This window comes from Neovison vison, chromosome 11, assembly GCF_020171115.1.
Source record: "Neovison vison isolate M4711 chromosome 11, ASM_NN_V1, whole genome shotgun sequence".
NCBI classification, from domain to species: domain Eukaryota; kingdom Metazoa; phylum Chordata; class Mammalia; order Carnivora; family Mustelidae; genus Neogale; species Neogale vison.
Genome location: NC_058101.1, coordinates 62,440,854 through 62,505,561, shown reverse-complemented (window position 1 = coordinate 62,505,561; position 64,708 = coordinate 62,440,854). Strand labels below are relative to the sequence as shown.

Sequence of the window (64,708 nt, the reverse complement as noted above, 5' to 3'; positions counted from 1 at the left end):
TAGGGCTGTGGATAATAGGAATAATGTTAACAAAACGCCTGGTACACAGTAGGCACTCACTCCATTAATGGTAATGGAAAGAGAATGAAAGACCAAGTAGATCAGGATCAGGAGTGGGAAAAGGTGGGCATGATCAATGAGCAGACTCGAGCCCAGTCTGGGTACACACACGTGAGAATTTCATTACAAGTCAGGAGCAAGGTCAGACAGAGGTCAGAGTCAGGTAGCCACGTCAGGGACGTGGTCAGGGATATGGGGGTTTCAGCACAGGGTGGAGGGTACAAACCCTGGGTGTTAGGATGAGAGTGAGTAAGGGACAGGCGGGGCAAGGTAGGGAGAGAGAGGTATGGGGCTTCTTGATGAGGCTCAGCAGAAATCCCCCAAATGCTGAGGTGTAAGGAAACGAGAGATAAGGGAACATCATTTGTCTTAAACCTCAGAGGTGAGATACTCAAAGGAACAGTAATCTGTTCCTTTGGTGCTCTCAGTGGTGACGTCAAGAAGACTGACGTTCCCTGATCAATTTTCTATAAAAGACTGACCATAAAAGCCCTCAGTGGCAACCCATTTGGGACCCCTCTCATCCGAGAGCTTTTTCTTTCCTTTCTGTTCCCACCTTCGCTTAATAAACTTCCACTCCACTTCACCCTTTTGTGTCCTCGAGACTCATTCTTCAGCGCCATGAGACAAGAACCCTGTAACAAGAGCATTGGTTCTGATCCTCTGGAGGGGCCTGGGGCAGGGGACAAAGGACAGCGCCTTAGCGACGGCACCCACAAGTTCTATATCTGGAGAGAGACTGCAAGAAAACACCTATCCTTCTCCCTTGTGCTCCCCGCCCCCATCTCTTACCACAGAGTATAGTTCTATTTGGATAGAAATCTAAGGTTGGGATTTTCTGTAGGTAGCTCATTAAAACCCAGTTAGCAAAATGCTGATGTTGTGGCCAACGAAGAGGGTAAGATGACCCTGTTAGTTGCAAAGAAACATTTTAATAAATTTTTTATATTTGGATCATGCCTGGGCCCTGTTTCTGTTACATAGCTGCCATGCATGTTATTTATGGGTCTTTCCCTGTTACTGTAACTACTAAATAAATGAAAATGGTATCGGGCCATCCTGTCAGTGCTTCTAAACAAGCCTGTGGGAGGAGCACTGCTCTTCAGAGTAAAGAGTATGAACACTTGCCAATCTCTACCATGAAGGCCAGGGATATGTTAGGTCATGAGATGGAGCCCCACATCGGGTTGTGTGCTCTGCGTGGAATCTGTCACACAAGATCTTTTTAAAAATGAAAGGAAAAAAAATCCCTGACTCCGACTATCCAAGTGTAAGTCCAAGTTTTCTACCCGGCTTGCGCACATGTTGCTGAGGCCTACTGCTTAGGTTGTGGTTCAGTTGGTGAGCAGGGCCGTTCAGTGTGAAGGCTTCTCCAGGCAATTCTAATGTCAGGCCGAGTCAAGAACTCTCCTAGTCCAGTCTGTCTGGGGAGAGACCGCTCAGCAGAATCTAGAACCTTCAAATTGGCAGGGAACATAGAGATAAGGGAATCTAATTTTGCTCATTAACGTCAAAACCAGACTGAGACTCCTCCGCCCCTTCTCAAACCCACAGTTTGGCACCCAGCTTGGGAGACAGTAGCCTTTCTAGGAGACTAACAGGATTTAAGACCCTGGCTCTGGCTCGGACGCTTGAGTTTTATGCACCATGAAAAGATCTCTTAAGGCCGAAAAGCCCTGAAGGGGCCTGGGGGGAAGCTGAAGAGCGTGTCTCCGAAGGTGGGTTCCCTTGGGGGATGGGCTGGGGCTAAGACTCCAGTTACTCCCTGGTGCTGTCCGCAGCTGTCCCACTCCAGATAAATGCCCTCACTTAAAGAGGTGTGTGGTTTTGTTTTTTAATATATTATCTGTCTGAGAGAGCACAAGGGTGGGTAGGAGCAGAGGGAGAGGGAGAAGCCCAACATGGGGCTTGAGCCCAGGACCTTGAGATCAGGACCTGAGCAGAAGGCAGACACTTAACAGATGGAGTCACCCAAGTGTCCCAAATGCCCTGGACTTAAAAATATATATATATATATATATATATTTTTTGAAAGACTGATTCAACTCAGTATTTCTTGAGGTGGGAAAGAGTGTGGTGGGTTCTAGGAACATGGAATTCATAAAAATAACTCAGTGCCACAACAACAGGACTGTTTTGCACATGCCAAGGATTGACCCCAAAGGGGCAGCGTTGCAGGTTTTGGACTGAGTATGGTGGGGAGTTGAAGAGGAGAGTTGACCAGCTGCCAAGCCCTCCTCACCTGAGTCTCAGACTCAAGTCTCCAAGTTGAGGACATGATTTGCCCATCTGGGCAGAAGGGAGGGACAGCTGCTCTATTTGTAAAGCAGCATGAGCAGCTAGCTTTTGCAAACCTTGTAATAGCTCACTTGGGGCATATTTTTTGTGCCTTGAGATGCATCATTCTGACATGCACACAGATCTGTTGTCCTTTTTCCCTTCTCTGAACACACACCCTGAATTGGGTTCCCTCATGCTCCTGCAGTTACTGACCATTTTCTCCCGTCCCCCTTATGGCACACCACCACCAAAGGGCGCCCTGACAGGCTCATGATCTCCAGCCGTGCTCCTTATTTTAAAAAGTGTGTTACAACATACATTTGCAAAAGAGTGTTTCTTTATGTTTACTATATAAAAGAGTCCAAAGGGACCTCAGGAATTGGGTGCCACCTGGCCCACAGGCCTCCAGTGGCAGAAGTGACTCCCACCTCCAGTTCAGCCACTGCTCCCCCACGGTCCTGCACCACTCACGTGAGCACCACGTTTCTCTTGGGACCATCCAGACTCTTCTCATGATCCCTTTATTCCTGTCACGGTGACCAGCACAAAAGGCCCAGGACTCCCAGCGCACATCTCTCCATATACGTCTGTGTTCCCGTTGTCTGTTGCTGCGTGACAAGCCACATGACACGCTTGGGCTTAAAACCACCACCACTGTGGTTTTGTTCACGAATCTGAAGTCCAAACAGGAATTTGCAGGAACAGCTTGTTTGCACTCGACTTGGGGGGACTCGATCGACTGGCTGGACTTTCCAAGGAGGGTCGCTTGGTGTTGGCGAGGTCATGCTCCCTGTCCATTTCTCTGCCCAGGGCCCTCCCACATGGAGCAGCCAGGGTTTCCTCCCCGCAGCGGAGCTCCGATCCAAAGGTGAAGCTTTCAGTTGCTGCTGTAACAAATGGCCACACAGCAGCTAAAAACAACAGAAATTGATTATTTCACAGCTCTGTCCTTTGCAGTCTGGTATAGGTCTCAGGTGCGGGCAGAGCTGTGGTCCTCTCTGGAGGCTCCAGGGGGGAACCCTTTACCTGTACTTCCAGGTCATTAGCATTGTTCAATTCCTTGCAGTCCTAGGACTGAACTCCCCATTCTGAGCTGGCTGTCAGTGAGGCCGTTCTCAGCTCCTAGAGGCACCTGTGTTTCTGGCCTCATGTCACTCTCCCTCCATCTCCAAGCTTCACATCTCTCCTGCCTCCCCTTCCTCATCCTATCGCCCTGACCTCCTCTTCCGCCTTCCCCTCCTGCTGAAGGGCCCGTGTGATTACACCAGGCTCACCTGGGCAACCCCAGATCTACTCCCTATTTTAAAGCCCTTAATTCATCTTCAATGTTCTTTGGGCATGTAAAGCAACAGTATCAATAGCTTCCAGGGACCAGGAACATCATTCTGCCCACCCCTGTATCCCAGAGATAGGAGATGGGAGCTCCCACTTAAAGCCTGGGCTCAGGAACTGTTCAAGTAGCCACAGACCCCAGATTCAAGGGGGCATATCTTCCCCCATCCTAAAGGTTAAGGAGTGTGTGGGCCATGTTTTAAAATTGCCCCGGTCTCTGGCCACACATAGTCTATATCCCGCCCCCATGCAAAAGCCAGAAACCCTGGGGAGCCTCGTCCTGTAATCAGCACCAGACAGAGGCAGGCACTCCAGGATCTCATCATCTAAATCAACACAGGTGCTGGCATGTTGCTCAAGTGCAGGGACTTTGACCCGACACCTTCACAGGCAAGCTACCGGTCAGTTACACACAGAACCTACAGTGGCCAGGCAGGCATGGGCTGCCAGAGGTAACCTGCCCATTCAGAAAGGGGTGAGCAAGGCATGCAGTTACCTAACCATAGAAGTTCTGAAATCCAGCTAGGAGCATGTCCCCGCCCCCCCAACCTTGATTAGGGACAGGGACCACTTCCAAGGACCCTGTCAAAGCTTTAAGCTCTACCCTCTGGGCCCTATCTCACCCCCTGTGTCATCCTTTTCTGTAAAAGAACAGTTTGGGGGGCGCCTGGGTGGCTCAGTGGGTTAAGCCGCTGCCTTCGGCTCAGGTCATGATCTCAGAGTCCTGGGATCGAGCCCCGCATCGGGCTCTCTGCTCAGCGGGGAGCCTGCTTCCTCCCCTCTCTCTGCCTGTTTCTCTGCCTGCTTGTAATCTCTGTCTGTCACATAAATAAATAAAATCTTTAAAAAAAAAAAAAAAGAACAGTTTGGAATTCAACATTTTCAGCCTGCTTCCTGTCCAGAAAACTTTTGAGGTCTTGAGGACTCTTTATTTTGTGCTGTCTGTCCTCTTCTGTCTCAGCTGGAGCTCTTTTCACTAGAATAATTTGCAGACAATGAGCTAGGAGGTCTTCTCATGGCATTTAAAGAAATCTTTACCTCCTGGAGCTAGAGGGTAGATATCGCTAAGGATCAGGCTCAGGACCTCATTGTGGGAGAGTATCCCAGGCGGCTGACTTTTCAGTCTGGGAAATCTCATCTACCAGAGTCAGGGCCTGAAGGGGAAGGACCTGGTCTTGGGAAATGGACACCTACCTATGGCATGAACTGGGTGTCGTCTGAGCCACCCAACATAAGGTTGGGCAAGCACAGCGGTAATAGACTGCAGAGTAGAAATAGTATGTAAAACTTGAACTTGAGTGGGGCCGGAGACCGTGAGTACGTTGCCTGTACAGTGGCTCAGGGGCCTTTGAAATCCATTCCTGCTGTGTTGTTTCCTTTACTTTAAACTACACCTGTAGTTCCCTGGGGAGTTTCTCATGATGGATGAGAAGCAGCTCAGGCTGAGTTTACAGGTGGTTCTGATAGGATGTCCAACTTCGTAGACAGCTGCAACGCCACGGCCCCGCCCAGAGGTGCCCTTGGAGGGAAGGTGGTGAAGGAAAATCCTCCCAGCAGGCTGAACGCTAAGTGCTACATTTGGTTGGCCGCCTTGCCTGGACTGGGAGATGTCCAGAGTGCAAATCTCCATGAATTCAGGGATGGTTGGTCAACAGGCTACCGGTTTGGCTACATGGTCCGTAATGTGGAAAGAACTGGAACCTGAGTGACCAAGAATTTTGGGGAGGAATACATGGAGAAGCCTGTCAACATGGATTCAGAGTGAAGCAGGAGTCACACAGATGTGCACCCACAGCATCCCCTACAGAGGAGGGGGTCGGCCAGCCTCTGCCTAAGCCACATTTGCTCAATGGCCCGTGTGCGAGGATGGTGGTGGCAGGAGGGGCAGGGGTTGGGCCGGTGCTCAGCAACACAGAAGCCCCTCCCCAAGGCTGACCTGGGGGACACCAGCACTCAGTGCAGACCCTGCTGTGATGATCTGAAAAGAGCATTCTGAATTTTGGTCATTTCTTCCTTCCCTTGAATCCAGATGGCCTTGGGACTACCTTCACCGACAGAGTACGCCAAAAAGGACACTGTGTGGCTTCTAAGGCTGGGTCGTAAAGGCCATTCGGCTTCTGCTGGGTCTCTTGGAGCGCTTGCCATCCAGGTGTTGCCTCCTGGGATGCTCCCTCTCAAAGCCCAGCTGTAAAGCTATGGCAGGTTCGAGCCACATGCAGAGGGCATGTGGGGGAACCCAGCTGAGCCCAACCTTTGGGTTCATTCAGGCACCAGAATGTGAGTGAAACCTTCAGGGGTTCCAGCCCTGGCCATCAAGCCATCTGCAGCTGCTCTCATCTTCCCCGCTAAGGGCCTGAACACCGTAGAGCAAAGGAAAAAGCAGCCCGCTTCCCCCATGTCCCCTGCAAATTCTGACCCCAGATCCATGGGCACAACAAAATGTCACTATGTGCCCCAAAGTTGGGTGGGTGATTGGGTTGTGGTAGAACTTGCTGCTGACAGCAGACGCCATCACTGAGCTGCCTTTCCCTGGGAAGACCTGCCTGGTGGACGTTTGATCACATCAGATCCCTTTCATCGTGGAGGGAACAGAGATTTGTCCTCCCTAGAAGAGACACAGATGCCGAAGGTGAGTTTGCCTTTCCTCCCCGTGCCGCTTCTGCTGGCTTGTCCACGATCAGTCTTCCACACCACACTGCTGCTGACCCCTGACCATGGACTTAACCCAGTGCCCAGGACTTCCCATCCAGCCAGAGCCCATTCTAGTGCTTCCCAAAGGATCTGCATAGAAAAGAATGACAATAGTGGAAAAAGAAGTTAAATCTTAATAAAGACTGTAGCTTAGCTAGTACTTTGGTATCAACGTTAATTTCTCAGTTTAGACAAAGGTCCCAGGGTGTATGGTATTAGCAGGAGGTGTGGGGAGCTGGGCGAAGGGAACACCAAAACACCGATACTATCTTTGCAAGTCTTCTGTAAATCTAACATTATTTCAAGAGGAAAAGTCAAGAAAATAGACCCAGTAGTGACCTCTCCCGAGTGAATGGCCACTGCACCATCATGCTGCATATTCTTTTGGGGAAGGCTCAGAGGAAGAGTCACAGGGTATACATGGTGATGTGCCAAGGGCTTTTCTTAAGGGGACCCAACCCCCTTTTCATTTGTCTGTGAACGGGCTCAGGTTTGGGACACTGAGTGAGAGGTTTTGACTCTCTCTTGTAATGAGTCGACATAGATCTCTGTTTCCCTTACCTGGAGATTTTTCAGTGATACAGATCAAATAATGCATGGCTTGAATTATGCCTCCCACCCCCCAAACTTATTCTGCGGTCCTAACCCTTGGTACCCATGAATGTGACCCTCTTCGCAGATGTGACAAAGTAAGTTAAGCCGAGATCATGCTAAAGTAGGGTGTACCCTTAATTCAGTATGACTGGCATCCTTACACAAAGAGGAGAGAGACAGATGCAGAGGGAAGATGGCCATGTAACAATGACAGGGACAGGGTTATGCAGCTGGAGGCTAAGGGGCACTAAGGATTAGGAACAGGCACCGGAAGCTAGAAGAGACATGGAAGGAGCCCTCGGCCCCTTAGGGGGATCGAGTCTCCGCTGACACCTGGATTACCAACCTTGGGGCCCCAGAACTGTGAGATAATGAATTTGTTGTTTTAAGCACCTTGTAATAGTCACCCTAGAAAATTGATTAACGGGCTCCTGGGTGGCTCAGTGGGTTAAGCCGCTGCCTTTGGCTTAGGTCATGATCTCAGGGTCCTGGGATCGAGTCCCGCATCCGGCTCTCTGCTCAGCAGGGAGCCTGCTTCCTCCTCTCTCTCTCTCTGCCTGCCTCTCTGCCTACTTGTGATCTCTCTCTGTCAAATAAATAAATAAAATCTTTAAAAAAAAAGAAAATTGATTAACATCGCTCCCCTCTTTTATTCTTAGAAACTGGGGGATTCTGTAGCCACCATACAAGGTGACTGGGGGCAATGCCTTCTACTGGGTGCTGGGTCTTGTGGCTCGTGTTGTCTGTGGCAGTTAATTAGCACTCGGCCAGCTGGTTCTGCCCCTGTGGAAGCCCAGCATCCTCGCTGAAACCGGGGAGTCCCTGTCTCAGGGGCAGCATGTCTCACCGCTCTCTGTGTGGCACTGATCTGCCCCTGGAAAGCAGCTGCCTGGTCCTTTACGGAGAGGAGCGTGTGATCAGTGGAACGTGGGTGGGGTGGGGGTAACACGTAGTTCGGAGGCCAAAGCCAGGGGCCTGGATGCCACTGGGGCTCGTGGTTTCTCACCACCGAGCTGGGGACAGCCGTGAACGATGGAAGGTCCTGTAGGGCTCAGACCTTTGAAGTGGAAGGCAGGAAGAGGGGTAAGTCTCTGAATATTGAGTATTGTCTTGAGTACAGAGTTAAGGGCACAGACTTCAGTGTCTCTCTTCTGGGTCCAGAAACTTACATTTTGTTCCATCTTTTAAAAAAAATTTTTAAAGATTTTTATTTTATTTAAGTAACAGAGAGAGCGTGCGAGAGAGAGTGTGTGAGCGCACAGGTAGGCAGAGCTATAGGCAGAGGGAGAGGGAGAAGGAGACTCCCCAGCAAGCAGGGAGTCCAATGTGGGACTCTATCCAGGACCCCGGGATCATGACATGACTTGAAGGCAGACTCTTAACTGACTGAGCCATACAAGTGCCCCATTTCATTGCTTAATAAAGGGGGTTGAGTTAGCCCAGAAAAGGGAGCCCCAGTTGCTCATCAGATGGGGGGGTGCATGTTATCTTTCTCTGTGTTCTATAGGAGTAAATGTAGGGCTAGCTGCTCTAACAGTGAATGGAGTAATCATAGTGGCTTGGCACAACAGAAGCTGACTTCTCACAGAGGCCCCAATTCAGCAGCAAGAATCCACTTTGTCCCTCCCTGGGGGCCCAGCCTGATGGACACCGCCATTTCAAGCCCTGGGTTCCCAAGGGGGCTCTGATGTGGGGGTGTCATCACTTCTGCCTGCTTCCCACCAACCAGAACTTAGTTCCCTGGGTCCACCTAGGTACAAGGGGCCCTGGGAATTAGAGGCCCTGGCTTGACAGCCACCTCCCAGTGACAATCCCACACTGTGGCAGGGGAGTATGGGTATGATGGGTATGATGGCCAGCTGGCCACCTGTCCTACACAGCCTCAGCTCAGTGTCCTTCACATAGTAGGTGCTCAGTAAATACCAAAGTCTCTGAGGTACACTGTTTGGCAGGCACGTTCCAAAATACTTTATATGCATCAGTCTATTTTGTCCTCCTAGAACCTGGACAATGGTTACTGTGAAGAGCTTCATTTTACAGATGAGGAAATTGAGGCACAGTGAGGGTTAGTAACCAGCCGAAGGTCACAAGCAGGAAATGATGGATCTGGGGATCAAACCTTGCATTCCGCTATTAGAACCCACCCACCTACCCACTGCTTGAGACTGCTTTCCCTACAAATCCATGCTGACTTGAATTGATGTATAAAAAAGAAGAATTGATGTGCCTTATAAAATTGAAAGGAAAGCAAAGGTGGATTTTATGGGAGCCTAGGGCATTCATGAGTTCCTGCCATCTGCCAGGGACTAAGCCCTCCCTCCCTCACTTATCCCTCTCTTTCTTTCCCTCCCAGGGTCCCGTGGCATTTGGCACAAACTATGGGCTTCGCCTTGTTGTCCCTAGGCTATCCCCAGCCTTGTACCCAGCGCTTGGGAGGTACTCAACACACATTTTCCAATGCATGATAAAAGCAAGCTGGGTGCTAGAGAGCAGAGTGGATCAGTTCTAATTCTTGCCTTTGGGAAGCTCAGCATTGGAAAGACAGTTAACGATGGTCTACAGGATGGGGAGTAGAGGGATGGAATGCTGGACAAGCCCACAGGGGGCCCCAGAAGGAATAAGTCTGGTGTTTTAGTTTCCTGGGTCTGCCATAAAAAAAGCCCACCAACCAGATGGTTTAAACAACATAGATGTTATCTCAAAATTCCCCAGACTAGAAGTTCGAGCTTGGGATGTCCATTCCAGACCTCTCTCCTAGTTACTGGAGGTCTCTGGTGTTCTTTGGCTTGTAGATGGCATTCTTTCTGTGTCTTCACATCACCTCCCCTCTATAGGTGTCTGTCTTCAATTTCCCCTTTTTGTAAGGCCACCCTCATATTGGATTAGGGCTCACCCTAATGGCCTCAGCTCAATCATTTCCAAATAAGGTCACATTCACAGGTATTGGGGGCTAGGACTTCAACATCTTTTGGGGGACACATTCAACACATATTTATTAAGCACCTATGATGTGCTGGTCCCCACAGTTGTACATGCTGGAGATAAAGCTGCAGACAAGATGGACAATGTCCTTCTCAAGGAGCTTTCGTTATAGGGAGAGAGGTCACAGATGTACACACATTCTAGGTAACGTCATGAGCTAAGGAGGAAAATGAAACAAGGCAAGGGGATAGAGCCCAGTGGGGCAGGTGCAGGGCTGAGGCCCATAACCTACTGGTTGGGTGAGACCCCCACCTGGCGTATCTCCCACGTACCATCCATTCATTTGCACGTTCATTAACTCCTTGCCTTAGTTACCGAGAATCTGCCTGGCTTTGGTCTGGGGAAACCCAGCTGCAAGGCAGAGTTTTAAGCTTCTGGGCTGTTCCCACCCATTTCTGTGCACAAGCTCCACCCTCTTTCTGAACCACCTCCCTGCCCTGGCCTGTGTGGCCTGGCGAGCGCTGAGTTGCTACTCCTAGGTAGAAAGACTGGGCTTGTGCTGCCACCTCTGGAAACTTCCACCTTTCCTGGCAGAATCCAGGCTCATCCACCCTCCCCTCCAGACACCCCTGCTTCCAGGGGCTGCTTGCTGTCACCCCTGTGGGGCCATGTTTCCTAGAAGGCAGAGCTGAATCTCACATTCGATGCTCCCCAGCTTCCCAGGGCATTTGTGATAAATACTTAAATATTCAGCACCTCTCCGCTAGAATGTTGGGTCCTTGAGGACCGTCCCATCACCTAGAACAGAGCCTGCCAAAGCATTAGCATTGGATAAATAAGTGTGGACCCTGTAAATTAATGAATAAATTTGCTCTCAGTAGTCAGCCACATCTGCCCTTTTGCAGAAAGCTGAGGGGCGGTGGGAATCTTCTCTTCAGCAACATCTGAGCGGGACACCCTGGCTGATGGGTTCGCTTCAGCTTTGTATCTCCCACCCGCTTGAGGGAGGGGGTGGCTGCTGAGGGAGACGCCACAGTTCCAGGAGCGCAGTCAGCTCCCACTCCCAGTGCTGCTCTGTGAAAAAGCAGTTTCCCGCTCCCTCAGAAGAGAGACAGGGGTGCTCGCTTTTCTTGGAAAGTAACCTCTGTCTTGTCACCATCTGGGCATCTCCTGGAAGACACACAGGTACACCAGACAGACAAACATAGACACAAACAAAAAGACACCCCGTCCCCCTATTCATAGATCTAGGGATGAGGGCTGTGACACCTTTCCTCCCCGCCCCTAGCAGACACACCCCAAAGACAGACAGCCAGACACAGAGAAAACATACTGCAGAAAGACGCAGGGTGGAGGCCCAACAGACGACAAGACTCAGGCACAGGGACACTTTTAGGCTCACCTAGACCTCTACGGTCAGCGACTCAGCGACTCCGCGGCTCGGGGACAGCCTGAGCAGGGCTCCCACCTGCGGACCGCCAGGCGCCCAGCTGGACCACAGCCACGCCCCCACCCCCACCTCCCCCACCCCCCGCGGCCTACTGGCAGCAGCGGGCTCAGGGTGACCCCTCATCCTTCACTGCCACCCCGGGAGGCGGCAAGAGGCACCTGTCGCTAACCAGCTTTCTCGAAGCCCAGGCAGGGCTGGGTGGGCGGGCGCCCGCGCAGCTGGCAGCAGAGCAGGAGGACTCGTGGACATCGCGGAAGGGCTGGCCCGGGTCCCAGGCGTGGGGGTGGGGTGGGGGAGCGGTCTGAGTGGGTCGCGGAGTGGGCAGGAAGGTTGCCCTGGGCTTGACGAAGTCAGGGACAGTGGGTAGTGCGCACTCAGGAGCGCAAGGAAGAAGCTGGGGTGAGCGTGGGTCAGCGGGTGGGGGACAGTGGTAAGCGGACACACGTGCACCTTGGCCAAAGGCAGAGGGACAGCAGCTGGAAGGGCAGGCGTCGGAGGGGATCGGGAGAGGGGTGCTGCTTGGCAGAGAGCGTCAGGGCAAGGGCAGGGGTCGGGGCAGTAGGTGGGCTCTTGGCTGCAGCCACTCCGGGAATCAGACTACGTGCGGGTTTCACCAGGATGCCCGAGGGCCAGCGGGTGCTCGTCTCTCCCCCCGCGGCGGCTCGGGGCGCCCTGGGCAGGGTGTTGTCGGGGCCCTCGGCCTGCCCATCGCCCCGCCTCCCGGTCCCGGGGTCCCCGGGGTCCGCGGGGTCGCCGGCATCCCCGGCCCCTCCGCGGGGCGCCATCCGCTCCAGCGTCCCGCAGAAGCTGGCCGAAGCGCTGAGCAGCCAGTACGGGCTGATAGTGTTCGTGGCGGGGCTGCTGCTCCTACTGGCCTGGGCCGTGCACGCCTCGGGGGTGGGCAAGAGCGACCTGCTCTGCTTCCTCACGGCGCTCATGCTGCTGCAGCTGGTCTGGATGCTGTGGTACGTGGGTCGCAGCTCCGCGCACCGCCGCCTTATCAGCCCCAAGGATACGCACGCCGGCGCGCGCTGGCTCCGTGGTGAGTCTCCGGGCGACCGCCAAAGTGACGTCCTCTCCCCCGACAGCGTTTCTGGCTCTCCCCTCCTCCTTCCCTCCTCTCTCTCTCTCTCTCTCTCTCTCTCTCTTTATCCTTTGGTAAGCCGGGTTTGTCCAGGAGCCTCCTCTCTCTGCCCTCAGGCTCTTGTCACACATTCCCTCTTAAGACCTATAGCTACACAAACCTGTTCACATCTCTTCTTGGCTGAAATGCCCGCCCCGGTTCCTCAGACCCCAGGAGGGAGGCCAGGCTCCCTATCCTATCCGTTCCTGGCGTTCTAAGATCAGTCCCCAGAGGGCCTCTCATTTTATCCCCTCCTTTGCCCTCATTCTGGGCTCCAGTCTGAAAGGCTCTTAGTTTCCATCACCAGGTTACCTTCCTGTCTCCATGACTTTGCATGTTCTGTTCCCTCCTCCTCCAGTGCCTTCCCTTTGCCCTGTCTTCCAAGACAGGGCTTGGGGCTCACACAGTGCCCCCCCCACCCTCAGTGATGCTTTTCTGATTCCCCCTGCTCTCTGAGGTGCTGACCACACTCATCCACCCCTCCTTGTGCCCTGCATAGACAGCATTCTTGTTGATGATTTTCCCCCTTGCCCCACCACCCAGGGTAGCTCTGGGATGCTTCTTTCTTACTGCTAGAGCCTCCTCAGGGTCTGGTGTAGAGTAGATGCTAAAAGCATGCAAAAGCGTGCAGCTGGGAGGAATGGAGTCATGGGTAAGTGAATCAACACCGGGACAGTGGAGGGTGCCCTTGTTCTTGCTCATTCCTACTGGCAACAGACTGAACCGTCAAGATGGAAGTTTCCCTTCCCTCCAGGAGCTTCTGCTTTTGAAATGGAGATAGACCTGGTGGAGTCAAGGGGAGGAGGGAGTTGGGAGTGTGCCCTGGAGAAAGCTGCTGTCTGAAAGAGAGCCGGTACATCTCCCTCTGTGTAGACCAAATACATCTCTACCTGAATTCTCTTGAGTTCTGAATTTAAATTTCCCTTGGAGTGTGACCTTCCTTATCCTTGCCTGACCTTGGGCATGTGACTTAATCTGCCCACCCTCTGAGTTTCAGCTGAGGGAGAGTGACTGGTGGCTGGGTGCAGACTGGGTGCCCAGCACATATCCCTTCCCCACCCCATCTACATCTCTTCAAAGGTCTGGCACGGGGCCATCTTCCCCACCCTACCTGCCATGAACTACTCCTCGCTCCCACTGGATTCTGTGTCTCTCTCTGTGCAGAGTGTTTCACTCCTTGTCAATTTCCACCTTGTATCAGGAGCCTGGTATCTGGATAAGATTTTAGGCTTCTTAGGCTCAGGGACTGTGTCTAGTTCATCTTGCCTTTGGAAAAAGTGGACACAACTCCAGGCTGCCCAAATTCCTGTTCTGAAAATGGTTGTTTCAGGGAGGGTCATGAATGGCAGGGAATCCAGCACCATATCAAACACCCACAACACAAACAAATGGGCATGAAATATTTTGGCATATTGATTTACACAGGCTAAAAAATATTACACATGGATTTTGACCTATGCTTTCCTATAGTGGAAGGATCTGTTCTTTGTCCCTCCCTCACTTCTTTTCTCCTCCGTCCTTCTTCCCTCCCTCCCTCCTCCTCCTTTTATTCCTTTCTTCCTCACTCCTCTCCATTCTCTTCTCTTTCTATCCTTGACCCCTTCCCTTCTCCACCCCTCCTTCCCCTGCTCTTCCTCTCTCTCTGCCTCCTCTCTCTCCCTCTTTCCAGAAAGACTCCAGGCATTGGGATCTGAGTCAGTGGGTGAATGGTAGTGCCAGTTCCCTAAGTTAGGAAGACAGAGGGAGGACCAGGTGTGGGTATGCAGAATCAAGTTTTCTCTTCTGGGCTTGTTACATTTGAGATGTCTATTGGATGCCAAGTAGTGATAGAATAAATGTGGCAATATAGAGAGAGCACATAGTAGGTGTTCAATAAACGGTGGCTTTTTAAACAATCGTGATAACATAACCATTCAAATGAGGTATGTAGATAATGAAAATGGTGCTGGCCCTGGAAGGTTTGGTTCCATGTTCCAGGTCAAGGACTTTCACCTTCTGAATCCCTGCTTCCTTGTCAGTAAAATGAGAACCCCAGTTGCCTTTCAGGGAAGATCTGGGAGAGCCATGTCAAGTGAACGCAGTTTGCAAAGCACTCTGATCCTTGCAAATGAGCTTCAGCTCATCAAAGAATCCAGAGGCTAATTGTCCCAAAAGGAAAGACTGTTGGGGTGCCAAGAAGAAATGCCTCTGCCAGGGCTGAGGTTTTCCCTAGAAGCATAGCTGGAAAGACAGGTTTGACTTAGCTCTGCCTCGGCTTCTGTGACAGCATTCGAAGTCTGGGGTGCTGAGAAAGGGCCAGCCTGTGGAATTCAGGGCACTAACATTTTCCAGAGAAAGTTTTGTGGTCTTGGTATGGGCTGTGAGGCATTTCTTTGAGCAGAAGACATTCTGTTCTACCTACTGGGTGTGAAAAAGTGAAAATTTCCTTTGGGACACAAACTATTGACCTATTAAAAATTTTAGAAGATATGATGGATTATTAATCCAACTCCTCTGATTGCCAAGTAAAGAGATTCATTTTTTTCTGAAAGAAACAGCAGCTTCCATGACTCAAGTCAGCCCAGTGGGCGCGGTGACATGCACACCCATTGAAAAGCTTGTTCATCTGGTGAATTACCAGGGTCCTATTTCTTGTCTGTTTCTAGCCCCTTAAAAGACTACAGTGGCTTACCTACCAGTGGTAGGATTTGTTGCTGTTGTTACTGCCCTGTCTCAAGCCCAGGGAAGTGTTATTAATGCAAACTTATGGGAACAATACCAATAAGAATAGTAGCTTGTTTTATTTATTTATTTTTTATTGAGTGTTTTTTGAGTGTTTATTGAGTGACCAGAATGCAGGTACGCTCGAAGTGTTGTCTCAATTATTGTCATAGCGATCTTTTTTTTTTTTTTAATGCTTGTGAATAATACCCCCAGATTCACTCCTTTTATAAGATCATATTTTTGTATATATTTTTTCTTAGACTGAGACACACCCATGTACCATGTATATGATACATCGCATCTCTGTCTAGCATCCTACTGGTGGAAATGGGCTGCTCACAGCACCATACTCATTGTCCCTTAAGGGACTGGAAGCAAAGGGGCAGAGGTGAGCTGCTTATGTAAGACCAACCTAGTGGTGGTGGTTATACAGGCTGTGGACGTCAAGGTCGGGAATGTGATGATGGATTTGGGAAAGAAGCTGTCCCCATCTGTGAGTAACTGAAGGTCAATTAAAGAGATGGGTCCACGTGTGTGTGTGTGTGTGTGTGTGTGTGTGTGTGAAGAGGGCAGGGAGCAGCAGAGGGGGATGATGCGAGGGACAAATGCTACAGGACACAAGGATGCAACAGTTTGGACACTCAGGGGACCCACAGTCTGGAAGTGTGGTTGGAACTCCTGAGAAACCACCAGGGATAATGCCAGGATCGCAGAACCCTGGACAAGCTATCATGGGGCTGAGCTGTCGGGTGGGTCCTGGGGGGATCCCAGCCCACCCTGCTGACTTTGTGGCAGGTGAAAGCTCATGAACATTGGTCTGGGCTTCACTTTGCTCTCCCTCCTCAGAATGCATGTTTACCTTAATTTCACAGCCTCATTCTTCTGCAGACATAGTGTCTCCCATACACTCCTTGTTTCTCGTGGCTTCTGATTCCGCCACAGGGATAGCAAGTCCCACATCAGCGTGGCCCAGACTTTGTTGAGATAAAGTCCAGAAGCTCTACAATTCTCCCAAGTGAAGTGCGGGAGTCAATGGTTTGTAGTATATTCACGGATACGTGCAACCACGCCCAAGTCAGTTGGAGAACACTTTTACCATCTCAAAAAGAAACACTGTCCGCTCTAGCTGTCATCCTCTATACCTCTAACTCCCCGCCCCCCACCACCCCAGCCTTGGCAATCACTTGGCAATCACTTGTCCACTTCCTGTCTCTGGATCTGCGCATCAGGACCTTTCCTCTGGATGGAATCGTGTGATCCATCACGGGCGTAACCGGCTTCTTTCACTCAGCAGGTTTCAATATCACATGTTTTCAAGGTCACAGTGACTCCTGAGGTGGTATCATCACCCCCATTTACCAGACTGGGAAGTTGGGTTTCAGGAGGAGTGCTGAGCTCCCCAATCACTGGAAATGTTTGAACAGAGAAAGAAAGAGAGGCGGCTGATCTCCTCCCTTAGGGGCAGATGGCATGATATCAACAGTTGTCAGTGAAGGCAAAAGTCTCCTTCCTTCTTGCTTTCTGTCTTCCTCGTCGAGCAGGAGGATCTTGGGAACAAGCAGAGAGCAACAGAAAAGGGAGCCAGGCGCACAGGGTGGAAACTCTTGTGGTGATTGGGCAGGACTGTTGGTTGGGTTTTGTTTGACAGACTGGCCTGAGCTCCCAGGACTCTCTGGGCTCTGGGGATGTTAGCACGGTCAGGCATGGCCCTGCACGGAGGGATGCGGGAGAGGGCAAGCACCATGAGGACGGCGAGGGGCAGCAGAGTATCCTGGCTGAGGGCTTGCCTCCACCCCCGGCATGAAGCTCTACTTCTGCCTCTGTTTTCTTGTCTGTAAAATGGGGATGATGATACCACCACTCACATGGGGTTGTGATGAGACTCAGTGAGTTAGTACACAATAAAATGCTTAGAAGCCTCTGGCACATAGTAATAGATGTGCCTTATTGTGAAATAAATGATTCAGCATGATGATAGGCAAGTGTAGGAGATGGGTGGAGGGCAGAAGAGTAGCCCGAGGGTGCAGGCTTGAGGATTCAGGCAGGGATCCCCAGAGGATGGTCTTCTGTTTTTGCTGGAGTCTGGAAAAAAAAAAAAAACCCTTATTGATTGTTTAAAAATGCAAAAAGAATACACAAAATACAGGAACTACACACTCCCAAGACGCAGTCTGGGATTACCATGAGGGACTCTTGCCTAAAAGCATACTTTTTCTTACATATTTTTTTTTTTGGATGAGATTTTTTATTTGTCTGATAGAAAATATAAAACACAACGCCAGAATTCCAGCATCAGTAAGATGATGGTCCTGCTCAAAAATCTAATGCTGGTTTGACATTCATGGAAAGGAAGTCACACTGCATGTGGGGAGTACTTTTCCCCCCTTGGAGCATCATACAGGCACCTGCAGAAGGGAAGGCCCTAGGAGGAATGCAAGGGTATTGAGGACGCTAGAGGACAGAGGAGGTAGCAGGGTAGAAAATGATGCAGCTTCACTCCAGTTAGCTCAAGGCTATCCTCTGGTTTCCAGAAAACAGAGTCACTTCTTTAGGGAAGCCTTTCCTGATCCCTTCAGACCAGGTGTGGCTCCCAGGCTGTATGGTCTCCGAGCGTCCTACGTTTTTTTCTTAACCTTAATCAAGCAGGATATTTTGTTGTTCACTTTGTCAGTAACCAGACTGTGGGCTCTCACAGGCAGAGCTCTTGTCTGAATGTGGCCCCCCACCAATATATCCTGAGTCCTTGGCACAGTGTCTGACACAAAACAAGTGGCATCTGGTATTTACTGAATCATCAAGGAAATGGATGGATGGAAGGATGGATGGATGGATGTAAGGAAGGATGGATGGACGGATGGACAGATGGATGAGTGAATAATGACAGACTCTCCAGAAGAGAATGGCAGTTCTAGGAGGCCGATTGCAGTTCAGTGTAAGGAAGAACATTCTAATATAAGCTCCAGCTGGTGATGGAAGGGTGTGCTTTGAGAGATAGTGAGCCTTCCAGCCCTGGGCATGTCCAGATGGAGACCCATTGGTTGCTAATCATGATGCACTGGGAAGCATTCTTGTGTGACGTGGGGGATTATAGATTGACTCTGTGGGACCTTCTTCCCCTAAGAGCCTGCAGTTCAAGATTTCAGACTCCTAGCGGGGATTTGGGTGCTTAAGAGAGGAGGGGTCTCCCTCTGCCAACACTAGATCTAATAGGATTAGTCGCAAGTGATGTGGTTGGGAAACTTTCTACTTGGTTCTAATTCGTTAAATTTTTCTTTGTGGTTGCATGTGATGACAATGATGATAGCATCTGTTTATAGGATTTCCTACATGTGAGGCACTCTTCTGGGGCTTTTCATAAAGTGACTCATTTAACCTCCTCTACAGCCCTACGAGGGTGGCAAGCAGCTTACTTGATTGTTGTTGATACTCCACTGATATCTAAAGTCATATATTATTTTTTTGAGGTGTGCAAAGGGATATTATAAAACCAAGTTTATGGGTTATAATGTGATTTAATTCTTCTGTGCCTTATGTTCCATCCTACCAGATCTTTCATTTTATCTCTTTAAAGTAGCAGGTTGTCGGAGGGCGCCTGGATGGCTCAGTCAGCTGAGTATTGGACTCCTGATTTCTGCTCAGGTCATGATCTCAGAGTTGTGGAATCGAGCCCCACATCAGTCTTCATGTTCAGCCAGGGAATCTACTTGACATTCTTTCCTTCCCTCTCTCCACCCCCTCCCCCCAATCACACTCACACGCACGTGCACTCTCTCTCAAATAAATAAATAAATCTTAAAAAATTTAAATTTAATTTTTAAATTAGTGAAATTAAGTTAAATTAATTAATTATATATAATTATTTTATATATAGCATTATATATTATATAATATATAATAGCATTATATATTATGTATGTTATATGTTTATAAATTAGTTAAACTTATTTTAATTTATATAATTAAATTATATTTAATTAAACAATTAATTTATATTTATATAAATATATTTATTTATATAATTGATATATAATTTAATTATAATTTTATTGTAATTAAATAATCTAATTAAATTTAATTAATTAAATTAAATCAAAATTAAATTTAAAAATTAAAGTAGCAGGTAGATATGCAAGGCAAAAACTGTTTTATTTGGCAGACAAAGGACTATTATATCTTCCTCATACATTATGTTTTCTTTTTCATGTGTGATGGTACTGGTGAAGGAATTCTTTATCCTATTTATTCCTTTTAACTTAAATTCCATATGGTCTGACATCAGACCTGTTTCTGCTTTCCCTTCAGTTGCAATATCTCTCTGTGCACACTTTGATTTTCTTCTATTGCCACTAAGTGAAGTGATTCATAAAAAGAGATACAGTTAGGTTTTGTTTTTATGTTCAATATTCTCATCTTTGTTGTCTAATTAATGGGAGATTTAGATCATTCTCACTTACTGTAAGGATTTGCATACTTGACCTTCTTTCCCATTTTTCTTTATGATGATTATAATTATTTCTTTTACATATTATTTCCTTCATTTTCCTTTTTTTCCACTGTAGTAGAATTTAATTTAATTTAGTTTAGTTTTATTGTGTTCTGTTAGTCACCTTACAGTACATAATTATTTTCTTATTAGCATATAATGTATTATTTGCCCTAGGGCTACAGGTCTGTGAATCATCAGGCTTACACATTTCATAGCACTCACCATAGCACATATCCTCCCCAGTGTCTATAACCAAACCACCTTATCCCTATCTCCCCCACCCTCTAGAAATACTGTTTGTTTCATGAGATTAAGAGTCTCTTATGGGGGACGCCTGGGTGGCGCAGTTGGTTGGACGACTGCTTTCGGCTCAGGGCGTGATCCTGGAGTCCCAGGATCGAGTCCCACATCAGGCTCCCAGCTCCATGGGGAGTCTGCTTCACTCTCTGACCTTCTCCTCGCTCATGCTCTTTCTCACTGTCTCTCTCTCAAATAAATAAATAAAATCTTAAAAAAAAAAAAAAAGAGTCTCTTATGGTTTGTGTCCCTCCCTCCCTCCATCTTGTTTCATTTTTTTCCCTCACTACCCCCCACGACCCCTGCCTCGCCTCTCAAATTCCTCATACCAGAGATCATATGATAATTGTCTTTCTTTGATTGACTTATTTTGCTTAGCATAATACCCTCTAGTTCCATTCATCATGTCTTTGCAAATGGCAAGATATCAGGTTTTTGATGGCTGCATAGTATTCCATTGTATATATATACCATGTCTTCTTTATCCAGTCATCTGTTGATGGACGTCTAGGTTCTTTCCATAGTTTGGCTATTATGGACATTGCTGCTATAAATATTCGGGTGCGCATGCCCCTTCGGATCACTACATTTTTATCTTTAGGATAAATACCCAGTACTGCGATTGCTGGGTTGTAGGGTAGTTCTATTTTCAACTTTTTGAAGAACATCCATACTGTTTTCCAGAGTAGCTGCACCAGCTTGCATTACCACCAACAGTGTAGGAGGGTTCCCCTTTCTTCCACATCCCTGTCAACATCTGTTATTTCCAAACTTGTTAATTTTAGCCATTCTGACTGGTGTCAGGTGGTATCTCACTGTGGTTTTGATTTGTACTTCCCTGATGATGAGTGATGTTGGCCACCTGGATGTCTTCTTTGCAGAAATGTCTACTCATGTTTTCTGCCCATTTCTTGATTGGATTCTTTGTTCTTTGGGTGTTGAGTTTAATATGTTCTTTATAGATTTTGGATACTAGCCCTTTATCTGATACGCCATTTGGAATATCTTCTCCCATTCTGTCAGTTGTCTTTTGGTGTTGTTGATGGTTTCCTTTGCTGTGCAAAAGCTTTTGACCGTGATGAAGTCCCAATAGTTCAATTTTGCTCTTCTTCCCTGGCCTTTGGCGATACTTCTAGAAAGAAGTTGCTGCAGCTGATGTTGAAGAGGTTGCTGCCTGTGTTCTCCTCAATGATTTTGATGAATTCCTATCTCACATTAAGGTCTTTCACCCATTTTGAGTCTATTTTGGTGTGTGGTGTCAGGAAATGGTCCAGTTTCATTCTTCTGCATGTGGCTGTCCAATTTTCCCATCACCATTTGTTGAAGAGATTGTCTTTTTTCCATTGGACATTCTTTCCTGCTTTGTCGAGTATCAGTTGACCATAGAGTTGAGGGTCCATTTCTGGAGTCTCTATTCTGTTCCATTGATCGATGTGTCTGTTTTTGTGCCAGTATCATAATGCCTTGATGATTACAGCTTTGTAATAGAGCTTGACATTTGGAATTGTGATGCCACCAACTCTGGCTTTCTTTATCAACATTCCTGTGACTATTTGGGGTCTTTTCAGGTTCCATATACATTTTAGGACTATTTGTTCTATTTCTTTGAAAAAATTGATGGTATTTTGATAGGGATTGCATTAAATGTCTAGATTGCTTTAGGTCGCATAGACATTTTCACAATATTCGTTCTTCCAATCCATGCACATGAAATGTTTTTCCATTTCTTTGTGTCCTCCTCAATTTCTTTCATGAGTACTTTATAGTTTTCTGAGTAAAGATTCTTTGCCTTTAGATTTATTCCTGGGTATCATTAGTTTTTGATGTAGTGCTCCATGATTCAATGTTTGCATGTAACAACCAATGCACCATGCAATCTGTGCCCTCCTTAATACTTATTGTTGGTCTCCACATTTGCTTTTTGGAGCACTTGAACATTTTACTGTGTCTTTCTATTAAATTAATGACTGTCTTTCCTTTCTTCCTTCTCACAGTCAGATGCATATAACTCCATTCTTATCCACCCCACAAAGGAAACACCAAACTTTTCCCTGAACAAGGCACATTGCTGCTGGCTCCAAGATCCCCCCACTTACTCTCTGCTCCACTGAGATGAGATCTGTGAAAAAATTTGCTTCTCTCTCTCTTTGTAATTTTTTTATTAAATATTTTTATTTATTATGTATTTGAGAGAGAGAGCTTGCATACCAGCAGTGGGGGCAGGTGGAGGGTGGGGGAAAAGTAGACTCCCAGGTGAGCAGGGAGCTCAACATGGGGCTCAATCCCAGACCCTTGAGATCATGACCTGAGCCCAAGGCAGATGCTTAATTGACTGAGCCACCCAGGTGCCCCTGCTTCTCTCTTTTGCCCCTCTTTACCTACTGCTTATCTCTTTATCACGAGACCTTTGAAATGTTTTCTATGCCTGCTTCTCACCAGTCAGTCTCAACTTTATTCTGTATCACAAAGTTTTTAGTAGAATATGTAAATTATGCCTTTCCAGTAGTCTTTTAAAAACATTTTATTTATTTATTTGAGAGAGAAAGAGAGGACAGTGGAGGAGTGGAGGGAGAGAGTGAGGGAGAAGAAGACATCCCACTAAGCACAGAGCCCAATGAGGGGCTCGATTCCAGGACCCTGAGATCATGCCCTAAAGTCAGACACTTAACCAACATAGCCACCCGGGTGCCCCTCCAGTGGGTTTATCTTCATCAATTTGAATTTAATTTCTCTTATCCTGTTTTTCTTTCCTATTAATTTATTTATGTATCTACTGGACTATTCACCCTCTGACCCATCCACCCAACCATCCTACCATTGTATGCCCTCTGTGCCTCCCTCCTTCCATTATACATCCATCCTCTCCAATCTTTTGCTAAGTTTATTTCTCACCATTGTTCCCTCTCCTTTTCATATTCCCAGTGATGAGGACTTTCCCTCAGTTCATTGGCTGTTTGGTTAAGTCCTTTGTCAGATGAGTCATGTAGATGACATTCCCCCCTCCTCTACTCTCTGTCTTCCCAGTAGAATGTGAAACTCACCAAGAGCAGACACTTTATTTTATTGCCCTTTTTATGTGTCCAGTGCCTGGGACAGTGGCTGGACCATAGTTAGTGCTCAATAAATAGTTGTTGAATGAATTACATCTAGCCTATCTTCAAATTGCTTTCTGTCTTCTGCCCTGTCAAGCAGGTGACATGTTGGCTGGAACGCAGTTGTTCCCCCCACCCTTTTTTAAGATTTTATTTATTTATTTGACAGAGAGATAGAGAGAAAGAGTACAAGTAGGCAGAGCAGCAGGCAGAGAGAGAGGGAGAAGTAAGCTCTCTGCTGAGCTGGGAGCCCGATGTGGGGCTTGATCCCAGGACCCTGGGGTCATGACCTGAGCTGAAGGCAGCCACTTAACTGACCGAGCCATCCAGGCACCCCTGCAGTCCTTTCCTTGAAGTGAACTTTAGCTGCCCTTCCACTGGCTTCTGGTTTCCCATGTTGCTGTTAAGAAGTTTGGTGCCAGCTTGCACCTCTACATTTTTGTGCACACCCCAGTTTTATGCAATATTACCCATGTGTACTTTGGTTTCTCCAGCAATCTTGTTTGTTTACCTCTGAGACCCTGGCAAAAGGCCACATGCATAGTAGGAGTCCCCAGAATATTTATTGTATACATAAATGGATGGATAAAGGAAGGAAGGACTTCAAGACTATGAGAAGTTATACGATGTATTTATCACACCTCTTGAAATGTCAGTGACTGGGACGTTCTAGACCAGTGGTTCTCAAGGCGGGGTCCCAGATCAACAGTGTCAGCCCCACCTGGGAACTTGTTAGAGATACAAATTTTGGGGCTCCACCCAAACCTATGGAATCAGAAACTCTGGGTGTGGAGCCCCACCATCTGTGTTTCAACAAGCCCTCCAGGTGATTCGGATGCATGTTCAAGTTTGAGAACCAGTCTCATCTTCTAGATGGGGAAACTGAGGCTAGGAGCAGGGAAGTGACTTGCCTGAACTCACACATGCCATCGGTGGTACAGCCTGGACCTGTGCCCAGGTCCCCAGAGCTACAGCCACGCTGCCTTACCTCATCTTGCTATCTCCTTTGTAACCAAAACGAACTGTGCATTTGCCAACCATTTCAAAGCCCTGGGACTGAATCTCCACTCTTACTAAGTCTTTGATTTCACTGGGGGCTTTCCAAGATGAAAAAAAAAATGTGACTTAGAGTTGTTTCTATAAGGCTTTGAGCAATGGAAAGGAGCCAGGCGATTGCATTACTTTTCACCAGGGGCTTCTCAGACTGGAGCTGTAATGTTATAGCTCAGTGTTATCAGTCTGTCCTCTCTCTCTCACCGCAATGCATGTCACACACGATCCAGTTTCCTCCCATTCGTGGGACAGAACGTATGAATGGCGGTCAGTGTTGGCCCAGAAGAAGGATTAGGAAATTTGACATTGATCAAGGCTCCAGGATCACTGTGCTTTTCTTGCTGATGTTTTTGTTTGTTACACGTTTCTTTTTAACATATTTTATATACTCCTTTCCAGTCTTTTTTTCTCATAGGAATCTTTTTTGTTTGTTTTTATTGTTTGTCTGAAACCATGCTGGATGTACTGTCAAAGGATGCTTCCTTTGTTCACCCTACCTAGTGTGGGTCCTTTCCACACCACTGTTAGGGATTCCTACTTCCTATCAGTTTTAAAAAGATTCTTTCTATTTCAGAAATTTTTAGATTTACTGAAGAGTTGCAAGTTGCAAAGATAGTACAGAGAGGTCCTGGATACCCGTGTCGCCCCTCCCCTTTATTCTCTTGAGAGCAGGATTTTCAGATTGGAGAACTGAGGTTTTTTTTTTTTTTAAGATTTTATTTATTTATTTGACAGAGATCACGAGTATGCAGAGAGACAGGCAGAGAGAGAAGGGGAAGCAGGCTCCCCGCTGAACAGAGAGCCCAATGCAGGGCTTGATCCCAGGACCCTAGGATCATGACCTGAGCTGAAGGCAGAGGCTTTAACCCACTAAGCCACCCAGGTGCCCCGAGAACTGAGATTTTTGAGCATAGCAGTGATACTTTTAGATTAATCCTTTTTTGGGAGAAGCTTCTAGAGGCCTTCTGTTTATTTGGGCAAACTTTATTGAATGTATATCATTTGTCAGACCCCGGGATACACACTGGGTGGGAACAATGATGAACAGGACACAAAACCGTGTTATTAATTAATTGTGTATATTAATTAATTGTGTATATCTAATTAATTGTGCATATATATACATATATACATAACATAAAGTTTACTGACTTGTTTACTGACTTAATTGAAAGTGTACTGTTCAGTAGCATTAAGTACAATGATATTATGACAGTTTACATCCGGAAGTCTTCCATCCTGCAGAACTTAAACTCTGTACCCACAACTGACTATTCTCCTCTGTCCCAGCCCCTGGTACCCAGCACTCTCCTTTCTGTCTCTATGAATTTTTTTTCTCTCTCTATGAATTTAACTATTCTGAGGAACCTCAGGTAAGTGGAATCATATGGTATTTGTCTTTTTGTGACTGGCTTATGTCACCTGGTATAATGTCCTCCAGCTTCCCCTGTGTTGGAGCCTGTGTCAGAATGGTGTCCCTTCCTGAGGCTGAATCATTTTCCATTGTCTGGATGGACCTCATTTTGTTTATCCCTTCATCTGTCAATGGACACTTGGTTGGCTTCCACCTCTTGGCTGTTGTAAATGATGCTGCCACAAACATGGATGTACAAATAGCCTTTTGTGTCCCTGGTTTTGATCTTCTTGGGGATATACCCAAATGTGGGATTTCTGGACCAGGTGGAAATACTCTTTTAATTCTTTGAGAAACAGACGTTCTGTTTTCCAGTGACTGCACCATTTTACCTTCCCATCAGCAGGGTACACAGGTTCCCATTTCTTCACATCCTTGCTAACATTTGTTATTTTTTTCTTCTTTCCTTTTTTTCCTCTATCCTATTTTTGTTTTTTATTTGCTTGTTTTTTGGGGGGGGGTTTGCTAGCAGCCATCCTAATAGCTGTGAGGTGCTATCTCATTGTGTTTTCGATTTGCATTTCCTTGATGATTAATTATGTTGGGCATCGTTTCATGCATTAATTAGCCATTTATAAGTCTTTCTTGGAGAGATAATCTATTCAAGTCTTTTGCTCATTTTTAATTGGCATTTTTATTGGTTGTTGTTGAATTATAGCTATTTATGGATTCTGGATACTAACCCCTCATCAGATACACGGTTCACAAATATTTTCTTCCCTTCTGAGGGCTGCTAGTGTCCTCCAATAGCCAAAGACTTTTTCATTCTGATGTAGTCCAATGTATCCATCTTAATTTTGGCTGCTTGTTCTTTTGGTGTCCTATCCAATAAATCACTGCCCAGTCCAACACTGTAAGCATTTTCCTCTATGTTTTCTTCTAAGAGTTTTATAATGTTAGGTTTTACATTCAAAGTGTTAATTTTTTTGGAGTTAATTTTTGTACGTAGTGGAAGGTGAGGTAAACTTCATTCTTCTGCGACTGGATATCTGTGCTCCCAGCGCCATTTGTGGAACTGACTGCCTTTTCCTCCCTGAATGGTCTTGGCAGCCCCGTCAAAGTCATTTGACTGTATCAGTGAGGGTTTAATGTGGTTTGTCTGGAAATAACTTCCGTGAATATCAGCACTTACAGGTGTGTGTTTCTATGCTCTCCCCCCACTCAATTTAGGTAGTATCACACTGTTTGCGGCCATTACCATCATCCTGGGATGCCTTAAAGTTGGGTACTTCATTGGATTTTCTGAATGTCTATCGGCCACTGAAGGAGTCTTCCCCGTCACACATGCAGCACATACTCTGTTGCAGGTAACCTGACAATGTTTATTTATGTTGCCTTGGCTCCCATTACCTGCATCCCAGGGTGTGTATGAAAGGGATGCACTGGTGGGGGGGGCAGAGTAAGGTAAGTTTGACTCCTTCCCTGAGGCTCAGTCCTTCAGCTGCCTCCTCTGAAAAATGGGTCTCTGTGTTTCCTTGGCCATCTTTGTGGGAATCCTATGAGGTAGAAATTGTTAACGGAGAGTTAGGAAATCTTGCCAAGCTTGAGTCTACCAGCAAAAGCATAGGGGAAGGGGTGGAGTTTGAACATAGTTCATTAAGCTTTATGGAGCTGTAACTCACACATCATACGATTTAGCCCTTTAAGTTGTGCAAATCAGTGGTTTGGTATATTCATGGGGTTGTGCAACTGTCACCTCAATCCATCTTAGAACATTCTTGTCACCTCCGAAAGACACCCCGTGCAATTACAGTCTCTCCTTTGGGTCACTGAAAGATTATATTTAGAGATAGGGTCTTTTTGGAGATAATTCAGGTTAAATGAGGTCATAGGGGTGGCCTTATTCCAATAGAGTTGGTGTCTTTATAAGAACGGGGGGATTAGGACACAGACTCACAGAGAAGGAAGAACATGTGAGGAGGCTGGGGGGAGACGGCCATCCACAAGTCAGGGTTGGGGGCAGGTCCCAGGAGAGACCAGCCTTGCCCACACCTTGATCTTGGACTTCTGACCTCTCAGACTGTAAGCAAACATATTTTTGTTGTTTTAAGCCACCCAATCTATGGCTTATTGTCTTGGAATCACCGACAATTTGTTTGTTGCTTATTTATTTCAGGGAAGTCAAATCCATGGTGACAAAGACATATAGTGATTCCAGTGACAATGTGGAGAACCTTAGCGAGACCAGAAAGAACCAGCTTCCCTTCCTCCCTCCCATCTCTCCTTCTTGCCTTCCCGCCTTCACTCCAAACCCAGCAAATACTGTTCCCAGGACTAAGAGTGCAAGGGTGAAGGGCAGTGTCAGTCAGATGGGGAGGAGTTCATAAACACAGACAGTGACAACACGGAGGCTCGATGCTTTGACCAAAGTCACCCAGTGATGAAGGAGTACCAGGGAGGACTCTCGCCAGCTTTGGCGTGAGGGATGGTTTTTGCCAGGAAGAGCCCCAGAGTTGTCAAGGAAAGAGGGGTGTGGTGTGTTAGAGATGTTAAAGGAGGACATTGGGGGATGCATGGTCTCCCCACATGGCAGGGAGAAGATGTCTGGGTCTGAGGGGGGAGGTGGGCTGGGGCAATGGGCACCGACAGAGCCATGGTTTGGTGTAGGGCTTATGAGCATGGACTCTGCTCAGAAGACCCGGCTCTGGCTCGCACCAGCAATGTGAGCTCTGGCAAATTACTTAACCTCTCTGGGCATCACGGGTCTCATCTGTAAAGGGCTTACTTCTCGGGGTTGTTGTGAGGATTAAAGGCGCTACCGTGTATAAAGCACTTTACCAAGGCTGACAGCCACTCAGGAGTTTGAACTTTATCTTGAGGGCAAGGGGGAGACACTGAAGGCTTTAAGGAGAGTCATGATCTGGACAGATGTGACTTTTCAAAATATCACTCTGCTACTCTGTGGGTGGTAGATCTCTATCTTTCTAATTTAAGGCATTTTATCAGCCAACTAATCAAGCATTCTGTACCTAGTTGTCACTTACTACATGCCTTTGCTACACTAGATGACTGAGGAATGAAAGACATTCTTTTAAAACAATATGGTATTTATTTTAAAATTATGCTAATATATATATTATATTATATGTGTGTATATATAATATATATCATAAAATTTGCTGTCTTAGCTGCAGTTCAGTAGTATTAAGTGTATCCACACTCCTGTGGATAACAGAACTCTTTCATCTTGCAAAATTAAAACTCCATCCCCGTTAAACATTAACTGCTGATTCCCTCCTCCTCCAGCCCCTGGCCTCACTATTCTATTTCCTATGTCTACGAATACAAATTCGACTACTCTAGGTACCCCAGATAAGGAGAATCATACAGTGTTTGTACTTTTGTGACCAACTTTGTTTCACCGACCTAATTGTCTTCAAGGTTTATCCATATTGTAGCAGGTGTCAGGATTTCCTTCCTGTTTAAGGCTGATCAATATTCCATTGTATGGATGGACCACATTCTGTTTACTCCTCCACCGATGGACACCTGGGTTGCTTTTACCTGTTGGCTATTGTGATTGATGCTACCATAAACAAGGGTGTACAAATACCTTTTTGAGACCCTGCTTTCAATTCCTTTGCATATATGCCCAGAAATGGGATGGCTGGAGTCCATGGTAATTAAAAGGTATTTATTTTAAAAATAAAATTTAACGGAAAAAATTGGAAAAGAGAACAACAATGTATCTATAAGCCCATTAACTGAAACATTTGTTGTTGTTTTTGTGTTCTGTTCCTTCTTTATACTCCAGTGTATGTTCTTGTGGAAGTTTTAAGGAGAAGGGGCAGAATTTTCGCTTCTGAAGTTTCACCTAAAAAATTGTAAACTTTTTTTTGGGGTGCTATGAAGTCCTTATGAATGCATCAGTGAAGTGGCTGTCTAATTTGGAAATTATTGATAATTTCTAATTTGGAAATTATTGATAAATCCTTTACCAAACTGCTTCCCTATTGTTGGGTTGAAAGTCGTCTCCACCAGGAGCCACTGCTGTCAGACTTTTAAGTTGCTGGATGTTTCAGGAGCTGTGCCCTGAAAGTGTTTTCAGAGCAGGCCAGTAAGTCTTAGGTAAAACAATGTGGAAGAGAGATGATGTGTTCATGAATTTTTTTCTTTTGTGCTATCTGATTTTCCTTTGGTAGCACTTAATTACACAATGAAGATTAAGTGAGACAAATTAATAAAGTGCCCCAAAGTGTATGGTATGTGGTGGGTGCTCAGTGTGTGCTTGCTTGTGTGTGTGAAATAAAGCCCCAAATATTTTAGGAGTGCAAACAAAGCAGATAGGCAGGAGGATTTCAGCTAACAGGGAGTAAGTTGCCGGTGGAGAGCATTCACTGAAAACGCGGGTACTCCAAGGGCTGTTCTAAGTACTTAGCCTGGGTAATCTGATGATGGATCATAATACCCTCCAAGGTAAGTAATGTTACCACCCCTGTTTCATGGAAGGGAAAAGACCTGGAGAAAGGTACACTGACTTAGCCCAGGGATCTGTACACAGGTTCCACACTAGCCTCCCCCATGGGTCCCTGCCCTGTGCTGGGTGGTGCATGGCACACAGGGAAATGAAGGACCAGCCTGAATCAATCTTCTCTTCATTTAAGCACTTAAAATATGGTGTCAGGCCACTGGCATAGGAACTGTTTGGTGGATAGTTCTTGAAGGAAGCCTAACACAGGTGAGAGACCCGGGCTACCACTCCCCAAGCCCCATCCCCGCCAATAGCTTCAACCTGACCTGGAAGCTCTTCCTCCCAAACCTGGAAGCCTCACTCAGTTCTCACCCTGGGCTCCAGGAGGAGTGTGGTCCCCACCAAGGAATGGCACTGATACCTGAGACGAATCTGTGATGGGAGGTCACTGAGGTCCTCAACATCTTCCCATTCTGTTCTGCAAGTTTCATAGCTTCTCAGCATGCAAATACAATGATGGTTTTCACCGAAGCATCTTTCTTTTTTTTCTTTATTTCCTAGGTGTATTTTCTTTGGGGACACGCAAAGGATGTCATCCAGTCTTTCAAAACCCTGGAAAGGTAAACATCATGGGACTTGCTTTACTATTGAATTTGGTGTACATGTAGAACAAACAAAGTCATGGCAGCTCTGGATCTTGGATTGTAAATATGAGGCCAACTCTCCCCTCCATCCCAACAAGCAAAGCCCTCCCTTGTAGCAGAGGGAGGAGATCCTGCACCATCCGCCTTTTTCTGGGGACAGCCGGGAAGTAGGATGAAATAGGACGATGTGGGTTTCAATTCCCATGCTGCCATCTGAGACACTTTCCCTTATGATCCTCGGTTTTCCTCATCTGTAAAATGGAGATAAATAGTAGAGCCAAACTCTGAGGACTGAATGACGTAATGGGTCTAAAGTGTGTGCCTAATGCGTGACAAGTGCTCAGTGAGCATGGGATCAGTGACTATATTTGTCCCCTTTCTCTCAGCTATTGTGAAGATCGAGGGAAAGAACTGATAGGATAACAGGGCGAATTAACAAGATGGGAAGTATTGTTCTCATGCAAGAAAGCCCTGGGTGCACACATACCAGTGAATCAAAGGATCAGCATTTGCTGATCTCTCCTATCAGTGAAGAACAGACAATCCCCCAGTAGCACTGGAAATGATAACAGATATTTAAAAGACTGATTTATGGATGACCACTGGATAGAACTATTTTGATAAACTTTTGATACAGAAATAACTTGCACCAATCTCCTTATGTGGGAAGGATCAGCCTCAGCAAGCAGTTAAGCATGAACCACGTGGCTAGTGTGCGCAGAGCTGGCTGCCAGGCAGGGGTGATGCGCCAGCATTATCCCAGGAACAAAGGGGCAAGTCCTGGGAGCTGTGCCCTGGCAGCCTGTGCTAGACCCAGACAGCCCCCAGTCGCCACTGGGAGTGATTTCCATGTGTTGCTGTGACCGCAGTGGCCCCTGGCTTTGCTGGTGAGGTCTCTCTCTTTGCTTTTGTCACTTGCGTAATAACAGCCTTAGGACATTGGGTCTGTTTCCCCGCAGGCAGAAAATGGGTTTGCTTTCTACATCCTTGCTGCCCAGTACAGCCGCCACCAGACACAGGTGGCTACAGAGCCCTTGAGCTGGGGTTACTTCCAATGGAGATGTGCAGGAAGTACACAAATACCAGGTTTCGGAGACTAGGATGACAAACAGAACATAAAATATCTCACAAATAATTTTTTTTGTTTGTATTGATTATATGTTGACATCATAGTGTATTTGAGAGATTGGGTTTCAGAGAAAATTATTCCAACCCACGTTCACCTGTTCCTTGTCTTTCCACGTTTCAAAAATGTGGGATAAGAAAATCTAAAATCACATGTGTGGCTCCCATCTGTGTCTTGCACCGTCAGTGTTTGGATAACACTGCCCTAGGCCACACACACAGACATTTGCCACCTGGATCTGTCATCTGAGGGAACTCTGAGGGATGGGACACAACGCTGCATGGGCCCTGCTTCCTGAGTGACTGGACACAAGCCTCTCCCTGTCTTGGGGCCCCTTTGCTAACCTTGACAGAGAGAAGCTTGAACAAGATAGGCATAGAGCTTGATTTAATCTGTTCCATTTGTAGGGTGAAGTGTTAAAATATTTTTGGGTTACTCACCACCTTCAGGCTTTTGATTCAGAACTTCCCTAGAAAAATTGGAAGATTTGGCAATCCCCAAAGTGCGTACAACAAAGGGCTAGAGCTGAGTAGGGGTTGTTCTCTCAGTTTGCTTCAAACCCCCCACTCCCTAATGTGCCCCAGACCTGCTTTCTTCTTTCATATTTCCTGCCGGGCCCTGAAGGCTTCAGAACTTACCACTCCTTGACTTGTTTTTTTTTTTTTTTCTCTTTCTGGTCTTTTGAGCTAATATTCCACTGTCCTATGCTTTTAGTATGTCCTGGGACTTTTCTCCTGATCTAAGGATTCTCCTTAACTTGCTTGAGTCCTTTTCTCTTCCCCAGGGTGAGGTTTGGAGGAACAGGAGTTCTGCAAGCAGAGCTGAGAACATAAACTGAGATTAGAAGTGGCTCATGGAAGACTTGTCCTTGTTGTGGTCTGGGGCTATCAGCCCCAAGTATGAGAAAGGGGGCCTGGCACGAGGAAGTCCTTTAGGTTATAGGACAATTTCCAAGTCAGACCAGCAGGGGGCTGCCAGCCCGCAGGGAGCTCACCTGGCGTGCCAGGCTCTGGTTGCAGGTGGCGTGGACATTATCTCATCAGCTTCCGTGGGCCTGGGATTGGACAGTGCCATTTGGCTCAGGAAAGAAGAGAAGAAAAGGGAGATGTGTGCATTATAAGTAAAAGAAAAGGCAACCAGCCTGAGGCAAACAGCATTGTCTACGTTTGTCCAAGGATCTACCTTGTGCCTCCCAGATGCCCTGGGGCAGGCTGGCCACAGTCTATAGAGCTGGGCAAGCAGAGGGTGAGCAGATGAGCAAACACCTGTTTCCTTCTCTACATGTGCCTGGGCACTCTGCAGCTGCCCAAGGAAGCCAGGGTTCAGACAAGGGAAGTTTGGCTTGCAGTGACTTGTGGGAGCCCCAGGGGGGTCAACTGGGGTTAAAACTCAGAGGAGAGGAAAGGTCAGGATTGAGGACCCAGTTGTAGCAGTTTTCCTCTGGGCAGATCATGGACAAGCGTGCTCTTCATTACATGGGTTGGGGCATGCTTCCTCTGATGTTGTGCTCTCCACCCAAGGAACCATCAGCTCTGCATGCTTCAAGGATGCTGCTCCCAAATCAGGATTCATTGCTTCTGCTACCTGCAAGGCCCATTGTTAAGTTTCTGGAAACTACCAATGTGCATACATCTTAAACCGCAGGCATGGGGGACTGGAAGTTTTGAGACAGGCTCTGATCCCTTTGGAACACTATTCCCCACAGACCTCTCTTCTGTGCCAGAGTCTAACGTCCTCCTTTCTTTTCATCTTCTTCTTCCCAGGAGCTACGGGTCATTGAGGCAAGGGCAGGCCCTGGGATCAGACTAGGACAGCTCTGCTGCTCACTACTTCTTCAAACCCCAAGGAAGCTACCATCTTTATTTGTGACCTCAACCTAATTCCTGAGCCTGTCTGAGACTCCAGCAGCTCAGCATTTTACCACAGAACAGACTCTATGCTTTTGCTCTGTCATTCTCATTGGGTTAGCATTTCATCCTATGCTGCTTACTTCATGGTCACAATATAGCTGCCAGAACACCAGCCTTCATGTCTATATTCAAGGCTGGAAATAAAAAGGAGGACAGTGAGTAGGCTTTTCTTATTTTAATTTCTTTCATCATGAAGGCAGAAACTTTCGGTAGTGCCCAGTAGTCATGACCTCACACCCCACTGGCTAGGGTGGCCATACCTAGCTTCAAGGGAGACCAGAGAGCAAGTCTCTGACTTGCTTCAGTTTCTCTAAAGGTAAGTGGCAAGACAGAGGGACTGGAAGATGATCACTGGGTTGGCCAGCCAACAGTAAGGGCACGCCCAACTCTCTAGATTTCCAGTGTAGCCCTTCCTCTTTCCCTCATGGTTCTCTCTTCTTCCCTTCTGGAAGAAAGGGTTTGGGGTATGGTGGGGATGGTGCATGCTTTCAGTAATTTTCCATCCCTCGACCTCTTCTTCCAAAACCCAGTTTCTTTTTGTCCCATTGACAGTGAGTTGAGAAGTGGCAGGTTCAAGACTATGACAGAATGCCAGGACTGTGGCTTTGGAAGCTCCCACGGAACTGCCTCTCCCCAGACAGGGACCCACCCAGAGTCTGAGTTGCCTGGTGAAACCAGAATCATGGCTAAGAAGGAAACATGCATGTGCATGCATGTGGGCGTGTGTGTGTGTGTGTGTGTGTGTGTGTGTGAGTGTGCACACGTGCCATGTCTCCATCTCACCCCATGGGGCTTGGAGCCTCCCAGGGCTGTTCAGTAACTGAGTCCTTGTATTCTTCAGGTTTGGGGTGATCCACTCGGTGTTCACCAATCTGCTTCTGTGGACCAATGGTGTCCTGAATGAATCAAAGCACCAACTTAATGAGCACAAGGAACGGCTCATCACTCTGGGCTTTGGGAACATCACCATAGGTGAGTGCTAAAAGTTGCCCCTCCCCCACGCTGGGACCTCTTGGAACCCCACAGAGACAGAATGCTCAGAGATGGAGGGGAATCGGGTCCACCCAACTCAACGCTGGCCAGACAATCATCTGTTGTTGAAGATCTTTCAAAACCTCCGGAGTCCCTCATCCTGGTTCCATAAGTAGGACATGCTGAGTGTAATTAATGGTTTCTTCGGTGACTCAGGGACTTGTCAGACCCAAGGGTGATCATTTAGGGTACCATTTCTCACGGTACAGTTTGGAATGGAAGTGAATGTCTTTGTTTACAACTACGGAAAATTGGCAGTCATTGTGTTTTTAATTAAGCCTCTATTACCAGTTCATTTGACTAAAAGTATAGCTTTTTAAAAATACCCAGAGACGTCTACGGGTTGCTGTTAATTGGTTTCAGTTTGTTTGAAGTTGTTATTGAACTCAACCAGGCTTGTACTTTTGACCCATCTTTATTCCCTCTTGCTTCTCTTTGAGAGTCTGTGGTGCCAATCAAACTCCTTCCCAAGTTCTTTAGCATTTATGACCTGTCGCTTCTCTCTTAGAGCTATGGGATCGGGCTGACAGGAATGTGGGGAGAGGAAATATACAGGAACCACATATCCCAGATTTGGGTTTTGTTCTCATTGCATACTGGCTGTGTGACTTTTGGAAGCCATTCAACCTCTCTGGGCCTCGCTTTTCTCATTCATTAAGTGAAGGAGCCCACAACAGACACTTTCAGGGAGTCCCTTTCAGCTTTGATGTATTACACATTGACACTCCCTGTATGACCCCAGGGCCATCACCAAAGGCAACTTTATTTATTTTTAAAATTTATTTATGTATTTGAGAGAGAGAGAGAAAGAGAGAGAGAAAGGAAGAGAAAGGGAGAGAGAGAGGATCTCAAACAGACTCACCACCCAGCTTGGAGCCAGATGCTAGGCTTGAACTCATGACCTTGAGATCATGACCTGAGCTGAAACCAAGAGTCGGATGCCTAACTGACCGAGCCATGCATGTTTCTTGAGGGCAACCTTAAAACTGTTTCCTTACCAGTTGGGTGGGGATGGTGAAATCAAGAGTACACCCTATTCCTTTACCCCCTTGCTCCACGCTGGCTGCCAACTCTTGGAGAAGTTCTTCTCTTTTCCTTGTCAGTGCCCGTAACAGTAATAGCAGTGAAAACAATGACAAAGACAAACTTTTATTAAGTGTCTGCTGAGTGTCTGGCATGCTGCTCTAGTACTTCTATGTGGCACACTTAATTTTGGACCCCAAACACTGTGGAGTAGTCAGTTTTGACCTTATCATATGAATGAAGCCATCAAGACACACGGAAGTTAGGTAACTAGCCCAGGTTCACAGAACCAGGATTGATCTGGCTCCAGGAACCCTTGTGGGAGTGCAGACATGGATACATTTAAAAAGGAAGGACTCCATCAGCTCTAACATTCTGGTCATCTGAGTCTTTCTCCTCAATTTCTTCCCCTGACTTTTGTGGAGTAGTGTACTGGGTTCACGTGGTGGGAAACTCCTTAGGAATTCAAAATTGTGGTGTTCTGCAAAGGTGAGGTGATTTCTGCTACCACAGAGCTTTCCAACTGATTTTATTCCTGGCATATGCAAATTATAAGCTAAAACAATGACAAAGTGTAAAGGAAAAAAATCTACAATAGCACCTGCCCAGAAATGTAGTTCCATGCTGCTAATATTGGTTTATTTTTGTAGTGTCCTATTTATTTATTTATAATTAAGGTCATGCTATAGCTATTCAATCTTTTTTTTTTTTTGACGGAAGCCTGTAATAAGAAATAGAACTTACATTGCAACCCAAATGCACACAGACCTGTGTGTGCACAGATATGTCATGAAATAGTAACCTTACCGTATCAGAGATGCTCACATTTCCATTGTCACTGTTGTCATTCCATCCCATTCTGTTCTATTCTGTGACAAAATATATTAACAGCTACCCACTAAATTGATTTCACAACTGAGTACTGAGCTGTGATATGCATTTAGAAGATACTGTATACAGAATTTATTCTTACTTGTTTCCATTGTCATGTAACATGATTATTTTCCTGTATCATTACAACACAACTTAATTATAATTTTTAAAAAGATTTTATTTATTTATTTGACAGGCTGAGATCACAAGTAGGCAGAGAGGCAGACAGAGAGAGAGAGAGGAAGAGAAGCAGGCTCCCCACCGAGCAGAGAGCCTAATGTGCGGCTTGATCCCAGGACCCTGAGATCATGACCTGAGCCGAAGGCAGAGGCTTTAACCCACTGAGCCACCCAGGTGCCCCTAATTATAATTTTTAATGGCTACCTACCATTCCATTGTATGGATGTACCAAAATTCACTTAACAGTTTCTAAATTGTCGGACACTGATGTGTTTCTCTCTTTCTCTCTCTCAAGTGCATGCACACATGCAAACACACATGAACACACAAAATTTTACCTAATGCTTTAATTACATTTTTGACTTGTCCCTTAAAACAGATTAGACTTATAGATCAGAGACAATAGCTGTATCATCTTTAAGGCTTTTCTTACATCTTATTATTATTTATTTGTTAGGAAATTGTTCTTTTTTAAAATTTAAATTCAATTAGCCAATCTATAGTACATCATTAGTTTTAGATATAGCATTCGATGATTTGTCAGTTGCGTATAACACCCAATGCTCATCAGACCATTCCCCACCCCCACCCCCGGAGATAACCATTGTTAACCTTTTCGCTTATATCCTTACAGATTTTTTTCTATGTCTGTCTATCTATCTATCTATCTATCTATCTATCATCTATATACCTATAGTTTATAAAAATGGAATTATACTCTATCCTCTTTAGCAAGCTTCTTTTGCTCAGCAACATCTTGCAAACATCTTTATATGTTAAGGAAGTTTCCATGATACCATTCACAGGGGCTGGTGTATGGATAAACTATGATTCATGCAGGCAGTACTCATGGCTGTCAACTTAGCCATAATATTAAACATGACAATAAGCCACCAAACAAAGCTTGAATTCAATGGGAAAACCCATGTGTGAAACCTCTGTGGAAATACTTCTCTGTATTTTTCCACTTGCCCATTGACCATGCTAACCACCCTCCAATGCATGTCCTCTGACCCCCAGTCTTGGATGACCACACGCCTCCATGTAACTGCTCACCCCCGACGTTCTGCTCTGCCATCTCCCAGGGGATCTACTACCTCTACCCCTTCAACATAGAGTATCAAATCCTGGCTTCCACGATGCTCTACGTCCTGTGGAAGAATGTTGGACGCAAAGTGGATAGTCAGCAGCATCAGAACGTGGAGTTCAAGTTTCCTGGGGTCATGGCAGGCTCAGTCCTGGGCCTGACCGTGCTGGCCGCCACGATTGGGGTTGTGGTGGTGTATCTGGTTCAGATCGGGCACTCCAAAACCAAGAGCGAGTCGGCACTCATCATGTTCTACCTGTACGCTATTGCCTTGCTGATGCTCATGGGGGCTGCGGGGCTGCTTGGAATTCGGATCTATAGGATCGATGAGAAGTCGCTGGACGAGTCCCGAAACCCCGCCCGCAAACTGGACGCGGACCTCTTGGTGAGCACTGCCTCCGGCTCCTGGCTCATCTCCTGGGGCTCCATCTTGGCCATCTTCTGTGCTGAAGCCCGCCCCCTGTACACCTGGTTCAACCTGCCCTACTCCATCCTGGTGATTGCCGAGAAATATATCCAGAACCTCTTCATCATCGAGTCCATTCACCGGGAGCCAGAGAAGCTCTCTGAGGACATCAGGACCCTGCGGGTAGTTACAGTCTGCAACGATGATACCATATCCCTCGCCTCGTCCCGCCTCAAGAGTGAAGCCCTGGCCATGGACGTGGCTTCCCTGGGCAGGGAGATGCCCCACACAGCCAACGGAAATACGCACCCGAGAGACGGCCTTGGCAGAGAGGCAGAGGAGAGGAGCCAGGAAGGGACCCTGGGCCCAGCCGGCCAGCCCCGTTTCTTGCAAGGCGATGCCAAGAGAAGAGTGTTGAGGAACATTGCAGCCTTTTTGTTCCTCTGCAATATCTCGGTAATCTGCATTGAGTTCTTTATCTTAAAAATAATTAAACTTTTCCCCTTGCTTTTCTTGAATGGAGGCAGCTTATTAGCAAAATGATTCAAGGGTCAGGTTAAAGAATGACTGGGACTGGGGCTAAAGACAGCAGCTGAGACGGCTCAAGGTCTGTCGGTTACACCCTCCCGGGTGTGATCTGAAACAGAACCCCCCATGCAGAGGGCAAGGAGAGGTGGCAGAGAGAGCAGGCCACTCCAGCTTTGTAGGTGATGGTTTTCATAAGCCAAGGGAACTTTTATACAAGGCCTGTCTGGGGCAGTAGCAAGACAAGCGGATCTCTGCCCCTGCCTGCCAAATTGTAAAAGCTTGTAGATATACAGCCAGAGAAACCTCAGCCAGGCTTGGTCCCGTATACTGTGCAGGTATTCTCAACACCACATCCTTATTTCAGGGCTGTGTCCTTGGAGCAGCTTCTGGGAGCAAAAAAAGGCCAGCAGAGCCCACATTCCAAGAAGAAGAGAGGGGCTGAGGAGCCTCTGAGTACCTCTGTCCAGCTCAGGAGTCAACTACCAGCTGTGTCTTTGGGATGACCTTTCCCAACAACCACTTCTTCAGAGGGGTCACAGTCTAGGGAGGAGGGACACAAGGGAAAAATGTACAGTGAGCAGGACAATCATTGGGACAGGTGTGTGCAAAGTGTCATGGGGATGTGGATCCAGGGAGGGGCTTCACTGAGTCAGGAAGGATTGAGGGGAGGCCCAGGCTTAGTTAAGAGTGCTTTTGGCTATAAAGAATAGAAAGCTGGGCCAGTGGTATCTTCAGCCTTAAACATAAGAATTCTGAAGGTTGGCAATTTGGGCTTGGCCTGGCAGCTGAACTCTATTATCAAGGATCTAGGTACATTCATCTCTCCACTTCACCGTGCTTAGTATGGTGCTTGTTGCCGTATGGCCACAGGTGACTGCAACAGCACCAACCATCACGTCTGGGCTTAAGACATGAAGAAGGAGAGAAGTACTAGCACCAGGCAGTGGCTTTCACATGGCCACCTTTTGCTGCAAGAGAGGCTAGGGATGTGGAATTTTGCCTTCCAGCCTCTGGTGGAAAGTAGAATGTTGACGTGTGTAGCATCTCAGTTTTGGCTGCCTCGGTGTCCAGGAAAGGCTGGAAGTTTGCCAGGTGGTCAAGGCAAGCAAAAGCATTTGGAGCAGAGGGCACACCATGTTCAAAGGCACAGAGGCAGAAGACACCATGGCCTATTTTGGGAGCAGCACGTAGTTTAGCATGAATCCCATGCACATCGAGGAGAGTGGTGGCTCGGGAAGCAGGAAGGCGGGTCCCGTTAGTGGGTCTGGCTCGAGTGAACTTCATAAGCCTGACTGAGTCTGGTCTTTATGCTGGAGGCAATGGAGGTCCCTTCTGGTTTGTGTTGTGGAATGATCTCCTTAGCAGCAGGTGTGAGAATGTTGGAGAGTGGGAAGCCTGAGGGCCGGGACACCTGAACAAAAAAGCAGCCCCATATCTTCCCAGATGGGAGATGATGGGCTCTTGACCCAGAGTAGTGGGCATGAGGATCTAATCTGAGTCTTGCTTTGGATGTCCCAGACCTCGGTCCTCCTTCGGTCGGTGGACAGTTATGAGGACCTCTGAAGGAAGAAGGGGGTCCCAGGAAAGTTTGGCTCCAGGTGGGCCCTCCTCTTTCATTGAATTGGCACTTATGGAGCACCTGCTGTATGTCTGGCACTATGCAGACACAGCAGTGGATTCCCGTTTCTCGTTTGAACGGGAAAATGAGATACATATTGGCAACTACAGCGGGAGTCTGTGTTTTACGGGAGGCTTGTCTGTGTTTTACGGAAGGGGTGTATCAGCTCATCTGACAGAATCAGAGTTGGTTCCAGGATTTCCCTAACGTGTATTGTTTTTCTTCCACACCCAGAGGGATGAATAGATCTGTCTTCAGCAAGTTCAGGAAAGCCACTTTCCCTGTGAATTCTTTGCTTGACGGCTGGAGAGGAAGGTGGCTTGCATTTTTGGACAAGCTTGGACAAGAAGAGCAGTGGGATAGTGGAATCAAGTCTAACAGATGGTCTGTTGGGACCCAGAGGCCAGACTCTGGGCTCTGTCCCAGGAGGGAGACACACGGTGTTTCTCCACGTCTGAGCTCAGCCCCCGATGTCCCCAGGCCCTGCCTCTGTTCACTGGGGAGTGAGCCAGAGGACGGAACTCGCTGCGGAGTGATGGCGAGGGCGCCCTCAGCCGACTCCACGGGCAGCACTCGCAGACCTCTGGTGGGTCCCAGGGGAGGACATCTCTGCTCCAGGACTGGGTGGCTGGGGTCTAGGAGGGGACAACAGCTGGCCGTGAAGTGGACAAACAAGGGTGCTGGTGTTGACAATGGAATTTAGGGTGCCGTGGGAACACAGGGGTCTGGGGCAACAGTGGTGGGTGAGGGCGGGGAGGTCAGGCAGAACGATAGGCACGGGAGATGCTGTGCCAGGCAGGACTTGCTGGAAACGCTCCAGGAGCAGGAAGGGAAACCCACGCAGTGATCGAGGGCATGCAAGGGAAAGGACCCATGAAAGGTGCCGTGGCAGACCACGCAGGGCCTCCTGAGCCATGGCCACAGGCAGGACGGAATCCCAAATGCAGCAGAAAACCACCAAAAGCTTTCAAGGTCAGGACAGAATCTGAATCCTGCTTCTTTTCTTTTTAATTCAGCTTCATTTTTAATTGTAGTACACGGCACGTAGCATAAAATTTCCCATTTAACCATTTTTATTTATTTATTCTAAAGATTTTATTTATTTATCTGATAGAGCATGAGCAGGGGGAGCAGCAGGCAGATGGAGCAGGGAGCAGAGCAGGGAATCCGATGCCAGACTTGATCCCAGGACCCCGGGATCATGACCTGAGCAGAAGGCAGACGCTTAACCCAGATGCCCCCCATTTTAACCCTTTTAAAGCCTATAGTCCAGTAGTGGGAAGTCCACTCACACTATTGTGCCCCCCCACCTGTGTTGGAAACCTTTCCACCCTGCAAACTATAGTTTGGCAGGCACAAAGCAGCCCCTATGCCCACCACCCCGGGTCCTGCCAATGGCGCCCCACCTCCTGTCTCTGTGACTTCAACCACCCCACGGAGCTCACGTAAGTGGGATCACAAGGCATTTTTCTCTTAGCAGCCAGCTTATCTCACTCAGTATAACGTCCCGGGGTCATCCACGTGGTAACGTGTGAAGGAAGGGAGACGTCAACAATGACGCCCGGTTCTGACTTGAGCTCTTGGAGACATGGTGAAGCTATTTATGGGTACTGGGGACTCCGAAGGGGGGGCAGGCTCGGGGAGGGGCTCAGCCTAGAAGAAAGATCCTGAGTTTAGTACTGGACACCTGCTTCTGTGCGGTGCCTTGGAGACGCCCAGGCGAACGTAGCCAACAGGCAGATGTTTCTTTTCCTACTGCTGCGTAACAAAGGACCCCAAATGTAGGATGAAAATGATAGCTGTTGGGCTGCCTGGGTGGCTCCATTGGTTAGGCATCTGACTCTTGATTTTGACTCAGGTTATGATCTCAGGGTTATGGGATTGAGCCTTGGAATGCTCTGTCTCCCTCTCTAAAAAAACAAAACAAGGATCACAACAACAACAGCCATGGGTTTAGGTCTTATGACCTTGTGGGTTAGAGATGCTGGTGGGGCTTGGCTGGCAAATCCTCTTGTTCTTCTCTGCTTCAGCTGGGGTTGGTGGGCGGACTGGGCTGGAGGGTCCAAGATCTGGTGGCTGGGGTGGGCTAGGAGGGCTTGGCTATAGTGCATCCACAGGGGTTCTCCAGTACAGAGAGTGGTGGTCTCAGGGCTTCTTATGTGGCAACTCAGGGCCCCAGAGCTGACCTGCTGGGAGACCAGAGGTGCCAGTCCATTAGGGCCTGTGTGTGGATGTTGTGTGGTGTCACTTCTGCTGTATTGTATGGATCAAGCGGTGACCACATCTCCCAGAGTCAAGGGAAGGGGACAGGGACCCCTCCTGATGGAACAAGGAGCAAGAGCTCCAGCCAACTTAACAGCAATAAAATAAATAAAATAAAGATCTGGATTTCTGTCCTTCCCTTTTTTTCTCTCTGTCTTCCCTCCTTCCTTCCCTCCTGAGTATCTATCCACTGGGTGTCTCCCAAGGGCCAGCATGGCTGTGAGTGATGGGGGCAATGTGACCCAGGTTCCACCTTCCTTCCGGTCTTGGGGGGCAGAGCCGGCAATAAGCATCAAGCAAGACACCGTTACAATGATGCGTGATCCGCAGAGAATGAGCAGAGAGGGTGTGAGGTCGCAGCTGGTGGCTGATTCAGATCAAAATGCCCAGGCTGGGGTGAGCGGCTTTCTCTCCCACCACATGAAGGGCCAATGGACTGGGGCCCCAAGGGTGCGGGACATCCAGGCAGTGGGATTAGGGGTTGGCAATGGATCAGCCAGCTGAGAGAGGGCTTTTAAATCCCATGTTGGGGGTAGACTTCATTTTAACTACACCATGAAGACCGGTGGGTCCTTGATCAGGAATGAGTCTGGCAGCTGAGTGGTGAATGGATCCATCTGGGGGCTCAGTGTAAGCCGGAGAGCAGGCAGGAGGCTGCTGCAATGGTCCAGGCGAGAGCAGAGAGCAGGGAGCCTGGGGAGGTGTATGGGGGCAGAAATGGCTACACGGCTGCCTGGGTGTCTTGGGGGCACGGTCCTCCAGGCTCGCTGATGGGCTGGGTGGCGGAGGAGGGTTTCGAGGGTTTTGAGGGTGAAGAAAACAAGGATGACACCTGGAGTTTTGACAGCAACGGGGAGGAAGATGTTGCTGATGGTGGGGGGGGTAGTTTGAGATTCCGGTGAGACACCACGAAGCCTGTGGGGTCCTCCAGGGAGGAGCGGGTGCGTGATTCCAGCTGGGGAGTCATCGGCTGATAGTGGGTTCTTACAGCCAAGACTGGGGGAGCTCATCCAGGGATCACGTGTGTAGAGGGAAGGACCCAGGGGTGAGCCTCCGGCCAACCCTGAGAGACTGAGCAAAGGACCAGCTGGCGAGGAGCAGGTGGAGTGGTGGGAGGGGCCTGAGAAGCAGAGCCTGAGAACACAGTGGGGCAGAGATACACAGTGACACCTGTACGGAGAAGCCCGTGTCCATTAGTTCCTGCTTTGTAAGAAATCACCCCACACTCAGCAACCCAAACACCACCTCCTCGTCATGGCGTCTGTGGAGCAGGAGTCCAAGCCCTGCTCAGCTGGTGCTCTGCTAGGGTCCCTTACTAGGAGCACATGGGCCACTGGGGGCAGCTGCCACTTCAGAATGCACTCTTGGGGGCTCTTTCCCAACCTGCTCCTGGGGGGGCTGCTGGGCCTAGGGCGTGAGTTCCTTGAGAGGTGCTGGGTTGGGAGCTCCCTCGGCACCTGGTCACAAGGCAGCACACAACGGGGGGGACAGCTCCCTCTCCTGCACGAGGGCATGAGCAAGAGGGACTCTGCAGCCTTTCGTTACCCAATCTCAGAAGTGACACCTCATGAATTTTGTCATATTCTAATGGAAGAGGCAAATCACTAGGCTGAGCTGGACTCAAGGGGAGGGGGCTTCACAAGAACGTGACTCCCAGGAGGTGAGAGGCTGCCTGCCACCACGCAGGGGTGGAGGAGAAGAACTCAGGGCAGGGAGACCAAGGGGGGCGGGGACCAGTGTGTGGCTTCCATGAGCAGCAGTTGACAACAGGTTATGGCTTTTGGTTTTGCAAAAGTAATTGGGGTTTTATTCTCTTCTGAGCTGTGGGAGATGGGTGTCTGTGTTCGCATCTTACAGGTGAGGACACTGAGGGCTTGGAGGGGTTAAATGAGAGTCCATAAGAGCCACAAACCCAGATGTGCTCCAAGACGTGTGCTCCTTTCCCCTGGTTGGGGGGATGTGGGCAGGGCCTGGGCTCTCTCTCTAGGTCAAGCCAGAGAGGAGACACCGGAACTCAGTGGCCCAGGCCCATGTGGCTGGGATCTGAGCACCAGTGTTAGTGTGTGAAAGCGGGTATGATAAACAGGTGACCTCTGCTGTAGGTAAACCCTGGGGGCGGTGGGAACACAGGGCATTCCTGACCAGACTGGTTAGATCAAGGAGGACTTCCTGGAAGGAGTGGTAATCTCAGGACTTGGAATAAGGTAGGATTCAGTCAAAAAAGGCAGACAGGGAGCCTGTGACAAAGGAAGAGGCACAAGCAAAGCTGAAGACTTGAGGGAGAAAGGCATATCTGGCCTTCAGAGGTGGGAGTGAAAGACATAGTGAGGGACATAGAGACATGGACAGGTGCCTGGTCACTGGGGGAAATTGGACTCTCTCCTGAAGGCTGTTGGGAGCCACTGGAGAGTGACAAGCAGAGGAATGTCAAGGTCAGATGTGTGCTTTATAAAGATCACTCCCACCGTCAGATCTGTGGTGGATGGAAGGCATCCACTAGAGTGGGGGAGGATGTGTGTGTGTGACCATATCCCGGTGGGGGATCCTGAGGACCCGTCCAAGGTGATGGCTGTGGGGATGGAGAGAATCAGGTGGGTGTGAACAGCGTTCACTCAGGATGGGGCCAAGGAACAGAGAAGGGTCAGGTGGGCTGTGCGGATTTGACGAGCTCCGTGGAGACGCGCATGTGGTGCAGAGACAGGTGTGGCTCCGTGTCCCGAGTCCAGGCCAGAGCCTGGGGGTCACATGGGGCTTCCGAGGTGGCTGCTAACACGGGTTCCTCTTCTCTTCCAGCTCTGGATCCCTCCCGCCTTCGGCTGCCGCCCTGAGTACGACAACGGATTGGAGGAGATTGTCTTTGGCTTTGAACCTTGGATAATTGTGGTCAACCTGGCCATGCCTTTTTCTATTTTCTACCGAATGCATGCAGCTGCCTCTCTCTTTGAGGTCTATTGTAAGATATAGTCTGTGTCTGCATCAAAGCCCGAGGAGTGATTTAACAAGAGAATTCACTGAAGCCACCTGGGAATGGCCAGGTTGGGCAAACATTGCCTGGCGAATGCAGGAGGGCTGCCTTTGTTTGTACCAATTGTGTTTCCTGTGAGCTGGAATTGTCCGTCACCCCAGTGAATGTAATCAAGTTAGCTCAGCATCAATGAGGCGGCTGAAATCTGGCTTTGGTTAGCTCATTCTAATTGAACCCAAATTATTTTATCTCCTTTTAAATGAGCTCCTTTGTTTTAAAAGAATGGGATCCCAGGTTGGGGAAAGAAAAATGATCCAGTTCTTTTTTCATAAAAATTGTTTTCTGTTATCATGTGACTCCCTACAACTTTTTCTGCCCATCTGAGTCATATAATCATCCTTACATTTTATCCTTCCCAGGGCTGATCAATGTACAGACAAGCACGTTTAGTTCAAATTGTACTTTCTGATTATGTTTAAGTTTTTGAACAAAGTTATTTTTATCATCTGGATGGAAATTAGTGTATAGATCAGTATGGAGAAGTATTTCTTGCCCGAAATGTTGGCACCTTTTTGTTTGTGATCATTTTGAGGTTTTCTTTTTTAATTTTACTTTTTCTTCTATCACTGTTAATACATATATGCTTATTACAGAAAATGTGGACATTTTAGAAGACTAGAGAGGAAAAATCCACCTCGGATGCCGCTGTTGTATTTTTCACACCTTGCTGTATTTCTCTTATCTGTGTTCCTGCCCAGGATTCTTTTTGTTGTTTTCATTGTTATGCTCACCAGTGGCGATGTGACAGGTTCCATTTTGTACCTGCCTTTTTGTCACTTAACAAAAGAGCATAAACTCTTCCTTCACATTGTTCCAAACTCTTTGCAAATATCATTTTGATTCTGTATTGTAGTCCATCAAGTGGACGGGCCATAGTCAGTTTCCTATTGTTGGTTTTAGAGTGTTTACACTTTTTGGTTTTTATAAGGGACTCTGCAAAAAAATAGTACCTTTGTAAAGCATTTCCTATATAATGGTTTCTATAAGACATATACTTAAAATTAGGATGCCTATTCAAAAGGTTATAAATATTTTAAAGCCTCTTAAGAAATAATGACATGGGGAAGGCCTTTGTATGTACTTTGCCATAATCATTTCAAGTTCAGAATAAAAGTAGTTTACTTAATCATCAGTACTAATGTGAACATCTTCTCATCTGAGTGTATTATAGGGGGGACAGCCTGGGCAAGGGCATATTAAGAAACACCAGATTTTTTTTCCATGACTCAAATACTTGATGTTCATTCCAGAAAAAAAAAAAAAGTGGGCAGATGGACTAAAAACAAAGTGAAAGGTTGTCCATCATACCTTCTATTTAGGGTGGTGGTTTTCAACCTGGGACCATCTTGTCCCCCTGGGGACATTTGGCAAAGTCTGGAGATACTTTTTATGGTGACTGCTGGGGGAGTTGAGGGGGGCTGTGGGCATCTAGTGGACAGCTAGCTGAGATGCTGTTCAACTTCCCACGACGCACGGGATGGTACCCGCAGCAGAGAATTAGCTGGCCCCAAAGGCTAATAGTGTCCTGGCTGAGAAACTGTGATCTAGAGGTAACTGCTGTTCATTTTTGGTTCTCAGTACCTCTCAGGACACACACACATGCACATACATACATGTGCATGCACATACACGTGAATGAGATTATTTTTGTATGTACTGAATTTGCATATAACTAGCTTCTCTTTCTTTTAATACACCAGTGTGTTTCTTAACTTTTGGCATCCCCCTGGCACGGATTCTCACACTTCAGCATGTATAAGAATCATCTGGGGGAGCCTGTTAGGTTTCCAGCCAGAAGTTCAGGTTCTGTTGGGCTGGAGTGGGGCTCAGGATGCTCAGGTGATGCCAACTCCCTTCTAGAAGCATCTCCTTGGGAGTCCTGGACCCCAAGTCCGGACTCCTGAACAACATTCCTTGACGTTGTGTCCTCTTCTGCAATATGAACTTGGCCAACTTCAAAGTACATTCCTCGGAGGGATGTAGCATTCCTTATTTAGTCAGACCCTGATGTTGGACATTTAGAGACATTTGGTGGTTTCTTTCCCCCCACTTTTTTTTTTTTCAATTATAAGTGAGGCTGCAGTGAGCATTTTCATGGCTAAGTCTTTTCATGTGTTGATAAACCACCCTGCACAAGATGGCTACATGTGAATGCCCGTTTATTCAGAGGACCCCGTTTTGTCTGGTGTTAATTTCCCCCTGTTCTGAGCACATTAGTACAGCCCTAGGACCTCCGCCTGTGGGGTTAGGGCTCTGCCAGAGAGATAAAGGGAATCACAGGAAGGCTGGGAATGACTGATCCAGGTGTGACAGTTTCAGCGAGGCCATGGGGTGCCATCAGAGCTGGGAAAAGTCAGCACAGTCTTCCTGGGCTCAGAACCTCTGAGCAGGGACCTTAAAGACGGATCATCTCTTGGCTCTAAACGAGTAGAGCCCGCAGACTCAGGGTTGGCTATCACAGCCAGGTGGCTTCGACCCACAGGGAGTCAAGCCTAACTCAGCTGGCTTAGGCAGCAAGGAAAATCTGTTACCTTAATACCAAGGCAACTCACAGATGAGGAACCAGAGTGTGCAATCAATGAGAGTCACGCCCTCAAGGCTAGAATAAGAGAAATGCCAATTAACACAGTAATGAGATGCCATTTCCCATTCATCCAAGTGGTGAGAGTTGGCCAAATGTAAGGGAAAGTGAAGGCACACACACTGCTGGCAGGAGCGTAAATTGGTAAAAGCCAAATGGGAGATCAGCTGGTAACATCGAGTAGGGCTGAAGGCACACATTCCTTAAGACCTAGCAATTCTACCCCTCAGAGTGAGCTCCAGGGATATCCTCACATGTATGTGCAAGAGGACATGCTCAGAAACGTCCACTCCAGGGGTGCTTGTCAGAAAGAAATAAAAACAGCCTAAATGTCCATCAGAATGGATAAACTATGGCCTATTCCCACCAGGGAATATTACACAGCAGTGAGAAATGAATGGGTTGGAACTCCATGCAATGATACAAGTCATCCTTCAAGGCAACGCTGTATCGATAATGAAGTATCATGATGGTGTAACTGATGTGATATGTTAATATAACACTTAAAAACAAGCAACACAATCTGATATTTCTGGAATATATATGCAGTAAAATTATAATCACATGTGAAGTAAGAGTGCACCCCGAGTTCGGTAGAGTGGTCATCTGTGGGCTGGGGAGGAGGGAGGATGCAGGACCGGGGTGGGGACAGACAGCTGAGTGCATGTTGTGTCTGCAGTGTTTGATTGTTCTGGCAAAGTGACCTGTATAGAAGTATTTGTTATATTTTCTTCTGTGCTTTTTAATATGTCTGAGATATTTCACAATAACAACATGTGAAGGAAAGAGAAAAGAAAGTCAACGTAATGAAGAGCAACATAGAGTTATCAGAGAAGGTGAGTTTCCAATATTCATCCACTGTCTTTGGGAGGAGGGTATCAAAGCCACCTTTGGTCCCCTCAGCAGGTAGATCCCCCAGGTGGGGTAGCTCGATGCCATGAGCTGTCAAGATCCCCCAACCCCTTGGATGATTCTGGGCTCATTAGGAAATTCAAGATCAATTTGCCTTCCCATATCGTTCTTCACCGAGGAGAGTGATGTCCCAAGTACTCAGGGTATCAGGAAAATGTGTTACTCACCTCTTACAACCTCATACAGGTGCATTTGCTAGCTCAATCTCATTCGTTCCTGCCCCCCACCAAGCCAGCATTTCGACTCACATTCTAGGAGTACCCAGGCTCTTGGTGGGGCTGCATGGAAGGGGGAAGGGCAAGAATTTCGGAACTGGACACCCAGGCTCACATCCAGACCTGGGACGCCAGGCATGCCCTAGAAAAGACACCCCATCCACAAGACATTTTGCAAACACTGGAACTAAATGCCACCAGCACCTGCTGGTCACTTGTGCCTGGAGGACAGATCAGATTCCTTTGTCTGTCTTCACAAACACCAGTCAGGAGCCTTCCGTGTAACCCCGGCAGCCCACAGGCATCTCTGGTACCTCTCTATGAAGCCGCTGCCAGGTTGGGTGAGTGTTACTACTCTAGTTGAGTGGAAGGAACCTTTGGGCATGCTAGGGAACATACATGGCTAGTAAATTGTAGTGATGGACTATTACACTTAAACCCTTTTCCTATTACATAGTCTTAAAAAGAAAGTCAATTTGGTAAAAAAAAAAAAAATAAAAATCCGTCCAACAATTGCTTGAGGATACATGGACAGAATAATCCATCAGCTTGACAGGGTATTTCCCTTTTTACTGTTATAAATTGCTACATGTGGCTTAAAATGGTGAGGGATGGAAACTACTAGAACAGAGGGTTCTCCGCCCCCTGTGAGTTCGGCTGGGGAAGAGCACGACCAGCAGGGGGCACTGGTGTCCTTCCTAGGAGTCCTTGCCCGTGCTTTCAGGGCAACACTAGGGGAGATCTGGTCCACCTGGAGCAGCCTCAAGAGTACCCAATGAGGGTTCAGTGGTTCAGCATCTGCCTTCGGCTCAGGTCATGATTTAGGTCCTGGACCTGAGACCCGTGTTGGGCTCTCCGCTCTGCGGGGAGTCTGCTTCTCCTCTGTTTTGCTTCTTGTTTTTGTTTTGTGTTTGAGAAGGAACATTTAAAGAATGGATTGGGTTCAGAGGAGAACAGAATGATTTTTGGCGGGGGGGAAGAATACAGACATGAGAGAGTAATGATGTGCATACATTTTTGTGCACATTTTTATAAAAAGATTTTATTTATTTATTTGACATAGAGAGAGATCACAAGTAGGCAGAGAGGCAGGGAGAGAGAGAGAGTGAAGCAGGCTCCCCGCTGAGCAGAGAGCCCAATGCAAGGCTCAATCCCAGGACCCTGAGATCATGACCTGAGCTGAAGGCAGAGGTTAACCCTCTGAGCCACCCAGGCCCCCTGTATGCACATTTTCAAACATTACAACTTCAGTGGGTTAGCTCAAGAAATCAAAATATTGAAATGCACAATGTAAGCAGCACCAAGAAAGACAATTCGGCAACACTACCGTCTGGCAAAAGCATATACACCATATCCCACTGTCTGCTGCCTGGAGCATGCTGCATTATACGCTCTGGCATATTTTGGGAACATCTGTAGGGCACCTGGACAGACCAATCCCGTCTTCATGTCCGGTGGCACTTTGCTCTGCCTGCCTTGCTCCACACTCCGCCTGATGTTCCGCTCCCAGGTGTCCCCTCCATAGCCATGCCTCGGGGGCAGCAAAGTCTATCCTCCATGAGCAATAAAAGTTTCAGTGCAAAAAAAAAAAAATAGTATCCAATGAAGGGATGGGTGATGGGTGCAAACTGACACGTCTGTGCCCCCTCCAAGCTCTGGGCTGCTGTAGTGTGTCTCAAGGGCTGTCCTCACTCCCAGGTGAGAGCTTGGGAGGATTCTGGGTTCTCCTAGGGATGCTGAGAACTAGTTAAGAGTTTCAGCAAGGGTGTTCCTTCCCCTTGCCCCCAGCACCTCCCACATCCTTGTTCCCTTCAAGAGGCTTTGCGGAACATGGGGTGTTCCCATGTAAGGAGAGTCCCCCAGAATGTGGTCAGGGAGGAGGCTGGGGCAGCGGGCTGGGAAGACATTTTCACAAGGTCTGATGGGGGAAGGGCAGCAACATTAGCTCCTCCTCAGAGCAGACCTTAGGGGACCATGGGGAGGGGGTGCGGGAGGGATGAAGGCAGTGTTTTAATACTCAAAAGGAATGAGAATTGTGGTATGCTGTTTCAGCCACATTAAAAACCACCATGATATTTCACTATCTCAGAAATATAAATTAAATCAAGTACCCTGCTTAAGCACTTCACTGGCTTCTCATCGCTTTTAGAAGAAAGTACAATCTCTTGACCATGGTCTGCCAGGATCTTTTTTTTTTTTTAAACAACTTTTTTTTTTTTAAGATTTTATTTATTTATTTGTCAGAGAGAGAGGGAGAGTGAGCGAGCACAGGCAGACAGAGAGGCAGGCAGAGGCAGAGGGAGAAGCAGGCTCCCTGCCGAGCAAGGAGCCCGATGTGGGACTCGATCCCAGGACGCCGGGATCATGACCTGAGCCGAAAGCAGCTGCTTAACCAACTGAGCCACCCAGGTGTCAATTCCCCTCTCTGTCACCCTCTCCCAGGGACCCCCAACTGCAGCCACTGCTGCAGCCACATACAGCTCCCTTGACTGCCTTGGATCCCGCAAACTCTGTTCCTCAGGACCTTTGCACATGCTAATCTCTCTCTCTCAGGAGAATGCTTCTCTGTTTCCTTGAACTGGGTCAGCCTCTTTTCATCCCTCAGGCTGTGCAGAGAGGTCTCTCCATTGTGAGGGGTGCCCTGGTCATCTGTCTAAATAGATCCCCCCGTGGACCTTCACCTTGGCCCCTTTATTCTTAGTCATTTACTTATGTGTTTGTGCTTCTCTGTCCTGGACACAACCATCTGTCTTGTGAGGGTAAAGTCTTAGCCTCCTTCTACCCCAGGCCTCACCACATGGGTTGCCGCCCTCACAACCCAGAGTATTCCATGGTGTGTGGAAATGCCTGGAACACGGCGGAGGTCACGACTGGCACGTTTCCATGAATAATTTTTTTTTCTTTTTAGAGAGAGAATCTTTTTTAAAAATTTTTATTTTATTGTTACAGTGTTCGAAGATTCATTTTTTAAGGGCTTGGCAGACTGCTCCCTGCTTCTAGCACAGGCGTCCAGCTCCCTCTTCGCCTCTAAGGCACAAGGTGGCGCCCGAGGCCTGGCCCAGAAGAGCCCTGGGTTAGTCTGCGCTCCCCTCGGCTTGTTCTGGCCCCTGGACAGAGCACAGGGACCACCTCTGTGGAAGCCTGCAGGTGCCTTTTGCCCTCCTCCTTGGGAGGGAGGAACCGCTGGGGCGGAAGAGGAACGGGGACTGTCTTCCTGACAGCAGCGAGTGTTGCCTCTGGCAGATGTTTCTGAACACCAGTTGTGGATGAGTGGCCTAAACCAGACAGAATAAGCCCCCCTCCCCTCGGCTGGAGGTTGTACAGAGGAGGGCGTGTAAGTACTTCCAGGCCAGGAGTTGGCAAACTACCCTCTGTGAGCTAAGAACGGCTTTTACGTTTTGCAAGATGGTTAACAACAACAACACCTACACAAAAAGATTATGTGGCAGAGACGTGCCTCACACAGGAACAGAAAATGGAGCAAATGCGAGCTGGGGATTGTCCGTGCCGTCTGCCCAGGGAAAGCTGGAGGCCAGGGCACGGATCAAGCCCCTCCCTGTTAGTTTCCCTGTCTGCAGAGGGCGGGGAGGAGAGGCGGGTGCGCAGGGTCCTGGCTTTGATGACCTGCTCCCCTGGGGCTCCTCCCACTGCTCTGCCCACCCTGACCCCCACTCTCCCCCTGCAGGCTCCTCACCCTCTCCTTGGGCAGGTGGTGTTGCTGTCCTGCATCCTCTTGGCTTTTCACTTGGCTCTCCTTGGTGCTCTAGTTCATGGCCACTGGTTTCTTTACTGTCTAGATGCTGCTGACTCCAAAATGTGCATATGCAGCCCAACCTCTCAGTTCCCTGCTGGTTGTTTCCAGCAGCTTCGATGTCCCATAGGCACTTAAACTGAAAGTGTCTGACCCCAAACTCAAGAGTTCTCAGTCCTCTGGCTGGTTCTCCCTCCTTTTTAAAAAAAAAAAAAAAAAAAATTAATTAATTAATTAATTTTTAAATTTATTTTTATTTTCAGCATAACAGTATTCATTATTTTTGCACCACACCCAGTGCTCCATGCAATCCGTGCCCTCTATAATACCCACCACCTGGTACCCCGACCTCCCACCCCCCCGCCCCTTCAAAACTCTCAGATTGTTTTTCAGGTTCTCCCTCCTTGTCTTCATTCCCGTGGATGGCACAGGCCTGTCTGTCTTGCAAGCCTGACATCCAAGGCATGTCTTTACGTGCCCCTTGTGCCGCATCTCTAAGCAACAGCCACACCTGTCACGTCTACTCCCAAATCTCTTGGCATCATGTGCTTCTCCCCCCTTCCACCTCCTGCCCACTCCGATGTACGGTCATCTCCTCTGGATCTCCTGAAGGAGCCTCCTTGCTCCCTTCTCCAGTGCATCCCTGTTCCCTAGCAGTCTGTCCTCCTCATTGTGGTGAGAGTGGAGTTTGAGGAAGGCAGTTGGGCTCCTATCCCTCCCCAAACAACACCCCCCAATGGTTTTTCATTGCTTGAGTTGAAAACCACAATCCTCACCTTGGCCTCCAGGGTCCAGAATGGTCCTAGCTCCCCACCGTCTGGCCTTTCCTAGTGCTCCACTTTCCCTCTGTGCTCCCCCACACTGACCAGCGTCTTCCGTTCTTTGGACATGCTCTGTTCCTTTCTGCCTCAGGGCCTTAGCACTCACTGCTTCCTCTTCCTTCCACTTAGTTAATTCAGCTGCTTTCGTAGATCTCCATCCAAGCAACAGCTTCTCAGGGAAGTCTTCACTCACCCCTACACCGGGTCTGGAGTTCCTGTTATGAGGGTTCATAGCACCAACTAGCTTTCTTTCATTGTAACTATTGTATCTGTTAATCACACAGTTATGTGTGGGGTTGTTTGACCACTTACTATAAGCTTCCTCTTTTTTCTTTTTTCTTTTTTTTTTTTTTTACATTTTTTAAAGATTTTTTAAAATTTATTTGCGAGAAAGAGGGAAAGCCAAGCAAGTGAGAGAGTGCATGTAGTTGGGGGTGGGGAGCAGCAGAGGGAGAGCGAGAAGCAGGCTCCCTGGGATCATGACCTGAGCCAAAGGCAGACGCTTAACACTGAGCCACCCAGGAGCCCATAAACATTTTTTTAAAACTACTTAGCCATAAGCCTTAAGAAGAAGGGATAGTGTCTGTTTTGTTCCCCAGCTGTGTCCCCTCTACCAACAAAGGAGGAGCTTCCTAATAATTGTGGCTTTAAGAAACAAATGGATGGATGCTTGATGATCTCTTGAGACAAAAACGGGAACTGGGGTGTGGGCGAGGGGTACGGGACTGCCCAGGAACACACAGCATGAGCTCTGGGGGTTGAGAACTGAGTCCTCCTCTGTCTTGTGTCAACCGGGCAGGAGCTTCGCGAATATTAATTACGGCACACACTGTTAACTGCCCTCTCAGTGACAATCCTTTTCTTGCTAAGAAAACGCCGATTTAAAAAAAAAAAAAGAAAGAAAGAAAACCCTGATTTTGGTTGGGGAAGCAAAGTGCCCAGTCTTTGGGGATGAAGCCAAGCACTGGCATCCCGTTTCCCATGGCCTGATGCTTGAAACCGTTTGCAGTCTGCCTTGTCATTAGGAATGGTTTTCTTCTGGCTAACAAGAACTAAGTGCCTCGTAAGATCTACTTCACTGGTGATAGGTCAGATACACATTAAGAAAACACCCCCTGAGATAGCTCTCCCCACCCCGTTTTGCTCCTGGAGGCTGACCTTGATCATGGTGCCCACAGCTGTAATAGCCAGCCTGTGACCAGGAGGCTCCAAGAAGACAAAAGCCACAACACTGAGAAAAGTGGCACATTGGATTAAAAGGACCTGGTTCCTTAGTTCTGTCACTGAGTTTCCGCACCAGCCCCTTGCCTGTTCATTCGGAAGTTCTTATTATGTGAGAGGATTAAATGTCTTTATTGCATAAAGCCATGAGTAGGCAGACCTTCCATTACTCACAGCTGAATGCATTTCTAATCAATGTATTTATTTGAATTTTCTTTTATTTTTATATAATTTCAAATGTGTGGGAGCGTTGTCAGAGGACGAACTTCCTTGTAGCCTCCACCAGATTCACCAAGTGTTCCTGACCACTTGGCTTTCTCTCTCTGGCATGGACATGGTGGGGTATGACATGACACCCTCGTTTCTTCCTGAAGCCCTGAAATGTGGTTAGGAGCATTCCGCTCCTTCCACTCCGGACGTTTCAGCATGTACTCTCCAAGAACAAGCAGCATCTAGTGACCTAATTCAGGAAACTTAGAATTGATACCATACATTTGTCTAATGGTCACTAACTGTCAATTTTCAGTGGTTTCATTGTCAAGAGTTATCTAATATACATGATCCTCATGATCCACATAATCATTTTGCCAACTGTCCCAATAATATTCTTCAGAGGATCTCTCCCCTGATCCAGTTGGCATGCCTCTGTGTCTCCTTTGACCTGGGACAGCTCCTTGTCCTTTCTTTGCCTGTTGGGACGTCAGTACTTTGAAGGGTTCAGGTCCATTGTCGATGGTCCCTCTGTCTGGGTCTGTCTGCTATGTCCTCAGGGGGCATGGATACTGGAAAAGGATGCTGCGTGGCCTCAGGATGTCCCACCACGGGCTCCTTGACGTTTGTCTGTCCTAGCCCGGTCGTGTTAACTCTGTTCACTAGTGAAACCTGCCAGTTTCTCAACTATAAAGTTACTATCCTTTCTTTTTGTCAATATCCTGTTCTTCTCCAAACTTGTACTTGGTGATGACTCTCGTCTAAGTCAGCTATTAGCATTACGGTTGCAAAACTGTGATTTTCTAATTCGGTTATTCCTTTGACATCAATTGGCATCCTCTTGCCTTTCTCCCTCCCTTCCTCTCTCTTTCCTTCCTTCCTTCCTTTTCTGGTTTATCACTATAGATTCTCATTGTATCACATAGATTATAATCCATTAGTATCATTATTAATTCTGATGCTCACGTTGTCCCAGATTTGGTGAGAGCCCCTTCACATTGGTGGTGGGGTAATTTGACATGCCTTCATCTCCAGGATTCCTGTGTGTCTGAGCTGCGAGGGGACAGAGATCTAGGGGCTGAACGCTGGGTTTGAAGAGGAGGCCTCCAGGTCACTGTCAGGTCATGGGCTTGAGGCCACTTTTCCACCTGCAGGATGGGTGCGGATGGCTCATTGCTGCCTTTCTGCCTGGGCTCTGCTGAGGCAAGCTGAGCGCACGGACAGGGCTGGCACTTGGGGAGCTCAGGTGTGTCCCATAACCAAGGACCAAGCCTTCCTGGGTATAAAACAGAGTTCAGTCTTTTGATACCAGCTGCAGCAGGAGCACCCAAATCCTGATTGTTGTTCCTTTTGATGTTGTCATTTGTCTCAGTGAAGCGAAACCGGTTGAAAATAATACCTTCAGAAGGAGGAGAATCAGGGAGTTCAAACAGAAGAATACTTCCCAGCTAGATTAGGGAAACCCCCTTTGTGCTAAAATGATCTAGGCAAATCCTCTTTGGTACAATTTTGTAGGAGCCAAATGTAGGAGAGGAAGCGTTTCTTGTTCCCATCCTCTGGGGCAGGGCTCTGGTTGCGATGAGGAGACAGGGAGTTCATGGGCTGCCTACTTGCTTAGAGTCCTTGCTGATGAGTCTGGCTTCCCAGGTCGATGAGAGACTTTTGGGAAATGTGGCAAAGAGCTGGGGTGAGAGAGGGCAGCCACTGCTCACACGAAACCATTGTCCCCCAGCAGACAAAGGGCTTCAGGAGCCCTCCCCACGAAGACAAGATATTTAAGGGAGTCCTTTGTTGGGTTGACATCACAGTTACGTGGACCAAAGAAAGAAAGAATGAGCAGGAAGAGTGGGAATTTGCTAGCCATGGGATCTTGGTCCATTTACTTGCTCTCTCTGAGCCTCGGTTGGTTTCTTGTCGAGGTCACTCACCACTGCTACACTTTTCCTTCATAGCACCCATCACGGTTCTAATTGTACATTTATTTGGATAATTCTTGCATTAAAGTCTATCTCTAATAACCTCGTAAAGGGAAGGGACAGTACATTTTTTATACTCCCTTGTATTCTCATGAACAAAACAGCATGTAAGAGGTAACAGGTGCTCAATAAGTACTTGCCAGATAAAAGTAAAAGGAATTGAAAATCGAACCTGTTTCCAAAAACCAAGTCCTTTTCTGACATCCTAAGCTGGTGTTCTCCAGGAAGACAAGATGGGATGGAGGTCATTCTAGGGTGAGGGATTGCCATAAGACCCATTGGGGAAATTATCACTGGTGTTTTTTTGTTGGCTGGCTTGCTTGTGTTTCATGGTGGCAGCGGCTTGAATCCAGGCTGTAGGTGGAAGAGGAGGTGCAGGAGAAGATGTGGAGCAAGGGGGAGATGATTGAAAGACTTCCTAGTGCTTACCTGACAGTTAAGGATCAGGGATCCCGAGGAAATACTGAGGGTTTTCCATCTGGGGGAATGGCATGATCAGTTACATCTGAGAAAGATCACTCTGCCTGCCATTGATGGGAGAGTGGACAGAGGATCAGGGCAGAACCTGGAAGCTAGCAGTGTGTCGCCGTAAAACAGCATAAAGAAGACACAGTCCGTGATGGGGTGTCAGTGGAGAGAGGAGCAGATTAGCTCCTAGGAGATGGGGAGAGAGAGGAAGTAAGGATGACTCCCCAGGTGTAGGTGCAGGCCCCTGGACAGATGGTCTCGCCACCTCCAGCAGCAGAAAGCACTGAAGGGAGAGAAGATTTGAGGGAGAAGAGCCTGGGGAAGGCAGGCTGAGTTGGTCCAGCAGGCAGATGGGAACGGGGTTAATGGGGCAGGGAGGTCTGAGTGGAGAGAGAGATTAAGGAGGGAAGAGAGAGTCCAGTCCCTGTTTCTAGACCTCAGCGCAGGGTGGCTATATGCCTCAGCTCGTTCTCTCCCCAGTTGTTGCAGCTGAGCTTAACCCAGACAGAAACTTGGCCCTTTAGAAGGGGAACTTGTCTGCTGGAGGGAGGAAGCATGCTATTCTTTTCAAAACTTTGGGCTTTGGATCATCGGTTCAAGCCTCAATTGCCACTTCTGTCAAGCACTGAAATATTAATCCATCCTTCTCAAGGTTATAAAAGAGAAAGACTGAGACTGTCCAGCAGGCAGGAGGCTCCCAGCCCACTGGAGCCAGCCTTCCTCCTCCTTGTCTTCTGGGCTCCTCCAAAATTATTCCCCAAAGGAAAAATCTCTTAAAGACGGGGGAGGAGGGATGATGGTGGGCAAGAAGACTCTCCCAAGAGGTCAGGTTAAGCCTGAATTTTAGAATGGATGATGGGGACGGGGAGGGGTAGTTTAGAGAAAATGGTTTCTAGGAGACATGCTTCCTGCATGCTTTTTCTAGATGTCGATTTCATTGAACCTTACACCACCAGGAAGAGCAGGAATCATTAGCCTCTTTTGTGGATGAGAAAACCAAGACCGGGTGAAGTTTAGGGCGCTCAAGGTCACGCAGCCAGGAATGAAGTCCCAGTTGGGACTCGGGTCCGGTAGAAATCTAAAGCTGCCCCCTACCTTACAAACGCTCTTTCCCGGTGTAGAAGCCAGCGATTTCCCCATCCCTACCCCATCTCCCCGTTCCCCAAACTTGTCTGGGGCCAGGGCACCAGGGCTGGGTCTGGGACCGCTTGGTCTTCCCGGGGCGTGCTTTCCACGGCACGCGGAGAGGGTCTGGCACGCGAGCGCCTCTCGGACCTGAGGATTCGCCTCCAGACTCCGGCGACGGAGCGCGGAGAGTGAGCGCGCCCCGGTACAGGTGGGGCGGCTGCGCGGGAGATTGGGGAACGCGGAGGCGCGGGGGCGCGGGCCCCGGGCGCAGACGGCGACAGAGGCAGCACAGCAACCCTCAGCCGCCGCCGGCCTCTCCCGACCCCCGCCCCATCGGCGGTGCCGGTTGTTTCTTGGCTTCTCCGGCTGCGAACCAGACACAGCCACAGCCACCTCCGCCCGGTGAGCTTCGGCCGGCTTCCTGCTCCTGGCGCCGACCCTGGAAGCGCGCAACGCAGCCACGGACCCGGAGGCGCTCGAGGAAGCCAGAGGGGTCCCCGCGCACTCGGGACCCTGGCGCAGCGCACGGTGAGCGGCCCCCAGGGCTCCGGGATCCCTTAACCGCGGGTCCCGGTGCGCCAGCCCCCGGGTGCCCGATGGGTCAGCCGGGGGACGCAAGGCCGAAGTTGGGACCTCGCGCAGCCCGCCTCCGCGGCCGAACCTGACATGCTGCCGCCGGGGCGCAACTGCACCGCCGAGCGGGCGCGGTTCCGGCAGCAGCAGCTGGCGCAGCCGGGCGCCGCGGGGGGCGCGGAGGGGGCGGCGCCGCTGGGGCCCGCGCAGGTGGTCACCGCCTGCCTCCTGACCCTGCTCATCGTCTGGACCCTGCTGGGCAACGTGCTGGTGTGTGCGGCCATCGTGCGCAGCCGCCACCTGCGCGCCAAGATGACCAACGTCTTCATCGTGTCCCTGGCTGTGTCCGACCTCTTCGTGGCACTGCTGGTCATGCCCTGGAAGGCAGTCGCTGAGGTGGCCGGTTACTGGCCCTTTGGGGCCTTCTGCGACATCTGGGTGGCCTTTGACATCATGTGCTCCACTGCGTCCATCCTGAATCTGTGCGTCATCAGTGTGGATCGCTACTGGGCCATCTCCAGGCCGTTCCGCTATGAACGCAAGATGACCCAGCGCGTGGCGTTGATCATGGTTGGCCTGGCCTGGTCCTTGTCCATTCTGATCTCCTTCATCCCAGTTCAACTCCACTGGCACAGGGACAAGGCAGGCTCCTGGGGCGGGGTGGAACCGCCATCCAGCCTGGCTAATGGGACACCCTGGGAGGAAGCGGGGGAGCCAGAGGTGAGGGCGGAAAACTGTGACTCCAGCCTGAACCGAACTTATGCCATCTCTTCGTCGCTCATCAGCTTCTACATCCCTGTGGCCATCATGATCTTGACCTACACGCGCATCTACCGTATCGCCCAGGTGCAGATCCGCCGGATTTCCTCCCTGGAGAGGGCGGCGGAGCACGCGCAGAGCTGCCGCAGCCGCGCAGCCTGTGCCCCGGACTCCAGCCTGCGGACATCCATCAAGAAGGAGACCAAGGTCCTCAAGACCCTGTCGGTGATCATGGGGGTCTTCGTGTGCTGCTGGCTGCCCTTCTTCGTCCTTAACTGCATGGTCCCCTTTTGCGGCGGACGCCCGGAGGGTCCTCGGGCTGGCTTTCCCTGTGTCAGTGAGACCACCTTCGACGTCTTCGTCTGGTTCGGCTGGGCCAACTCCTCCCTCAACCCCGTCATCTACGCCTTCAACGCTGACTTCCGGAAGGTGTTTGCACAGCTGCTGGGGTGCAGCAACCTCTGCTCCCGCACTGCAGTGGAGACCGTGAACATCAGCAATGAGCTCATCTCCTACAACCAGGACACTATCTTCCACAAGGAGATCGCAGCTGCCTACATCCACATGATCCCCAACGCCGTGATCCCAGGGGACGGAGAGGCGGACAAGGAGGAGGAGAGCCCTTTTGATCGTGTGTCCCAGATCTCTCAGACGTCCGGGGATGGTGACCCTGCCGCGGAGTCTGCTTGGGAGCTGGACTGCGAGGGGGAGATTTCGTTAGGCAAAATAACGCCTTTCACCCCGGATGGATTCCATTAAACAGCATAAGGAGTGCCCCTCGTGGATCTACACAGCAGCACGGACATCAACGAGCACGCAGAATTCACACTCACCAGTACATTTCCAGAGCTGCCCAGTGGATCACATTTTCTGTGTCTGAAGAATTGGCAGAACCATTTGGCATCAACTCAGTCAAATATACCCCAGCCTAGCAGAAATGGACCAGTGTCCAGTTAGAGAAGAGAAGGTGGTGTTTGATTCTTTAAAAAAAAAAAAAAAAAAGTAGTAGCTGGTCTTTAAAAAATACCGGCTCCCTTTTAAACAATTGAATTGATTAGTCACTTATTTTTGTTTGGTTGATTTTTAGACAACAGGATCTATGTGGGTGTGTCATGCTGCTGGGATGTGTGTGGCTTTTGTGCATTTTGCTTCTTGTGGCCCTGTGTTATTGCATTTTCTGCTGTCTCTGTGTCTTTACAACAGCTGATGAACTCTTTCTGATTTGTTCTGGTGTCTAATAAACACAAATTTATGTGCATGATGGGGTGATTATCTTTGCTTCGCCAGCTTGGTTTTCAGGACAGTTTCTGGAGAAATCACGAGAGTATCCTTAAAATCAGGGAAGAATTTGGCTTGGTCTGGAAGCACATCTTTATTTTATCTTTGCAGACAGGTTGGCCTTACGGGTACACACAGGAGCAAGGACCGTGAAGAGCTTCCAATTCCTCTGTTTTTTTGTTTTGTTTTGTTTTTTAGATACATCCATCTCAAGTCTGTGCTGAAAGCCGGCTTCAGTGATACAGCATCAGATAGGAACTCCTGTGCCTTGGAATTGTAATATTTTTTCTCATTTGGAATCTCCTGTTTAAATAACATAAAATAATTCTCCCAATTCCTCCCATATCAGTTCATTGAAAAGATCATAGAGCATTAAGAGCTGAATCTTTCTCAATCTCAAATCTGTAGTGTTTTAGGCTTACATGGTTTTTGATCTGCATTTCTGAAAGTCTCTGAAATGTGTGAGCTGATATGCTTTAAAAAAAAAATCTCATTTTTAAATAGACATTTTCATCTGTAGGCACCAGGAAATGAGAGAATGCACTTTAACAAAAAGGTAGGAGCCCGAGATGATATTTGAATGAACTTGAAATTGGAAAATCTATTGGTTGAGGTGCTCAACATGAAAAGAGCCCAAAGACTTTCAATCTTTTTGTTCTTCTCTGCAGCCTGTGTGGGGAAGAGAAGTGTTTTATGCCAGAGCCATTCCAACTGAGAGCATGTTATTACCACTGGATCTAAATGTGAGCATTGTTAATGGAAGCAAATGAAATCTGAATATGTAATTTCTTACAAGTCCCTACTCTGAAGCAGGCTCATCAAGGACAGTTCAATTAATTTTGGTCTCTTTCAGGATAATTTTATTGTCAGTCTACTAAGCAACCACGTCTTGTTCATGGCAAGATGTACCGTACTTGACACATAATGCTTCATAAATATTTGGTGAATGAGTACCTCTGGCACACTGAAGTTGAAGCCAAGTCCCATTCGGTACCTCAATTTTCATACAGAATCTCGTCATACTGATATTGGAATCTGAGGTCTGTGTTCCGTTATTGGCCGCAGGTGACCTGATCACTTCTGTGGACCATTAGGGAAACATCGGGGGCTGTGAGACGTGGTTGTGCTCTAGGATTCAGGAGATGGCTGAGTGACCTTGAATGAGTCCAGTAACCTTTCTGGGCCCTACTTTCTGTCCGCATCTGTAAGCTGCAACACTTACACTGAAGCAGTGTTTTCCAAATTGTTCTTCACTGTGCAGATGCTATGGTGGGGGTCTCAGGTGGGGTCTCAGGGTAGTGCAGCAAACCCTGGGGAAAATAACTCTTTTCTCTACAGGGCTTCTTTGAGCTTTTCTGTGTGGCGTGAATCCCCAAACAGGAGAGAATTCTGCATTGCTTCCTGATGTCTTTGACCTTGTGAATCCTTGTTTGGCTCAATTCGTTCCTCCCTTTTCTCTGGAGACCACAGCTGCAGGAAAAGGGTTTGAGAAACCGAATCAATCTGGATGTCTCTTAAGTGTATCTAATCTAGTCTAAAGGACCCATTGTCATAAGCAAGGGGTTTTTTTGTTTGTTTGTTTTCTTTCTTTTTTTTTTTTTTTTTTTTTTGGCAAACCTGTTTTAGGCCCCAGTTTAAACAACTTCTTGTTTAACAGAAGGAAAATGGATTATGTGAGAACCTTAAAAATCCCTTTTGCAAAAGAGCTCCAATCAGTTCTTAAAATTATTTACACCCACTCTGTGCTGGGCATTGTTCTAGGAATGTGGTCACCAATCAGATACTCTGGGATCTTGAGCTTCTGCTTCAGCAGGAGGGAGACGAGCGAAGGATCACTACCACACTGCCCTGTGGTGTGCGGTGTGCGCGGGGTAATGACAACTGATGGGACACGAATGGCCCAGTGTGCAGAATGGGGGAGCTGCTGTCTGACTTCGGGTGGTGCCTCTCAGAAGAGGAACGATGCAGAGAGACCCAGACGAAGGAGGAGGGGTTGGGCGATACTAAGGTCTGGGAGGAGGAGTGCTCTAGGCAGAGGGAATGGCGGGGCGAACTCCCAGAAATGGACTATGCTTGGCACAAGGGGAAAAGAGAAAGGTGGTAGGTGTGGCTGGAGGCCAGCATGGGAGAGCAGCAACGGGCTGGCATTCAGGGCTGGGCACCTCACACGCACTAATCCATTCACTGTTCACAGCCCTGCGAGGCAGGCACCTCTTTTACTCCCATTTTACAGATGAGAAAATGAAGGCGTTAGGAATCTAAATAACGAGCCCGGGGTCATATAGCTCATGAGTGGCTGAGGTGGACTTGAACTTGGGCAGTCTGTTCTTGGAGTCTTTAATTTTCACACTCTGAGCTGGTAAGGAGGGCAGCCAGGGCTTTCCCAGGCAGCAGGTGCACTGCTGCTGGGATCAGAGCATCCCTTGTCCATTGTTAATGAGCTGGTTACCCTACACTTTCCTATGACACTTTCCATATGTAAGCCAACCTCCACTGTGCGCCAGCTCTGAACATCCTTGGTGTTTGGAGGGGAGGCAGCAGAGGGCGGTGGAAAAAAGAGCCATGTCCTGAGCCTGTATTTGGATGGCCAAGTACTTTTCTGATTCTGCTTGATCCTTTCGTTAACCTCACCTGCTGTCATTTGTCCGTTTTACAGATGAGGACACTGAGGCACGGAAAGGGTAAGTTGCTTATCCAAGGTCATATGACAGTACGTGTTGGAACAAATGTTTACACTCGGTCCAGTGGTTCTCCGTGGGGGTGATTTTGTTCCGCAGGGGACATCTGGCCATGTCTGGAGACACGTCTGGTTGTCACAGCCGGGTGTGGAGGGTTCCTGTCATCAATTTACAGAGAACAGGACAGCCTCCAGCACAAAGCATTCTCCGGCCCAGAGAAGCCCTGAGGCTGGTGGGCTCCGGGACCCAGCGGTGGCTGACAGAGCCACAACCCCGGGATTCTGAAGCTCCACAGCTTGCAGTCCAAATTTTAGCCCCCACATTTATTAATTATCTGAATTTGGGCACCTTTTCGAATTCCAGTTTTTTTTTTCCCCTAAGTTTTTTTATTATTTGAAAGAGAGAAAGAGCAAGCAGGGAGAAGGGCGGAAGAAGAGGGAGGGAGAGAGAATCTCAAGCTGATCCTGAACTGCGCGCTTGGAGTGGGATGTGGGGTCCATCCCAGAACCTCAAGT

General features: G+C 48.2%; 2 protein-coding genes across 2 annotated transcripts; both read left to right on the top strand.

The window, feature by feature from the left end:
• The first annotated feature begins 11,947 nt into the window (after positions 1 to 11,947).
• On the top strand, positions 11,948 to 45,561 carry OTOP1 (otopetrin 1). The gene is made up of 6 exons (XM_044225943.1): positions 11,948 to 12,371; positions 26,668 to 26,804; positions 30,470 to 30,528; positions 34,430 to 34,560; positions 37,717 to 38,645; positions 45,391 to 45,561. The coding sequence occupies exons 1-6, from the start codon at positions 11,948 to 11,950 to the stop codon at positions 45,559 to 45,561; spliced, it is 1,851 nt and encodes a 616-aa protein (XP_044081878.1).
• A 14,010-nt stretch (positions 45,562 to 59,571) lies between these two features.
• Positions 59,572 to 61,172, top strand: DRD5 (dopamine receptor D5). The gene has a single exon (XM_044225526.1). The coding sequence runs from the start codon at positions 59,572 to 59,574 to the stop codon at positions 60,994 to 60,996; it is 1,425 nt and encodes a 474-aa protein (XP_044081461.1). The 3' UTR covers positions 60,997 to 61,172.
• The last annotated feature ends 3,536 nt before the right edge of the window (positions 61,173 to 64,708 follow it).

Excerpts from the sequence above, each read along its gene's own strand:
- OTOP1 (XM_044225943.1), top strand. The coding sequence starts at position 11,948 with ATGCCCGAGGGCCAGCGGGTGCTCGTCTCTCCCCCCGCGGCGGCTCGG. Across the intron at positions 12,372-26,667 it reads CGGCGCGCGCTGGCTCCGTG|GTAGTATCACACTGTTTGCG; the intron begins GTGAGTCTCCGG and ends CACTCAATTTAG. Across the intron at positions 38,646-45,390 it reads TGTTCCTCTGCAATATCTCG|CTCTGGATCCCTCCCGCCTT; the intron begins GTAATCTGCATT and ends CTTCTCTTCCAG.
- DRD5 (XM_044225526.1), top strand. The coding sequence starts at position 59,572 with ATGCTGCCGCCGGGGCGCAACTGCACCGCCGAGCGGGCGCGGTTCCGG.